Raw genomic sequence first — 60,948 nt, forward strand, 5'->3', positions numbered from 1 at the left:
CGTTATATTATCATTGTAAATTCAGCAAACGATAATATAGGTAAAATAACATGATATTTTCAAAATATCACCAATTTGATAAGATCGTGATATTATCAATTAGTTTTACTGTTTTTATTTATTTTTTACATTTTAAATATGTTTTTCTTTATTTTACATTTTTACTTATTTCTTTTATTGTTTATGTATTTTTGTCTAAACATGATATTTTCTTACTTATTTTTCTTATTTTTTATATTATTTAAGCCTGGATATTTTTTCAAGATTTATCACCAAACCTAGAATATTGGAAGAAATAGTCTTGCCAAGATATAGCTGATAACGATATTTGATATTTGTGAATATATATATATATATATATATATATATATAAGCCCTGGCCCGATTAGGCCCATGGGCCTAACGGGCGATCCATGGGCCTGCCAGAACCGGGCTTTTGGCCCGGCCCGTCAATTGACCAGGCCCATTACCCACCCCTACCTAGGGATTCATGGTGTATATGCAGCCTCAATGGTGACTATGTTCCTGTCAATCCAGGAAGGCTTTTGCTGGTGTCAGTCTTTGCTGTTTATGGATCTCTCCTGTCGCCAGTTTTCTGCATCTCAATACATTATTTTATTCAGATGGATTTGGTGCAACAGAGAAATCTCAATCCTTTTGTTGTGAAGAAATTATAAATTATAGAATTATTTAAGAGTTTATGTATTTTTTAATCAAATCTATTAGATTGCCGTTCAACATTAAGTTTTAATCTCCTATTTATTAGATATTCTCAGTAATCAATAATGATTTGTGTTGGTCAGTCTGCTCCTAGACAGGTAGTCCACTTGGGCAGAAAGAAACACATTCCATGTAGGCTGTATGTTTCTTTGGCAAGTCAGTTCTACGTATGAAGACCTGATTATGTTTTACCTATGTTACTGTGTTGTCATTACCCTTCAGACGTATTTCATGCTCATGAATGAATCTATTATTTTCATGTATGATGTATGATTGATATTTTAATTATTTTGCTTTACTCTTTGGCACATTGTTCCAACATTTTAAACATATACTTCTGGTATTCAAAATTTTGCAAAATCTTCTCGTCATCTTATAGAGTGTATTAATGGTGGCTGCGAAACTATGGAATGCCATGCTACACTATACTTCTTGATTATGTTTCTGTGTCATTATTGATACTAATCACAACTTGTGAGTAGAAGAAAGAAATTATAATAAAAAGGAATTGTGCAAAGCTGCTGCTATTTCATCTCACATACTATAATACATAATCCTTGCCATCTTTTTTTCCCCCTCCATTGGTCACTTTTGAAAGCTTATGGTTGTCTAGAAGCCATCTGATATGACTGAATTTTGAGGCCCATTGGTTGGAGATGCTGGAGCTCAATCAGAGCATTTTATGTTTAAGTCCCACTCATACCATTTGTTGGCAAGTTTATTTGCTACCCTTTCTACAGATAGTTCATTCTCAGTCAAAACACTTTGGTTATCTTGAACTTTTATATTGCCAATATACATTCATATGTTTCATGTATATCTAACTTCAATTAATTTGACTGTTACCATATACAGTAGAATATCACTTGACATGCAATTTTGAAGTTAGTAATTCTCTGTCAAAAAAGTTTGGAATGCCTTAACATCCCAAGAACGGTACACATCTTGTTACAGAAATATGTTATATGCAGTGCACCTATCATCATTTTCTTGGAATTTTTCGTGCATTTTTTTTCTGATTGTTCCACCTTGCAGGTTTTATGTGGGAGAAGTCCTCCTTGCTTTGGAGTACCTACACATGCTTGGAATTATTTATCGGGATCTTAAACCAGAAAATGTCCTTGTAAGGGATGATGGGCATATCATGCTTTCCGACTTTGATCTCTCTCTGCGCTGCGCTGTTAGCCCAACTCTTGTGAGATCATCCTCCATGGAAACAGACCCATTTAGGAAGAATCCAGTCTATTGCATCCAGCCCGCATGCATTGAGCCATCATGCATCCAACCTGCTTGTGTGCAACCCACATGCTTCTCACCTCGTCTCTTCAAGAGCCGGTCCAAGAAGGAGAAGAAGTCCAAAACTGAGATTAGAAATCAGGTCAGTCCACTTCCAGAGCTCATAGCTGAGCCGACAAATGCCCGGTCTATGTCATTTGTTGGGACACATGAGTATCTTGCTCCAGAGATCATCAAAGGCGAAGGACACGGTAGTGCTGTAGATTGGTGGACATTTGGAATTTTCCTTTATGAGCTCCTCTTTGGCAAGACCCCATTCAAAGGTTCTGGAAACAGGGCCACCCTCTTCAATGTTGTCGGGCAGCCACTGAAGTTTCCAGAGTATCCAGTCGTCAGTTTTGCAGCAAGGGACCTCATTAGGGGCCTTCTTGTGAAAGAGCCCCAGCATCGGTTGGGCTACAAGCGTGGGGCGACAGAGATCAAGCAGCATCCGTTCTTTGAGGGTGTGAATTGGGCCCTGATACGTTGTGCAAGCCCACCAGAAGTTCCGAAGCCAGTAGAAATCGATCCAGTTCCATTGGCAGCTGCTTCCACAAGCGAGAAGAAGGTTGTAGGTGATGCCAATCATGAGAAATCTTCTGGTAACTATCTGGAATTTGATTTCTTTTAGATGTTCTTATTATGATCTGAATCCTCCCTGTAGTTCTTGCTAAATTCACAAAAGGTGGACAAAATCTGATTAAAGATGAGCTTTGATATATATATATGTATGTATATATATATATATGTATATATATATATATATATCATGTTCAAGTTGTTGGAAGTTCTATTGTTCTTACTAGAGATCTGGTTTCTTATGTATATTTCTATAGCCAATGTTGATTTTGATGGTCAAATTTACTTCTTTATTTAGAATTATAAGGTGAATGTTTTCCCATTTCTTTCATATCTCCCTTGTACTTCGAGAGAACAGATTCCTGACTAGGCATTAAGGAGTGTGTGTGTGTGTGTGTTTTAACAAGGAGAACGTCCTGTTATGGGCATTGAACGCCGCCTTGTTTCAGTGTCCCCAATGTAATACTCCACGATCTGTCCATGAGGAGTCTCCTGTTGGCTTCGATCTTGCGGCAAGGGAAGCACACCCAAGGTATCAAACTCGAAGTGTCCTTCAGCTTGGGCATCTTAAGTTGATCCACCTAGCCAGGTGTGCGGAGTCCTTGTGAGCTACTAGGCATCAAGGATCTGCAATGGGTAACACGTGATTGGTGTTACTAGAAAATGACGAGCTCATTGTTGTGGTTCTATATTTTGAATTATGAATACTTGATTATGTCCTGCCTGCATCTCTTACAAGGTGTTTAAAGTGTGTCATCCTTCCATCCATGTCTCTACTGACGAGAGAGGTTCTGGTCAGAGGTGGTTTGGATGTAGTCCTTCATGAAAATGAATGACACCCATCAAAAGCTTATGGATGGCTTTTTGTGAGCTGTCCATTTTAAACCCGTCCAATGCTGTTAATCTGGAGCATGAATGGCATTACAAAATAGTTGGGGCCCATCCAAGAAGTGGGCATTTCCTATCTATGCTGGTTTGGATGCCGTTCATCTTAAGATTAACTCCGTCCAAGGGACCCCCTGAGGTTATTACCGTTAGGGTGGCCCCTCGCCTGATCTGGTCTCGCTACTGAGAGACTTGTGCACAGTGCTTGCCTGATCAAAGAACGTCCTGTCTGTCAACTTCAGCTTTGCAGTAGACTTGGACAAAGTAGTATGAATCATCTGGCTCATCCGTTTATTTGTTCAAGTTGCTAGGAGATTGCGTGCTCACTTGTAAGGTTGTGTTTGGGAGGAATTGATGGAAATGACTTGTAGGGAATCCATGAGAAGGTTTGGCAGCAACTTGCTGGAGGTTTCCACGAGGAATTGGAGTCAGAATGTTTTAGCAATTATTTTCTTTTTCTGAATCCAAAAGAAGGATTTGGAAAGAATCTGTCTGATGTCGATTTCCTTTTAATTTTCAGGATTTCACCAATTCTTGTGTCCCAAACAACGTAATGTAGGAACTGAAAACCTTGATTCCTTGGAACTGCTATGTTTTCATTCAGTTCCTCTGCAATTCCTACTTTTCAAAATCGCCCATGTGCGGGGACTTTCTGGGAGGTGAATATTTACCATATCTTGCTCCAGTAGTCTCTCTCTTGAAAGACCTTTAGGTATTTCCCTCCCCTCTCCCGAAAGTTTCATAGCTTTCACATCGCGGCAAGAGGTGTAGACCCTGAGTATCGAATTCTTGACGTCCATCTTGAACGCCTTAAGCTGACTCACCTAGCCAGGTGTGCAGAGCCTTTGCGGGGGCACCATTGCTGTGGATGTTTCTACCATTGTGTCTGGCTGAGCCAGCGCGACCAGGTCTTAGAGAGATAGCAAAAGAAACATGACTATCGGGTTTTGTTACCAGTGTCTAAAAGACTGTAGACACCATGCCTTTTGCTGGGACACCAATAAAAAATTGGTAAACCAAGAAAACTAAGAGAAAGGTTGCTATGACAGTAACCAGAGTAGGTAAGTCTTCACCCTTTCATCCCATTGTACTTAGGGAGCTTGCTATCCCTATGCTGCCAAGCCTCTTTTCCTCTTCTGACTTTCTGAAATAGTGAAATCACATCCACCATTTCCTCAGTTTTTCTTTAGAACATTTAATTATGGCTGACCATGGATTCACAGAGGTGGTAGTTATGGTGTCTACTTGCACTAAGTTGGTTCATTTGGTAGCTAGTAACAGTTTACAGTTCTTCATTTGGTTGCTTTGCACATAGATTTGAATGACTGATAGCTTATTCTCAGTTTACTCTGAGCTAACCAAGAAAATAGACTTGGTTGAGCGTTCTAGGCAGACTCACCAACTCATTGATACTGTAATGTGGTCTTGCTTCCCTAAATTCATCCCTTCTGGTAATGGACTCTGTCATGCTTCTAGTAATAGGGCTGGTGAACAAACTGAGCAGCTCGTGGCTCAGCCCCAATTTGGCTTGTGTGAGACTCGCTCAAACTTCCATGACATGCTTTGGATTAAATCCACACCTGAATCATGTGTCTTCGATGAAAAAAAGTAATATTTGATATTTCACAAGTTTAGGCACAATATGAGAAGCTGATTTTTTATCACTTTAAATACACATCAAAACAAGTAACATGCCTAATCTATACATGTTTTCTACTAAGCTATAGAAAAGTTGTCTAAGAGTTCAGATTAAGCCAACACATGAAACTGTCCTTTGAAGCAGTTTAGGATGGCTTAAGAGATAAGACTGTTTAGAAGCTACTCATCTCTCTCTCTCTCTCTTATATATATATATATATATATATATATATATATATATATATATATATATATATATATATATATATATATATATATATATATATATATATATATATATATAAAGTCACTAGAATATGAGAATTACAGTGTGAACCGTGATTTTCATGGTCTTTTTGTTCTTTTGTCTTGAATCTAACCATAGTGATGTGATCTACATGCTTGATTTTATAAGGACTAGTTCTTGAATCATGGGATTATGATGCATAAAAGAGTTTTTTTAAGGCTTTAAAATCAATGGCTCATAATCTTCATAAATATTCATGTATTAAAAAATATTTTTTTTTCATAAAATGTTTACAATAATGGTTTAAATATAAAACCTATAGATATAAGTGGGTTATCATATAAAAAAGAATGAATATCTTAAACCAAACCACCTAAATAAGCAATCATGATATATCTCAAATTGAGCTTTTGACCCAACAATAACTTCCTTTGACTTCTTCTAAAGGTTCTTGTGGTTATACCTCTTAACCTTAGCTTCTCAAACTATGGTATTCATAGAAAGTACCCCTCTTCCTTCAACTATCCCTATTAACAGGGATTCCCTCATACACAACTAGATTTTAGAAAGAGGATAACTACATGTTGCTTTTAGGTTATCTCTCTTTTAGGCTTATCGGATCCAAGTTTAATGAACTTTAATTTTTACCATTTATTAGAATCATAAGTGATGTCAAATATCCATAGTACAATTAAACCCTTAAATGAGAGATAATTTCAGTAAGTCCTTTCTTACAAAAATATTTTCAAAATCATCTTTCCAAAAGTCAATATCCTATACAAATCTTTTAGAATTAAAAAATTACTTTCAAACCTATAACCTATGTGATTAATTATTGAGGATCCAAAATACTAATTGAATTTCATAGAACTTGTTCATAAAAAATTTGAGAAAAAATTTAAAAATATAATTTTAATAAAATATTTTCAAAATTTTATTTATCAAATTATCATGCTTGGAATTTTCTTTTAATCTAAATTGTACTTTTCCTCAACGCTAGATTTTCTCCAAAAAATAATTTTGGATCTCTTGTTGGTTTCTCATCATTTCTCAAGTATTTCACTAATTATCCCGTATACACCCTTCAATAAATTTATTATAACTTATTTAGGTGTAATTAAAATAATTAGATTTTATACTTATAAATAAATAAGCTCCTCAGGTTAAAAGGATATTTTGAACCCCTTTTTATATGAAAAAATTATCTACTTACATTAAATGATTTTTTAAAGATAATTTCTCATGCGAAACCAAGTCAATGTACATTTAAACACCCATGTGTTGATGCCAAATTCACACTTCGATGGCTAAAGAAACAGTCATTTCATATCTAATATGAACATCATACACTATAACAACCCAATAAATGAGTTGCCATCCTCATCGAGAGTTACGACTGTATCGCGTACAAGGGACTGAAAAACTAGTTGTCACATGTTGACTAAGTAAACATTTAGTGGATCCTCATGATATCTCATATCATATTGGTCATCTCATGGCCAAATACAAACAAAATGATACGAAAGAATAAAAAAATATTCATTAAAAATATTTTATTAGATTTTCAGGGTATATCATCTAGCAGAAAATACACATCCAGCAATTGATTCCTAGTAATTTTACCATGGTGAACACAACTACATGCTTGAATTTGAAAAGAAAAACGTTGAAAATGCCCATATTTTCAGTTTTAGTATTTTATAATTGGAACTAGAACCTTGATTAACCTTGATTTCATGGTTTTTTTGTTCTTTTCTCTTAAATCTAACCACAGGGATGTGATCCATATGCTTGGTTTTATAGAGACCATCTCTTGAATCATCCAATTATGATGCAGATAAATAAATAAATAAAACATAATATTATGTTTTTTATGAAAAAATGTGAGAAATTGAAAATATCACAAGAAATTGCCGTTTTTAACTTTTAAGTAATTGCTCTCGATATTTTAGCAAGAATTTTATGAATCTCATGAGATTTGTGGGTGGGCCTAGGCCCGGTTTGGGCAGGGCCATGATCGAAAAAATCGGCCCAAGCCCGGCAAGTAACGGGACGGGTTGGGCTGGCTGCAAGCGATGAAGACCAGGCAAGGGGATTGAATCATCCTTCCAAAATATACAGCTCAACTTGTTGCCTCCATGAATCCTATCAAGATAACATGAAACTCCTACTGAAAACTTCTCAAGCATTAAACTTACACATCTTTGATTGCAAGAATGAATTGTGTATACAAGCAAATTATTCTCAATCAGTACAACAAATTCCCCTTTCCCTCTCCCCTTTGCGGTAACAAACTAAAAGAACCTGGATATAACGCAACCACAGGAGGCTGCCTCTTTGTTCTCTTCATCTTGAGACTCCACATCCCCATCCTTATTTGTGTCACTGGAGCTCAATGGTGAGGGTGGCATCACTGGTGAAGATGGCATCTGATCACCGTCTGCAACAACTTTCCCGTTGTATATGATCTTGACATCACAGACTTTAGGGGCATGTCTCTTTACATATTCTGCCTTCCCACTTCCCTTCTTTCTGAGAGAGAGAGCACTGATTTGAGTGTTTAATGCGATGCAAGAATGGTGGAGCAAAAATGCAATGTAAAACTTGATCAGCGATAGCAGGAAAACAACAGTCAAAAGGATGCTGCTTAGGTGTAGGTCAGTTTTGTGGGTATAGGTTCACCACACATTTTTGTCAATCGGAGAGAGAGAGAGAGAGAGAGAGAGAGAGAGAGAGAGAGAGAGAGAGAGAGAGAGAGAGAGAGAGCACTGAATTAAGTGTTTAATGCAATGCAAGAATGGTGGAGCAAAAATGCAATGTAAAACTTAATCAATGATAGGAAAACAAGAATCAAAAGTGGTGTAGGTCAGTTTTGTGGGTGTAGGTTCACCACACATTTTTGTCAATCGTAGAGAGAGAGAGAGAGCACTGAAATGAGTGTTTAATGCAATGCAAGAATGGTGGAGCAAAAATGCAATGTAAAACTTAATCAGTGATAGGAAAACAAGAATCAAAAGGATGCTGCTTAAGTGTAGGTCAGTTTTGTGGGTGTAGGTTCACCACACATTTTTGTCAATCGGAGAGAGAGAGAGAGAGAGAGAGAGAGCACTGAATTGAGTGTTTAATGCAATGCAAGAATGGTGGAGCAAAAATGCAATGTAAAACTTAATCAGTGATAGCAGGAAAACAACAATCAAAATGATATTGCTTAGGTGTAGGCCAGTTTTGTGGGTGTAGGTTCACCACACACTTTTGTTAATCGTAGAAACAAGGGATGGACTAAATTAGTGGTTTCATACATGTTTGATAACGTCTCATGTGATTGACTCTCATGCAAATGAGGCAATGAATCTCATTTGCACAGCTAACCAAACATCAGAAAACGAGTCATGACAAACAGAATGTGATTTGAAATCACATTTGAGGTGAATTTACTCATATCTCATGTGATTTCAAATTACATGTTCCACCTTGTGATTGAGAATCATATGACTCCAAATCACATGTGATTCCATCTCATGCGCTTGATGGGCGGTTTGGAGGGACCGTAAACGCGTGGACCTTCGAGGTCTAATCTATGCCTGCCTTCTCATTGCTTGCTCATATTTTGTCTGATGTTTGCACATGGTTGCCCTGAAATGGCTGACAACTGATTTGGGTTGGATGTGGCCCATCTTGGCTGCCTGTTCCGATCTTCTTGTACACTTGGGGGTCGATTCCTCGTCGCCCTAAGCTTCCTATTTATATTGTCCTAATAAAATCCAGTTTACTTCTTTCAAAAAAAAAAAAAATGGGATCACATAATGCAACCAAACATGTAGTATGTATAGAGAAAGCATTATAAGGACATTTTGCTTTATAAAACTAATGAAGGTTCTTTTGGTCAATGCCTTATTGAGCTTTTGTAAAACCCTCCTTGCCTTATTGTAAAAATCAATGTTGTCAGTATCGGTATCGGCCCTGAATCGTTCTTGTCCCTGAAACTTATTCGGCTGTATCGTCCGATACCAAGTGAATCATTATGTATCAGCCCCAAAATAATAAAATTTATTACATGTCAATCATAACGTTTAAAACCATTAAAATAATTTTTAAAAAAGAAAAAAATATTTTTTGGTATTTTTTACATTTATCAAAAAATAGCCGATTCAGTCTGGGAGCGTATCGATTTTCTGATAACATTGGTAAAAACTTCCACACCTTGGTTAGACATTGACCATGGTTAGATGATCATCTGAAATGACCATTATACCCCTAATACATGGCTAGACAAAAATGGTAGTCTTCGTTAATCTGGCACACTCTGCATGTGTTCTCCGAAATCATCTCAGATGAGGCGACTTTTTTACAAAAACAATCATTTTAGTTTTTTTTTTTGCAAAATCATCTACGCCCTTATAGGTTTTTTAAAAAGGTCTTTAAGTGAACATACCTTGGACGTGATCTTGTTGTGCCCATGACTAGCTTTTCAATTTTGTAAACATCAATGAGCTCCAGAATGGCTTTGGCTACCTCATCACACTCTATGAGCAAGGTGTCTGCTCTCACCTAGAAATTAAAAAAAAATGGCCATTAGTACTCTAAAAAGCAAGGTTCCACCTGTTGGAAACATATGAAGTTCTTGGATTATCTTGGAAGGATATTACATCTGAATATGAAACTAAAGCCATCTTTTAAGATCTAACACTGAAGAATACTCAGGATTCCAGAGCAGTACTGAAAATGAAGAATAATTACCATTGCTTTTGGTCATCATGGTTCCCTTGATTCCTTAGCTGCTCTTGCGCACTATATTTGCACCAATCAAGCTCTACGTTGATACTGTTTTCTAATCCAAATCGTGCTCCAGCTTATGGTATAAAATGCAAAACTATGTCATTCACATGACAAGTAGAGAGAGACCTATGGAAAACAGACAGACCTTTGCTGGAACTAGAGTTCCCTGGTAACTCATTCTTTAAGGGCACGTTCGATGCACTGTTCCTGCACGATTTCAGACGAAAATCGTGTTCGGAACAGTGTTTCCAACAAACATTGGATGCCGCGGATGAGCAAAATGCGTCCGCCACGTCCTTATTTTTATGTAATTTTTGTTTCACCCCTGTTACAGTGAGAATGGGAACGGGCGAAACGAAATTAATAAAAATTGAGGGGGGGGGGGGTGTTCCCCCGACTCTCTCTCTCTTGCATCTTGGGCCAATGCCGGTCGTCACCGGCGCCCGTGGTGAGGCCGGTGGCGAGGGTCCCCAACAGCCAGGTTCTCCTTCTTCGTATCTCTCCCTTCTTCGTTTTTCAATTTTTCTCTCTTCTTCGTCTCTTCCCCTTCTTCGTCTTTCATTTTCATTCTTCTTCTTCTCTCTTCTTATTTTTTCTCCATATATTTGGGTGTTTTCCCTTCTTTTTCTTCTTCTTTTTTGTTCCCCTTCTTCGTTCTTTATTCTTCATTCTTTTGCTTCTCTCCCGCTTCTCCTTCATTCTTCATTCTTTTTTTTTATTGCATTATTCGTTCTTCTTCTTCTATTTTTGTTCTTTGATTTTCATAGATTAGGGATTTGAATCAAATTTCTATTTTTGTTTGATTTTCATAGATTAGGGATTTGAATCAAATTTCTATTTTTGTTCTTTGATTTTCATAGATTAGGAATTTGAATCAAATTTCTTAAATTAGCACTTTTTGTAGTTAATTTGATTAGGATTTTTTTATTAGGGCTTTGAATCAAAAATTTTAAATGAGGGCTTTGTATAGTTAATTTGATTATGGTTTTTTTTATTTGATTAGAGTTTTTTTTTTTTGCTTTTATTGTTTAGGGCTTTGAATAGCATTTCTTAAATTATGATTTATTTTCTTGCATTTTAAGGTTTTATGATTTAATAGGGTTTGATAACTTGATTTTTATAGTTAATTTTATTTTAAGTTTTGATATTTTTATGCTAAAATTTCATAATTAAATGTAATATAAAATTGATTAAATCATTTATATATTAAAAAATATCAATTGTTATTTTTTCTCAAATTACACAAATTTTAAATGTTTTTTAGTTTTTAGATCCAATATGAGATTTTAGATTTGAAACATTTTTTATGTTATGATATTTAAATCCAATTCAGTAAATGTTTATCCACACCTCTAAAGTAATCCGACCCTTTATCCATGTTTGTCCAAGTTGTCCGCACATCGTCATCAAATAATAGACATTTGAGACACAACATCCGAGTATGATCCAAACAAACATTGGACGAAATGAACAAAAACAATGTTTTGCATTTTTTTTTGTTTATTTCATCCAATCACAAACAAGCTATCAAATAATCCCTAATAGAATAAAAGTATCAAGCACTCATGAAAGTCCATAGGAATTGGGACAGCACAATGAGCCCGACAGCATCGGCCTCAACTTGTGTAGGCCAACCTGGGCTTGTCCAAGTGGGTAAATGACCGGAGCCTAGCACCAAGCCCATGTTAGTTTTATAAACGAGGGGAGCTTTATTAACCTCGACCTCTATACAAGTATATAGATATATCACCAAAAGCAAAAACATTAGCTTTTGGTGATATATGAGGGTCGGTTCAGAGTTTTCTGTGATCATTTTTTGTCTGTTCTAGCCCGTTTCAGTGTATTTTGGACCATATCAAAGCTTTTTCAAACCGATTCGGTTTTTTTTTTGGACCGGTTCACTGCTTTTCTGACCGGTTAAGAGGTCATTTTCACCGGTTTATCATGTTTTTGAATATTTTTTATGTATTAAATGATCAATTTGAATGGTTTTTGGTGTCGGTTTAATGTTTTTGGTGCTCTCTTGGACCATTTTGAAGTATCGTTGTGATTGATTCATTCAGTTTTAGAATCAATTAAGGAGTTTTAAGCACTTTACATGTATAACACTTAGTTTATTTCACACATTATGTTATGATGCATGATGTTTTCATTAATGTCTTAGAAATATGTATTTTTGTGCATCATATGCACAATATTGACATAAAGAATGATATTTGAATTTTGATTAAGATGCATTTGTAATCACTAAAGTGGTCAAATGTATGCTTAATTAAGTTATTCTGCACCAATAATGGGAAAAGTCAATATTAGAATTGTGTTAGACTTGATGAAATGATGGACTGCTCAAAGGCAGTGTTGTCATGTTCAAAGTCTAGCAGAATAAAATGAAAAGAATGTATCCCATCACATGAAACATGTAGCACCCAAAGGTGTCATGTCGACTTGTCTCTGGCTACATGTCTTTTCAGTTTTATCCAATAGTGGGAGGCGAAGTGCATTTGCGTGTTATGGGTACTCATCAAAGTGGAACCATAATGACCCCTAGCACTTGCCTAGAAAAGCATAAATGATAAAGAGGTCGTATTATTGCATTTACCTTTTCAAATCTTGAATGTGCTTGAATATTTATGAATGTCCTTTTATCATTACAGTGTCCAATTTTGTGGTTTCTGATGGTCTAAGTCATATTCCTTTTCTAGACGGCTCAGATTTTAATGATTGGAAGGAAACTGTACAATTCACATTAGGTTATATGGATCTAGATTTAGCCCAGCGCAAGCCTGAGCCTGCACCTTTAACTGACAATAGCACAACTGAACAAAAAATTGATTTTGATAAGTGGGAGCGCTCAAATAGACTTAGCCTACTGCTTCTGCAGTCTCGTATGACTAAGAATAGCAGGAGCACCATACCCACATGCAGAACAGTAAAAGAATTTTTGGAAACTATAAAGGCACAATTTGTCAGTTCATATAAAGCAAGGGCTAGCACCTTGATGACAAAGTTAATATCTATGAAATATACCGGTGGGAGAAACATTCGACAACACATTCTAGAAATAAGAAATATGGCAACTCAATTGAATGACATGATGGTCAGCATATCTGATTCCTTTATGGTCCACTTAATAGTGACTTATCTGTGTAGTGAATATGGATCTTTCAAGATCTCCTACAATACTCATAATGATGAATGGACATTCAATGACATAATTTCCAAGTGTGTTGAGGAGAAAGAGAGAGACTGAAATGAGAGAAGATACATAGTGCTCACGTATCTTCTCATAAAGGTCACAAAAGGCATGGACCAAAGAAGAATGCCATTAAGAAAAAGGCAAAGAGGAACTCAGATGCATCTGTGTCCAATGGGTCAGTCACCAAGTCCCATGAAGAATCTTCTATCAAGTGCTTCTTTTGCAAAAAGAAGGGACATTTAAAGGCAGACTGCGTGAGGCACAAGAAATGACTGACAAAGAAAGATAATTTGTCATTTGTTTCTCATGAATGTAATTTGATCAACATTCCAACTAATAGCTGGTGAATTGATTTGGGTGCCACTGTCCATATTGTCAATATCTTGCAGGTCTTTCTGAACAGAAGGGATCTAACGGATCATGAAATGAGCATCTTCTCAGGAAACAAGATGCGCTCACATGTTAAGGTCGTTAATTATAACCTGTAGAGTGATTTTAGAAAATGGTTTTATTTTGGACTTATTTGATATATTTTATGTACCTACATACAACAAAAACCTCTTTTCTGTGTCAAAACTGGATTCCATTGGATATTGTTTTAAATTTAAAAAATAAAAAATGACTATCTATAAGAATTTAGTTCTTGTTGGTTCTGCGAATGTATGTGATGAATTGTATTGTCTGGAAACTAATGTCCAATTTTATGAAACCCTTTCCTCAGAAAATGTGTTGATTGGCAATAAACGTGGCTTATTAGGTGAGCAATCTTATATGCTCCAGCATCGTCGTCTTGGTCATATCTCTAAAGATAGGATCCAACGACTTGTGAAAGAAGGGATTCTTAAATCCATTGATTTCACAGTTAAGGAACCATGTTTGGATTGCATAAAGGGCAAGCAAACCAACACATACAAGAAAGGTGCCAAAAGGAGCAACCACAAGTTGGAAATCATTCGTACGGATGTATGTGAACCCTTCTCTCCTTGTTATACAGGAGAAAGGTACTTTGTCACATTCATTGATGATTACTCCTGATACATGTATCTCTACTTATTATTTGAAAAATCTGAAGTCTATAATGTTTTCAAAGACTTCAAAAAAGAAGTAGAGAAACAAACAGGATACATAATAAAAATAGTCAGATCGGATCAAGGTGGTGAGTACTATGGGCATTTCACTGAGATGGGACAATGAGAAGGACCATTAGCACAATTTCTTAGGGAAGAAGGAATAGTCCCCTAGTACACCATGCCGGAAAGTGCATACCAGAATGGTGTAGCTGAAAGAAAAAATCGTACGCTTAAAGAAATGGTACGTGCAATGTTGAATTATTCAACCCTTCTCATCACCCAGTGGGGTGAAGCTCTGTGAACAACTGTACATGTCTTAAACAAGGTCCCTACTAAGGTTGTCTCAACAACACCTTATGAGTTGTGGGCAGGTAGGAAACCATATCTAAGTTACATGCACATAATGGGTTGTCCTGCAGAAGCAAACTTATATAATCCCCACAATAAGGCTTTTGACCCCAGGACAATCAATGGTTTCTTCATTGGTTATCCAGAAAGGTCAAAAGGTTTCAGGTTTTATTGTCCCTCTCATACACAACAAATAGTAGAAACGGATAAAGTTAGATTTTTTGAAGATGGTTCTGTTGGTATAAATGCATTACAAAACCTCTCTTTTGAGGAAATTCAGGATAAAGTTATTCCACCTGAAAATTTAAAACTTCCTTTCATTATTCATTCGAATGATGAAACAGAAGTTGATTTTGTTAGTGATGCACTAACTCAAGAAGAACCATTTGCGGATCATGCTGAAGAGCATCCACAGGTTGATCAAGTTAGTTCACCCGTTAGGAGATCCACAAGAATTAAAAGATCAGCTATTCATCCAGATTATGTGGTGTATCTATAGGAGTCCAATGATTTCATAGATATTGAAGATCCATTTTCTTTTAAAGGAAGTTGTTGAGTGTGAGCAATCTTCATCTTGGATAGAGGCCATGAAAGAAGAGCTAGACTCTATGACCAAAAATCAAGTATGGAACCTTGTCGAATTGCCTAGAGGAGTCAAGCTCGTAGGGTGCAAGTGGGTCTTCAAGACCAAAAGAGACTCTAAAGGCAATATCGAAAAGTATAAGGCAAGGCTAGTTGCTAAAGGTTTCACTCAAATGAAGGGCATTGACTACAATGAGACATTTTCTCCTGTCTCGACTAAAGAGTCAATGAGAATTATTTTTGGCCTAGTATCTCATTTTGATCTAGAGCTACACTAAATGGATGTAAAAATAACTTTTCTAAATGGTGAATTAAGTAAAGAGGTATACATGGATCAACCTCTAGGTTTCTATAAAGGTAAGTACGATCAGTTGGTTTGCAAGTTGAAAAAGTCAATATATGGACTTAAACAAGCCTCCCGTCAATGGTATATGAAGTTCACCAAAGTCATCTTGACCTTTGGATTCACAGAAAATATCGTTAATCGATGTGTATACCTCAAGACAAGTGAGAGTAAGTTCATAATTCTGGTACTTTATGTGGATAATATCTTACTTGCAACCAACAATAATGATATGCTAACAGAAACCAAGCAATTTTTATCCTTCCATTTTAAAATGAAAGACCTGGGAGAGGCAACTTATGTTCTCGGCATTGAGATCCATTGAGATAGGTCTAAAGGTGTACTAGGTATCTCTCAAAAAGCTTATATTAATAAAATTCTCAAAAAATATGGGATGGAGCATTATGCTCCTACTACGACACCCATATTAAAAGAGGATAAATTGAGCTTTAAGGACTACCTACAGACTCAAGAAGAAAAATGACAGATGACCATGATACCATATGCATCAGTGGTCGGCAGCTTGCAGTACGCTCAGACATGTACTCGCCTTGACATATCATTTGCAGTCGGGGTTCTTGGCAGATTTCAGTCGAATCCTGGTCTTGCTCACTGGAAAGCTGCTAAGAAAGTCATGTGCTATCTGCAAGGGACAAATGATTATATGTTAACCTACAAAAAGATGGACCACCTTGAGGTTATTGGCTATTCAGATGCAGATCTCGGAGGTTGTCCTGACAGTAGAAAGTCTACCATAGGATACATTTTTCTGCTAGCCAGTGGTGCGATTTCTTGGAGGAGTGGGAAGTTGTCCACTACTGCTGCCCACACCATGGTGGTTGAGTTCATAGCTCTATTTGAGACAACTTCACAGGCCATTTGGTTGCGGAACTTCATCTCAGGACTTCAGGTGGTTGAATCCATTGAGAGACCATTGAAAGTATTCTGTGATAATGAAGTTGTTGTATCATTCTCCAATAAACAACAAAAGTACTACATCTTGTAAGCATATGAAGTTGAAGTATTTTGTTGTAAATGAGAGGACATACAATCTTTTGGTGTATATTGATAACATAGGGACTAAGGAAATGATAGTTGATCCTCTTACTAAGGGTCTGGCTCCGGGATTATATGTCGAACATGTTAAGAGGATGTGCTTCTTTGAAATCCTGCAATCATCATGTACACTGACTTTTATGTGATCACATTTTGGTAATAAATACATGATTCCCTCTTTCTTTCTTTTGTTGGTTATGCATCAAGTTTGCTCATAAAGTTTAAGAGTTCAGTATAATAACAAATTTGGACTGATAAATTGGACTTAAGACCTATCCACATGAACTTTCACATACTCAGGTCAAGTGGAAGAATGTTGAGAAATAAGGTGTCCCTTCGTATGTGCCTCTTCCCATGCATCATACCTTTTGGTATAATGCATGGTGACCCTTCGGAGGTATCCTTTGGATACCTATATATACACCACATGATGGGCAGTGGTGTTAAGTGAACTTAAAGGCGTACAAAGACCGGTCCTTGCTCACTCACTTGAAGGTCTGTACTCATCAACATGAGTAGTTCGGCTGAGGAGATCGCTTGTCTCTCGCATCAACGCAATGGCATGGATATGTATCTGTCGATATCCCTTCATCTATGCATTATACACAATGTGTTTACTCCTCCGATACTTCACACGAATTCCCTTCATACACGAAAGCATACACACATGAAATGGCCCGTCCTTATGAATGGGTCACATGCATACACACACAGACATAGAGATCAAGCATGCCACCAAAGTGACATCCCATATGGCAAGCAGGGTCCTTTGTCAAGCTGAAGGCCCAGGATCAAATCCCTCTGTCACATGGGCCAGTTGTTGTTCTGGTAGGTGTCTGCCTAACCCAAGCTTGTCTTTCAAAAAAAAAAAGTACGGCTAAACATATACGAGCACCGTCAACATCACCATTGCCAATTTGTCATGGATAGAGAATGTTAGTGCCTTAATTAACATATATTTTAGTTGGGCAGTCAGGTTGTGGTGTGGCTACTTAAATGGGTGAATTTTTGGTAAATTTAGTGTATGTTAGTAGATATCTAATTTGAAATAGATTTCTTATGGTAAAACCTATAAGATCCTAATATAGGTATCTCTCTCTCTCTCTAACATCCGAATAGGATCTCAAATAGATAACTTTCCTAATTTCTCTCCATGTATGATCTCTATAAAATCTCCACCTTTGTCATTTTGAAAAATTTAAAACACAACTAATGTTTTGTACACTAATGCCCCTAATTTCTCTTTTATAAGTAGTTAGTATATATATAGGGATAATGTTTGCTACCCTCATGAGTAAGAAACCCCATAGTGAAAAATGTAATATTTTTATTTTTTTTTCAGTTTTTTGGTCTCGTATCAAGTTTAGTAGAAACTGAGCTTTGGATCATGTTTTTCTGACATATATGTGAGATTTTAGAAGGGTTAAAAAATCAACAACCTGCAATATACCAAATTTACAAACCTCAAAAAAACATGTTTTTATGTCCAATGATCCAAGAATTGATCTTACTATTTTGACGATGTTGAACATATCGATAGGGTCAGATTTTGTAAGAACAACCCCCCTGTGAGTCATAACTAGGGGGTTCCTTACCCACAAGGGTGCCAAATTATATATATATATATATATATATATATATATATATATATATATATATATATATATATATAAGCATTTTTTTTCAAATAAAGCAATCGCCTAGGCTTGAGAGAAGCCACACTCGAGCTTGCTCAGGTTTGTCATCAGCTGAGCTTAAAGGATGTTGATCAAGCTTTGCCTGAGCTCAAGCCCTCCCTTTTTTGAGTGAGTGGTGCTCAACCAGCCCAGGCTCAGTTCAAGCTCAACTTGTTTGCAGTCCTGATAGGTAAAATGGTAGTAATGCCATTGTCTATGAAACACAAAAAAACACTAAATGGATCATTACTATTCTAGTGAGTGCAAAAGCTTATTATGAGCATTGCTTTTAATTTTAATTTTAGTTTTTAGGGATCTCTAACTATCAACTTCTTTGTTGCGCAGTGTCGCCGGGCTGGCCTGAGGGTGATGTCAGGTCCAGACAAAAAGAAGCTTCCAAGGTAGATAGGAGTTACTGGAGAAACAAATAGTCAAGTTGCGAGATGGAGGCCGTGGGGTTCGACCTCTGGACCCCTTGGTGATATGGCTTTTAACATTTAATACTTCAGTGCTCTCCATTTTAACATTATAAGTTGCTATTTTTCTTCCTAAATACATCTATAAGTTCTATTCAAGTTATCATTAAATTTGGAGTTTCCAAGTGGATAGATGCCCAGATGAAAAACTAAGTTGTACATCAAGATGGCAAAAGCCCTTGTTGTTGAGGTCCTCCTGACTAGGATGGAGGGCTGAAAATCCATCCAAGAGCATACCGGTGACTTTACTAGGAGTGTGTGGTCATGGAGCCAATTTCATGCCCGAAGTTGTATCACCCATGGTGGGGCCCAGTGTATCGTGATCCGATGCCAGATCGCTTAAAGTGTGCTGCTGCACCTGACTGCCCTCCATCTCTTGATCTGCCCTTCATCTTCTGTTGGGCCTCACAGCTGTCAGGCTGTATCCAAGAGATGGAGGGCGGTCATGTGCAGCAGCACACTAAAGTGTGCAATGTGATTGTATTTTGTCTAAGGGTCTGTTTGCATGTCACGGAAGAGGAAGCCACAGCACCTCTTCTGGGAAAACAGAATCCAGTCCCCTCATGAGAATACTTTATGTGGAAAAGGGGAGTTCATCGTTGAATCTGGGCTCCTTTTCTGTGAGGAAAGGGAAGCCTGTGTTTGTTTTGCCCCTGTGCCCCGCAAAAACACATGCAGGTCGATGAGTTTTCCCCGAAAGTGAATGGACCCCTAGTGATTCTAGGTGAGAATCTTTGCATCATTTAAAAAAGAAAATTAAGACGGCAATTGGAAAATGGTACCTGAAACTCGTCATGACAGAGGTTTATGTATTTCCGAATCAAGGCTGCCCTCTTGAGCTCCTCCTCTCTAATGAAAGCCTCAACTTGTGCCGGCGTCACCTGATCCCTGCTCATCTTTCCCACTGTACCACCATGCACGTAGGCATACACTTTTTTTATTAATTACTATAATTAAAAAATAAATTAACCCATGCAAAAAGTACAGTACAAATCAAGGTTGTTAAATGCGATGAGGCGAAGCGAGGCGTTGAGCATGTTATGAAGCGAGGCGTAAGCCTCGAGGCGTTGAAGCATAAGCTTCATGATCAAAATAATAAAATATATAATATTAATAAAATAGCACTGGTAAATGGTTTTTTAATATAAATATACATATATGAGTTTGTTTGATGGTTGATTTAGTAAATATAAGGTTTTTGAAGAACTTGAAAAATAAATAGCTCCCAATTTTTTTAAATTATAACCTTGAATTTGTTTCCATCAAAAACGGCCTAAACAAAAAAAAAATCTTAATGATGCATATAAATATTTTTTTCTTGGACATATCAAATGCATACATGTAATAGAACTATCATGAAACTATAGTTTTTCAGCAATGCACTTTTGCGCACCTCTTACTTATATACAGCCAGGTATATGTAAATTTAAGTTAGTTATACTAATGCAAGATTTTTAGTGGTTTACCACCACGCAATTAATCGGGAGCTATTAATGCTATTGAAACTTGCATCAAACATTTAGCTGAAATCATAGTGAGGGCAATCCAAACAGTGATATATTTGAAATTATTTTAGATAATTATGTATTCAAAGCAATTCCAGAACGCTTCAGGTACTGAGGGTGCGGGCGTACGCTTCAAGTAGTGAGGCTTATGCCTCTCACAACACTGGTACAGATCCCATCAGGTGACATGACATGAAAGAAGATCATATCCTATGACATGATGCTGAATAAATCAGATAATCTATCAAATCACTTTAACAAAGTGATCTTACATCCTCACCATCTATTACTTCAATCCCACGATCCCTTTTAATGATGACATTATCATTGTCCATCATAGTGGTGATCGCAGATCACCTGATCTGCTTTCTTTCTGTTCACCTGAAAGTGTCCCGTACCTCCGTTAGGTGGGTCTCAAGCTAGACCTGTTTAAGGTCACTGTGAAAGTAAATGAGCTGAGCTTGTACACAAGTCTACTCCCGATCCACATAAACGAGCCTAGCTCGATCAAGCAACTAAACTGGATAAAGCTCATAAAATATATATATATATATATATATATATATATATATATATATATATATATATATATATATATATATATATATATATATATATAATATGTTTGCAAAATATAAACAGTTAATTCTTGGAAAGGTCATTGTGTAGGAATCTGATGCCAGTATAACTTTTCCTGTTTTATAATAGCCTGTTTTTAGAATATATATTATTTGTCATCATAATTTAGGTCAGGCATTTGTATAGGAGGTTGAGGATCAAATCCCATCTCTTTAAAAAATGAAAGTTTTTTTTTAACTCAGTTAAAACTTGTCTCAGCTCAAACTCAGAATTGATAAAGCTGTTCGAGTTCGAGCGGAGCTTGAACGATAGAGCCGAGTTTGAACAGCCTTGGCTCGGCTCATATGCAACCCTTACTCATTTCTCTATGTTACTTAAAAAAAAGATGCTGTCTGCCCCATTCATCCAACAGATTACATCCTGGCAATTGTTATTCTCGCCCTGTTGTATATGTGATCCTAGCAATCCGGATGCATTCAATTGGATGGATAAGATGTCATAAGACAAACTTTCTTCTCGTAATGTGTGCTACAGCTTGTTTCTTGTTCAAGGGAAATACACAAAAAACCAATGGCGTATTACCAAAATATATAAAATGCTGCAAATTGAAAACTATAAATATAATTATGGTAAAACTATGATCCTTCAAAATACCCAGTTTCTTAATACAACACAATAAAATCATGATAGTTCAACATACTTACAACGATGGTCACAAACATAGCGCTGGATCAGACTAAAGTATGGTTTAATGGCGAGTCGGTTAAATCAACTTAATAAAATTGATCATTTTAGAGCTGATTGAAATTCCCTAAATTAATCATCCAAGCCGTTGTTCATTGCACTCACCAAGTCAAGCTCAATGGATGTTATAGATAACGAGCATGCCAATTGTTGGATTTTGCTTAAAAACCCATAATTCGAGAGAGTTTATGCATTTGGAAAAGTGGTAGCTGCCAAATTCACTCTTTAGCGCAAATATAAAAGGGGGGAGACGGTCTCACCTTCTCGCGCAAATGCATAAACTCGCACCCGAGCAGGTACGAGTTTCTAAACACTGGCTATTAAGATAGTTTGATCATGTATCTACCAAATGCATATGCGAGGGAGGACAAGGTGCAATGTAATTGCACACTTTTAGTGTGATGCTACTTAATCATCCTTGAAACCCAAAGATGAAGGATGGTGATGTGTAGTAGATGTAAGATCAGGTGATATGTCAAAACTCAAAATTTTTGTGTTTTCAAATCACCACCATCCATGGCATTCATCACTGCCATTTATTGTACAAACAGTGAGACCCACCAAAATTGATGATGTCATGCTTACACAAAGATCAAGAAAATGGATGGTGATTATTTTAAAACACAAAAATTTTGAGTTTTTTTTTTTCAAAGGCAAGCTAGGGTTAGGACTATACCATTGGGTTTTGAACCTGCAACCTCAACACAAGGTGACGTGCACTAACTGCTCCTACCAGACAAGCGCCCCCGTTGGTACAAAAAATTTGAGTTTTGACATATCACCTGATCTCACATTGGCACAGCAGTACACTAAATATGTGCAATCACATTGCACCTGATCCTCCCCCGGCATAAACTCTCATTCCAGTTGTCTGTTTCCAAACAGTATGTGGCTACTTGGATCAGCTTAAAAATGTTCAGATGGCCGGCCCCACCAAAAATGCAAAAAGACATGTCTATTGGCGAAGACAATGTCATAACCAGAAAAATCTACATGGACGGCCTCGATGCGACAGGCAGTGTACAAGATGAGTTCTCAACCGTCCATTTATCAAATTCCCGATTTCAACATAGCCGCCAACTCTATACGAGCAAACCATTAATGAGTACGCAAACCAAACCGATCAACGGTTCAGATCTTTTGATATCATAAGAAACCAATCCTCCCCATCAGAGAGAGAGAGAGAGAGAGAGAAACTCACAAGGCGTGGGGATAAGGGTAACTGGGGGGTAGACATGGACTAGTTGGACGAAGCTGCCGGGGCTGACGACCTCTCTCAAGGCCCACCGGAGAACGTCGAGGCTCGACCCCTTCTTCCCGACGGCGACGTAGACGTCCTTCGACTCATCGCGGACCGCCGGCAGGGGAATTTCGAGGTCTTCGGGCACTACCTCTATCTCTGTCTCTGAACGAATCTCGCTGATGGCGGAAAGCCCGACAGAAGATTCACAGAGTTCGATCTCTCCGGCGCCTTCTTCACCAGTTTTTGCCGCCGGAGAAGTTTGCATTTTCGTGGTGTTTCGGAGAGTTCTCGCCGGAATTTTGATAGGAGAAAATTTCTTAACGTTTGAACTGGAGAGAGAGAGAGAGAGAGAGAGAGAGAGAGAGAGAGAGAGAGAGAGAGAGAGAGACGGACTTTCATGTATACTTCCATTCTTATATTATATACTCCTCACAAAGAAACCATGTGAGGGGAAAAATTACGGAATTGCCATTGAAGTAGCTTGATTTTGGCAATACAACGGGTTGGATCCAAGTGGGGACCGGTTCGGAACCGATCCTTACTAGCTTGAATGGATCAAATTGTGGACAGATCATGTGGGAGGGAGCTTTTGGACCTGGGTCTGTGCTGGGCTTTAATAAACACTCTCCCATGGCAACATGGTTTGTTGGAACAAGATTTCGACCTGGATCCTCCTATCGAAGAAAAAAAAATTGACCTGGATCCTGGTCTCTGACGTGGCTTGCTGAACCTTGGATCCGGATCCATGAGGTTACTTGCTCGTTTTGGATATAAGCTGATTTTCATGGGATCGTGCATATTACTGAAGAGGTTCAACTTTGGATCAAATTGACCTAGCATGGAAAAATTCCTAAGGAGTGGTTCTATGCTCGGGGCCAAACGCTCTATAAGTGTTCGGCCCTTCTAATAGGGGCCAATACATTGACGAACCCTCTTTTATACATAAGCAAGATGGCCATGTGGCTTTACCTGGTTGGTCGGAACACCTTATAAGTTGTTCTGCCCCGAACACTGGATCTGTTACCCATTTCCTCTCCCCAAGGCAAGAGTCCATAAAAGCTTGGGCTCAAGCAATCAAGCCCACTTAAACCTTGACAGCCTTCTTCAAGTCCATTTGAGCCAACACTGGGTTCGGTCGCACCGAGGTCGAGTTCAAGTTAGTTTTGAGCTGCTCAGCTCATTCTGTTCGTTTGCGTACCAGTCCGTGTCGTCATAGGATGTCTACTAAGCTCGTGGTTGGTGTGGACTCACTGAGACCAGCCATTGCTAGTCTGCTACTATTTTTGCTTTGACTCCTCAACTTGAAATTTGTGATACAGATGGGAAAGAATCGGTTGCATCTCCTAGTTGCAAGCTTGTATGCAATAATCACAGTGACAAATATGGCGAGATTAATTTATGAAAATCTCGCTATAATATCGCGAGAAATGGCCTGAAAGTTTAAAATGGCAATTTTTCATGAGATTTTCAAAATATAGTGAGATTTATGAAAAAACATAAATACCGCTATTTAAACATGATATTTACATTTTAAATGACTATTTATCATGAAAAAAACCATGTATTTGTATTTCTAAAAAAATAATATTAATATTTTCTTATAAAATTATTTTTTATATTTTTTAATTTATTTTTTATTGCCAAGATTTTACCAAAAAATGCAAGATTTATGAAAAAAAATTAATTTCTCGGGTGCTTTTGAAAAACTAGATTTTGCCGTTTTTAACGTTTGTCACTATGGGAATAACTTTGCCTTAGGTTTCCAAAAAAAAGTAACTTTTTCAGAAATTGCTCGGCTGGCATCCTGTGTTACTTTTACGCTTTGAAATTGCTTATTTACTCAGTTTCAGAAAAAAAAAATTATGGTACAAGACATTCATTAATCTAAAGAAAAAGAAAAGGTTAAAAATGTTAATTTTAGCTCAAATAATCATCTAAGCATTTTCTTGAAGAAATAGGCATTTATCTTAAATATTTTACATATCTGGCAGCTAAATCTAAATTTTCCATAAATGAAAAATTTGCCATTTTTTTTATGATAAGTGCTAGAGTTAGGCATGACCCCTAGCTGTATATATCAAAATAAGACACAATATACAAATTACATCTCAAAAGAATGCTTGGAAGTAGGGGTGGCAATTTCTGACCCGACCCGCCAACCCGCCTCTTAGGCGGGTTCGGGTTGGGCTTAAGCCAACCCGTTTAATAAACGGGTCGACCCGCGTAACCCATTTATTAAACAGGTCGGGTTCGGGTTGGGGGTATGCCAACCCGCCAACCCGGCTGACCCGTTTAATAAACGGGTTAGGCGGGTGGGTCAACCCGCCAACCCGTCAACCTGCCAACCCGATCCGTCAACCCGCCAACCTGACCCGCGAACCTGAAAACCCGTTTACCCGACCCAACCCATTTATTAAATGGGTTGGCGGGTCGGGTCGGGTTCGTGTTTGCCACAGCCGACCCGTTTAATAAACGGGTCGGGTTCGGGTTGAGGTATGCTGACACGCCAACCCGCCAACCCGACCCGATTGCCACCCCTACTTGGAAGGATGCCAATCTGGTGGTTTATCCTTCCAAAACCTGTTAGTATCTTTGCAAGCTATATGGACTAGATCAATGTTGTCAGTATCGGCCCTGAATCGTTTGGCCAAGGATTCAGGTGAATCGGCTGATACCGATTGTCAAGTGAATCGTTCTGAATCGGCTAAAAAATAAATAAAAAAATATTTTGTGTCAATCAGAACGTGACACATGTTAAAACTATTAAAATAATATTAAAATTTTACTTTTAAGCATTTTTTACATTTATTAAAAAAATAATCGATTCAGGTTAGTATCGTATCAATTTTCTGTTAATATGATATGTATCGGCCAATACTGACAACATTGGGCCAGATCATTCCTATCCTTAGAACAAACAGAAATCTAACATCGAGCAAAAGAGAGTAATTTTTGGATCAGCAAACTGGGAGCTGAATGATAATGAAGGTTTGAATGGTTTGTGTAATTATCTCTAGCTACACATCCCATGGAAACGTGACAAGCTAAATGCATCCTTTTTCCTAAATCAATGAGTCATGAGGTTTTTAGAATCTCACCTATTTCCAATATATCACAATATATATATATATATATATATATATAGTGGAGAGTACGTGCCTACCAAAGTTAGGAGCTTAGTGCGAGGGAACCGAGATTTTGAAGTTGTTTTTTGTAAATCTGACCCCCACCGATGCATCAACAAGGTGTTTCTGGATGAAAAAATGTAAAATTTTCAACTTGAATATTTATGAAAATTGTGAACTTTCCACTTTTAAATTTTATAATTAAAAACCTTATCATGTGTCAGAAACAGACAATCCAATGGTTCATTCTTATGAAATCAAGCATGCAGAACACATCTATATACATAGGGTGGGGAGGGGGGGGGGGGGCAGAACTGGGGTGTAGCCCAATCCTGCGTCCCGGTCCAGTTAATTTTTTTTTTTTTAAAGCCCAGCCCTGATTCCATATGAAATAGATTTTTATCCATTTTTGTAACCCAGTCCTAGCCCAGCCCTGACTGCAGCAAATAGTTTGATTTGTCCATATGAAATAGATATTTATTAATAATTGTAGCCATATTTTATTTTATCTCAAAAAAAAATTTGGGGGGTCGCTGCCCCCAAACCCCAGACTATCACACCAAATTTTTTTTTTGCTACACCCCTGTTTGCCTCCCCCCCCCTCCTCCTCGCATGAATCCTAGCTACGCCACTGTCTATACAGTCAGCTTTGAAAAAAAAACCCACAAAAAAAACAACCTTTAGAAGCACAGTAGGCACCGATTAGAGTAGGCAGCTACCCCTTACACTATGGAGTTTTTACTGGTACTTTTTCAGAACTTCCTCTTTAAAATATTTTGGGTTTTATTTTGCCTTACAAAACCTGAAAAAAAATTGCAACAATAGACTATTTTAATAAAACTAAAGGCTGTAACAAAGGATTATGCAATAAAACTAAAGGCTGTTGCCCACAAGGGTTCGGCCTTCCTGGCTAAGAGTAAGTGTGGTTTGGCAGCTGACATGGGGTGACCACAGTTTTTTTTTTTTTGGATACCCTTCACCGATAGCACATTTGCTAGTCTCTGGTTACCAGAAGTTTCTTAAATAGGTGTGAAGCTTGCTTTCCAGAAACTCTATTCGGAAGCGCGATACTTCTTGCTTTCGAAACTTCATGGGAATCTTGATTTGCCCCACACTTATTTTATGCTTCCCACACACATGGTCTATGCTTCCTATATGCTTTTCTCATGTTTTTTTCATGTATTTTCTCTCACGCTTTCACTCACTTCTCATGTATTTTCTTTAAACTGGTAACCATCATTGTTAGATTTTAAGAAAAATTTAACTTTTGTATTGAAAAATCATGAAATATAAGAATGATCAATTTTTATTTGTTTCTTATTCGATTCCTATTCAGTTACCATATTGCTTCAGTTTTTATTCATAATTTGCTTTCAAATTGATATTTCGCTTGCCGCTTCCTATAAATTTTAAAATGCCTTGCTTCGCCCTTCAGCTTCCGGTATCGTTTCCTGCTTCGGCTTCCTAATTTGGTAACCTTGGTAAAACCCTCGAGGTCCCCCTTACTCACCGAAGACTATACCTAACTTCAACCTTGCAACAAAGGACGCCACTAGTGGGTTTCAAACTTGATGCATTTTGGTGGTCAGGGGATGTGAGGTTGGTAGGGGGGGAGGAGCTAGAAATAGCTAAGGATATTGGAGGGCATTTAGAAAATTGTGTTTTGTTGCTTGTATTACTTTGCTTTGGTTCTCATATATATTCCATTGGGTACATCATAAGAAGATAAAGTGAGCTTCACCTAGTCATTTTCCAATTTGGCTCTTAGCTCCACTAGGTTTGTCACCAGGCCCAATATTTATTTGGCCAAAGTCAATGTGTTCAATCATGCGGGGGCCGGCAGTATTGGATTTGGATCTACAAGGATACCCACACAATATTCATCAAAGGATATCATAAGATACATGTAAAATTGTACATTAGGGTTTGCTCTATCATGGCCTCAAACACATTGTGTAAGTTTGGATGTGAACCCTTGTCTCTGCAGATCCAGACCCGGAACCATCCAATTGAAACCCTAGTTCCATGAGACAGCTAACTGCACATAGAGGAGATATGATATTGTTTTGGTTCTGTGGATTATGTTCCCATTTTCAGTGCTACATTTTCAACTTGTATTATTTTTCATGAAAAATAAAAGTAAAATATGGTTGTATGAAGATATTCGTGAGGATATTCCAAAGGAATGAGGTCTACAAAATTAATATGTACGAAGGGCACATCAAATAACGTTGACAAAATGGATATATCTGAATAAACTGGATTTAGATTCTAGAGGATCCAAAGAATATGCTTCCAATAAGGTATCACCAAAATTTGACCTGTGGATTTTTTTTTACTTAGATATTCTATTTAAAAATCTTCATTGATCATGGTTTTGGCGAACGTGCTAGTCTGCAAATATACTCAAACTATATTTGAATAAACTTGTTTTTAAATTTGAATTTGAATTTTAAAACTTAAAACTTTTTTTTTGTGTGTGTGAAAACGGTGCACAAAGTGTTGAACTATGACATAAGAAACAAGTTGGTGTTGAGTGAACAGGATCTAGTCATCCCCAAAATCATCTCCATCATCATAGCCCCCTTCCTAGAGGTGGCCATCGGACCGGACCAAGATGGTCTGATATGCCTTACTCGAACCCAAGCACAACATAAGCTCGGCCCGACTGCTATGGGATTTGGGCCAGGATCGGGCTTGCTGGGCCGGACCCATTCACTTTTTGAATGAACTGAGCCCAGTTAGGGAGGGGTGTGACGATTTGATCAAGATTAGCTTGCAACGGGCCAGGTCTTTGGTATAATGACTATAGACCCAAACCCGTTTAGACCTGACCCAAACGGTTCTACCTACTGTAAAATTGAACTGACCGAACCCGATATATATCCAAACCCGTTTTCTACCGGAACTGACCCAAGCTCGAACCAATCATATACTCAAACTCGTTGCCTACTTGAACCCAAATCTGTTGAGGCCCAACCGCCATTAGAACCGGTTCAAACCATTTTGCTTAGCATGGGTTTCCTATTTTCATTAGGAATGGATTAACCTAATTCCTATTGCTGTGCAGGGTTGCTATAAAACCTAAGCCGTAGCTTTTGAAGGTGGGCCACGTAAGGCAGGGTGGTTGTGCCCCCCCCTGGGGTTTGCCTCACTGGGTGGCAAGTGGCCCGGTTCTTGGCGACGGTTTGTGGTCACTAAAAAAAATGTCGTCACTAAAAAAACAAAAATACCCTTGTGATATGTATGGGTTCAAACCTCCTTTTACCAATCATACAAAGACTTGAGCTGAAACCTGAACCTGTTAAGACCTCAACTGATCATACCCAAATCTGTTAAGACCGGAACCGATCATACCCGAACCTGTTGACCCATATGAATCTATATTTTTCAATCATACCCTAACCCAGGCTCGGACCCAGATCAAAATGGATCTAGTTTGGTTTTAATTCTTAGACCCGATTAAAAATCGGGTAAACCTGAACCTGTTAACTTATATGGGTCCATATTTTTCATCTATACCTGGACCCAGACACAAACCCTAATCAGAATGTGTTGGGTTTGGCTCTAACTTTTAGATCAATCCGGAATTGGGTCTTACAGAACCCTAACTGAACCCAACCCGACCCAGTTCGAGTGTGGAGTTGTTGTGAAGGCACTGAACCGGGTTCTTTTGAACATTTGGTTGGTCAAATGATAAAACCTACTTCACAGTCAGAATCGGGATCTACATTAGCTAAACCCGCACAGGGTCTAGTCTCAAGCTCAGTGTTGTCAGTATCATTGGGTATCGGTCGGCCTGAATCGGCTGATTATGTATCGTATCACCAGAAAACCGATACAATACTAACCTGAATTGGCTATTTTTTAATAAATGTAAAAAAATAGCTTAAAATTAACTTTTAATATTTTTTAATATGATTCTAATGGTTTTAACACGTGTCACATTCTGATTGACACAATATTTTTTAATTATTTTTTGGCCGATTCAGAATGACTCACTTGAGAACCGCTATCGGCCAATTCACCTGAATCGTCAGCCAAAGGCTGAACCGTTAAGCACCTATCATACAAATAAAATAAAAAAGCCTGAACCGTTAAGCACCTATCACAAATACCTAATTTTCAAGCACCTACGCTCTGGAGAGAGACAGATCGTTGTTTCATTGTTACCTGCTTAACAAAAATATACATTATCTGGCCGTTGGATCTCATTTAGATTGAATGGCCAGTAATGAAGCTATCTAATGACCCTCATGAACCACATTGCTTTTGGAAAAAATATAAAAGTTGGTTATGTAATAGCGGCCTCTTGGGTAAGTATGGCACTCTAGGGCTGGTAAACTAACTGCGACTCAGCCCAGTTTGGCTAGTCAAGGACTTGTGAGTGATCGGTTCTGACGACCCGAGCCTATGCTCGATTTAGTGGGAATTGACTTTTGGATCATGTTTTTTTTTTTACGAAAAACATGTATCTTTTTTAGCCAGAAAAAACTGGTACTTTCATAGCCATTGGTTTTGGATCACCGGAAAAACCTGTATACAAGTCAGATTCTCGCGATCCAAAGGCCAGTTTTCACTAAACAAAACCTATAGTTCACATCTAACATGTTAGATGTGAAACAAAATACTTAAAAGTACAATTTTTGAAGGAGCCTAACGAGACCAACGGAAAAAAAGGTGTAAGGAATATATATATATATATATATATATTCCATGAATGTTTTTACATGGGCTCATCTCATTCAGTGACTAGCTGACACGAGCTGAATCCACTAGTAAATGAGCCTAGCTCGAACATGCTCTGTTCGGTTCATTTATCAACCCTTCCCATTTGGTCACTTGTACTGCATAATGCATTTGCCAACATTCCCACTGATCCGGTAGGGGTGACTTGTAAATGTCACCAAATTAACAGGACTTCACAAGTTCGAATCCAACAGTGGCGTCCATTTCCACAAGGTCAAAGTTGGGTGTGCCCCTCCTAGTGATTGCCCGGAGTGGCCAAAAGAAAAAAAGTGTTTGCAAACATTCATTCCCTCATGGTGCCATTAATCAATTGTTCGTAACTCAAACTGGAACCACTAATTCATATGGATCTATCTTTGAAACTAGTTAAAAATGTTTTTGTTTATGACCCAATCCATCTCAATTTGATTTATATATGCCTGAACACAGATTCAAAGTTTCATTGTAACTTGGACCCAGATATGGGCCTCAACCAATCATATTCAGGTTGGGCTTGGATCTAATTTTTAGGCTTGGTTAAAAAATGGGTTTGTTTAAGACCTGACCCATTTATACTAGCCCAGCTTACACCCAAACTGTTAGGCGTTATGGACCAAAATTTCTGTCAGTCCTGGATGTGGACCTAAACCAAAATCATATTAGGTTGGCTTCAGGACGAATTTTCAGACCTTGATTTTTATACTGCTGGTATTCATATTCAAAGCACTAAGGATGTAAAACGCATGCATTTGGGTCAGATGTGAGCAAAACTAGATCCAACTAATTAGACGTTGGCTAAAAGAATTCAGACTCGTAGATTTGGATGGTGTAAAGCCCGTACCAAATCCAGTTTTTTACATGTAATCTGATTGGAATATTCATCAAATTCAAATATCCATTGGATTCAGTAACAAATCTGACTAAAATATCCATTGGATTCAGTAACAAATTCAACTATATCTGCATTAGACTATAATCAGATATGGTTTTCACTTACCAAATCCAACTAAATGGAATCAGATTCGGTCAGATAGCAGATAAATTCTGATTTGTTGACATCTCTACAAAGCACACAACATGCACATAGGGATGGCAGTGGACCGGGGGAAAGCGGGGCCCCGCCTCACCCCGTTTGGACCTGGGATGAAGGGTATGAAATGGGGATGGAGGCGGGGACGAAGGTTAAAATCCATCCCCGTCCGGGGGTGGAGGTGGGGATAGACGTGCACTTTTCCCCGCCCCGCCTCATCCCCGTTTGAACCGGGGATGGAGGACATGAAACGGGGATGGAGCATAAAATCCATTCCCCGCCGGGGATGGAGGCGGGGGTGGAGGATAAAATCTTGAGGCACGGCGGGGGTGGAGACCTTGTCCCCCGCCCCGCCCCACTGCCATCCCTACATGCATATGGGGTTTGAAACCAAACCCTTCTAATGAGTCAGGTTGTTTGCTGATGAAAACTGGTTAAAGGTATAAGATATTTCACAACAATGTGTTCCTTGAATACTAGTCCTAGTTTTAAGATTCACTTTAAAGTAGTCACCTTCTAAGTTATCATCTTTTGCAGTCTTATGACAACTATTTTGGATTTTTAATTGCTGAGTACATCCAGTGTCACATTGGCATCTTCTAATTATGCCAAATAGGCTGCATGCTACTCTTAGGAGGCGTTTGTTTCATGCTAAGAAAAGCTCTATTCCATAGGAAACTGGGTCTCGCAAAAGGGTAAAACAAACATGCTTATGGAAAATATATGATAGGACCCACATAAATGCAAAAAACAGGGTTTTCTGTTAAATGGGTTCATACTAATACATTCACTCAAGAATGTAATGGAGGTGTAGGTAGCACAAGAGAAATGGAGAAGAAGATGCAGATTGAGTGATTGAAAAACAAGGGAGAAGAAACAGAGGGTCGACTAGCTTGGGGGTGAGAAAGGAAATGAGCTGAATTTGGTTGGTTGGGGTGAGAGGTTAAGGATGTTAGAGATGGATAAGTAAAATCTTAAGAGGTTAGGGATGCTAACCAGTGAAACCTAAAACCTAACTTTTTAGAAAAAGATATACTCTCAAAGAAAATTCACAAGTGAATGATCTTCAAATTAGATTAAGCAATCAAGATACATGAAATTATGAGCTATTGGCTTGGGCTGGACTTTATATAAGTCATGCCTTTCCTAACTACTCTCAATACATGTGGTAACCACATTCATATCATCACATCTCCAAAGTAAGTACAAATGATCAAAATACAAAATGTAATTACAATGTATGCCATGCCACCCAAGTATTCTTAGCCGGCTAGGTGTTAGTTCATGTATCACAAACCGCCAAGGTTAATGCCAAGATGAAGATGATCATAGTATTGATAATCATTTGGCTCTCTCGGTTCCCAAACCTTACGAGCTGGTTGAAGCAACTGCAACCATAAAAAAAAAAAAAATTGGCCTCGATCCAAGATGGTTTTGGTGTATGCTTTGCTCATGAATGTGCCTATGGAATGCCAAAAACAGCAAGCTATCTGGTGGGCAACCGGAGGTACATCATGGGTTTTAATCAATGATGTCAGTATCGGTAGAAAATAGATACGACACTAACCTAAATCAGTAAATTTTAATAAATGTAAAAATGCTTAAATTAAAATTTAATATTATTTTAATAATTTTAACATGTGTCACATTCTGATTGACACAAAATATTTTTTAACCGAGATTCAAAAGTATTCACTTGAGAATAGGTATCAGCCGTTTCACCTGAATCGTTGACCAAACGATTCAGGGCCTATACCGATACTGACAACATTGGTTTTAAGAGTCAACCTCAAAGTGATGTTAATGGTTTGCCTGAACTTGATTCATCATACGAGTTAGATTCCTGAAGAAAGAATCATATTAAGATTTCTTTAGCATTAAGAAAAAGAAAGAGGTTTTTTTTTTTTTTTGAATCTGTGAGCATTAAGGGTCTGTTTGATTGCTTGTCCAAGCTTAAACAAAGCACTTGCCCAGCACAAACAAAAACACATGTTTGTTCAAATCAATCAAACCTTAATTCAAAAGCTTTAATGGATGAAACTCTAACCAGCCACACACACAAAGATAGAAAGAGAGAGGAATGAAGAAAGAGAAGAAAGGGAGAAATAATATTCTTGGCTCCAAATCCAGTACTAGCATCTCAAATCAAATCCGAGTTTGGTCCCACCTGAGTTGGAACCAAACCCAACCCGTTGACACGAAGGTTTAAAAATTGTCTTATATATCATGTCTAAACACATGAAAACTGTAAATAGAACTGTAAATTTGTTTGAGTGGCTAGCTTTGGTTTGGAAGCTTAGACCTACATAAATCGTGACCCACCATAAGTTATGGTGATTCAATACCGAAATAGAACTATACCGAAATAGAACTAAGTGTTCTTTCTCTTTTTAAATAATCAAGCTAGTGGTAAATTGTCGTGCTTTTGTAACCCCTCTTGGACCATGTTTGTTTTCCGGGAAATTTCAGTTTTTCTTTTGGTTTTGAAATAAGAAAAATAACCGAAATTTCTCGGTCAAGAAATTGAGCTATTGCTAATATCAAAACAGAGTGCATAACCGTGATGATCATTGAACAAAGAGAAGATTTCATATAAATTTGTTCACTAATGGTTTTATATGATTTTAAGTATGGGCACCACTGTGTTAAAGGAAAGCTCAGCAGCCCCAAATTGAAGTCATATCTTTGCCTTTCATATGATCTTCACGGCGATGAGTTGGCCTTTGATCTCGCCCTTCCGAACCCTAGCAAAGCAGGTGTGATCAAAATGCTCCTCTCGGCCTCCTTCCTGAGCTCATACTTTGCTAAGCTCATACTTTGCCGTGAAGCTCTTGTCCGACGGCCGCTCTGCCTCGTCGCCATCCTTGGGGACCACCATTGGCTTGATTATATTGGTTCGCTTTATAAGTCAATAATAATTAATCTTGATTTAATGGATTAAATCTCATGTGTTTCTTAATAAGAATTGAAAAATGAAATTTTGGCATAATCTCATTCAATATATGTAGGATCTAGGTTAAGGTGGATACAAATATACATAATAGAAATATGAAATGTTTTACTTTTCTATGTGCTTTGAATAGCCTTGGTCCAAATTTTATATTGGATCGAAATAGTATCATGTTAGATATGAATCTATATTGACAGTATGAGATTTATAATTGTTTTATGTTGATACCACATGATTTGTTGAATACACTTTATTGGTATTTCATGCTTATATTTCATTGATATATGAATTCAATTTAGTCTAGATTTTTGTAGTAGATTTAGATAAGTTTTGAGTCTAAATATATGTAAATTATGATTTGGATTATTTGGATTACAGACAAATCATATTGACTCATAATTAAGCATATGAATGAGCTTGATATATAATCTGTTTGGATCCATATAGAGTTAACTCTATACCTGTATCAAGTTTATTTTTTAATATCTTGATGATAATATTTCATATTGATGTAGATATGTAAAATCTACAATAACATAATAAGATTTAAAAAAAATTATCTTAAGAGTTATGCTTTATGAATAGTTCATGAGTTTTTACAAAATCATGTAATGGGTATGAATAGTTGGGTGTTGGATATTTTTTAATTCATGTATATAATAGATTTGAACTATAGTCAAATCCTATATAACCTATAGTTTTGCTTGAGCTTTCTAGCCTTGCATAACGGGGACCAAATATGACGAAAACTTTTGCAAAAAAGAAATGTTTGTCTACCCTATTTAAGGAATTCTCTTTTATGCATGCACCAAAGATCTTTTTCTTTTTCTTTCATTTACTAATTGAATCATTAAGTAAAATCTTGCCCATAAACTTGGTTATGTTTTACAATTCTTCTTGGAGATCTTGCTATTTTGCCCCAGTAATAATCTCTTAGCTTCATTAATGTTATGTTTGGGTGTCTTACAATGGGATGGAAACACAGTTTTAGTGGAACCAAGCTGATGTGTGATGTTGAGAGATGCTAAAAACATCCTCTCATGAAAGGTGTTGAAATGTGGTATTGGGCCTGCCAAAACCAGTCCCAATGCCATTGCTCCCAAACCACAAAAGTATGGTGTTGGTCTTGAAGGTTGTATTGTGGTTTCCGCCATGCTCTCATGATATTTGAGAGCAATGGCGTTGCTGATTGGGACCGGTGTTGGTAGGCCTAACACCACATTTCAACACCATTAATGAGATGATGTTTTTATAAACTCTTTCAACATCACACATCAGCTTGTGGGTGTGTTCTGGCATGGTGTTCGCATAGTGAATCATGGTATGAAATTAGGTGTGTCAACGGGTCTGATTTACCCAGACCCGACCTGTAGCAAACCCTATAAGGTCCATGTATGGTGTTAAATAAGATCTGATTAAGATCCGGATCTAGACCTCAAAAGTCCAATTAATACATGAAGCCGGGTATAGTTTGTGAAATTTTATACCTAACCTGGGCCCGACCTGAAATTTTATACTATAAGGTCCATGTATGGTGTTTGGGCTCAGGTCGTTTATCAGTGGATGGAGCTCGTGGCTGGGCTTGTCTTCGTATTTAGGAGAGCCGAGCTTGGCCCGTCTCTAAATGAGACAAGCCAAATATGAGCTGGCTCATATAAAAACATTTCATATTATTTATACATGGAATATATATTTATTATATATTACTTTTAGAAAATATACAAAATTTTATACATTACACTTAATAGTTCATGTTTTATGTTTATATTTTTATTCATCCTTCTCCTTTTATATTTATTTTATGCATTTTTCTTTTATATATTACACTTAAAAAATATATTATACATAAAAATAATATATTTTTATCTATGTAAACTCTCTTGAGCTGAACAACCTATGTTCAGACTTGACTCATTTAAGCTAAATACTTAATGCGATGACGTGGTAGATTTTATTGCTCCACGTGTCTGGATCTTTCTGTTCATCAGCTTAACTCAATCGTCCCAAAGTTAATCCCCTTTTTAATTATTTCTTAATACCTTTTTTATCACGTAGAGTAGACAAATTTATTATTTCTTGTTTTTTTATGGCAAAAGCCAAAAAGTGTGTCCCAGTGCCACCGCCCCTACTAGTCCTCCTGCTATGTTTTCTGGATACTAGGATCTCAATGGATCTATTTTGGCACAGATCCGATATCGATATGGGTCGGATCTTGATTGATCCTAACTGTAAATTACACTTTTAAATAATTTTGTTCAAATCCAAACCAAGATCTGAATGAGATGGGATGAAGTTGAGTTGAATCTGGATCTGGATCTGGATTTGATGACATAACAATGAACTTGGTTAAAGCGCGGCATGGTAGGAATATTCTTTTACATATAAAAGAGTAGGACGACAATTGGGTCAGGATCTGAAGGTTCCTCCTATCCAAGTGTGAACCCAAGTTGGTATCTAATTATGTAGATTTGGTTATAACCACATCTAAACCCGAATCCAAGCTGTGTGCATCTTATGGAAATCCCAAATCTTGGTCTCATATTTTGCTTTTGATTTTTACTCAAAAAAACCGCCTTAGGCACAGAGACCTAGCCGTGCGTCTGTGTAAAAGTGCTTACCCCTTGACTCTAGGGGGTCGTCAAACTTTGGCTTACGCAGGAAATGACGCCCATAGGATTTGAACCTAGACTGCCCGTCAAACGATATAGGCCCCATTCCACTACGCCAAATCCTGCAAAAACAAGGAAAACTAAATTTGTTTTGGTAAAGAAAACAAAAAACTAGAAAAACCACCCGTTATCATGAAGAGGGTCCCTGCATGGATCCAGACTCTGGTTTATTTTGTATCAAAGAGTGGATTAAGATTTAAGAAACAAAAAATATGAAAATAAGGGCTTTTTGTTCATAAAATTCAATAAAACATCAGTTCATCCATACGCAAGCATAAACTGATTATAGTAATTTGCTCCAATTCAAAACATAAACAGAGTCGAGGATGGTATTTATAAAGAGTCGATCCATGGACCTAGTTTGATTTTGGGTCTCAACAACTGGTTTTAAGTTGGGTAATATTTAAAAAAAAAAAAAAAGTCAATCCATGGACCCAGTCATATTTTGGGTCTCATTCAACTGGTTTTAAGTTGATACACCCAATGGACAACTCAAGTGCACCCGTTCAGCATAAGCATTTATTTTATTTGGGTTTACAAAAAAAAATTATTTGATTTGAACAGAAGCAATATTTGGAAATTGATTTTGACTATGCAAAAAGTCAGATCATCCTGTTCTAAGTGGACCTTACCATTTACTTGGATCCGTCAAATATCCAAATGGATGGAGGACTGTTAAGCTGGAACCAACATCCAGTGAAAGGCAGTGCTCAGGGAAGCTCGGATTCTCAACAAGTTCATTCTTCACTTCATCTTCAAATGATGTCTTATCCGCTATCACATCAAATGCCTTCTTTTATGCACCAATTTCTTGATTGATGGGAATATTGAAAGTGTTGGTGTTCTTGAAAACTTATGGGGGCTTGATTTTCATTATTGAAAAAAGGCGTTATGAACAGAGTTTTGCTAACTATGGTCTAAACTCACGACAATTGAATAGATAATATGGGTCAGATCCGGTTCATACTTGGATCGGGACTTGACCCACTTGCACTCCAAATAGGAACTATGTGATTGAGGAAATTTTTTCTTTCAAAAGTGTGATGATAAAATTGTTATTTGAAAAATGTACCTCCAAGTAGCATAGTTAATGGAGCTAAATCAGTTGGACCTCCGATCCTAATATAATACATTCATTTCCAGGTGTGGGTCTTATGATAGTGTTCGGATATCTCTCAGTAGGAGCTCGCACTCATATATTATGACACGTTTTTACTAATTTGCATTCGCATTCAAACAGTTATATTGTTGGATCTGTATTTGGATTTATTCGATTCTGATCCATTCTATGTTTTACATGTAAAATACGTGTTTTCAATCTGTTCTTTTTCAGATTCACACTTAAATCACTATTTCCTACTGGATCTGTATTAGGATCCATATGATTCTGATCCAGTGTATGTCTTACATGTAAATACATGCTTTCAATCTGTTTCTATCAATGGATCTAGTCGTGCCACATCAAATTCGGATTTGGACTCAAATCTACTTGAAAAATCAAGTTAAGGCGTAGACCCATTGATTTTTTTATATATATAACATGAAGAAACCACACCCGGATGAAGACCTAGTTGCACTAGCTCAGCCTGCCATACCTACGGTCATCGTGCCAGCCGCGTAAAACTCTGAGGCTTGGACCCCTGCCCCAGATGCCTACGCTACGCGTTGACTTGCGCAGAGGGATGACACCCATGGAAATCGAACCTTGACTGCCCGTCTAGCAGCCAAGGCCCGACCCCACTTCGCCAACCTCCCTTGGGCTGGTCCATTGTGGACTCAAAATCTTATAAAAATGAATCCATAATTGAAATAGTTTTAATTAGAACTTTTTGGCATCCATTTAAGCAACACATACATTTTTTAACAAAATAAATTTATTTGGTCAACTTAATTTTTTTTTTTCAGAAAATGTATGTGTTGCTTAAATGGAATGCCCCTTTTTAATTTTTCCAATTGTCAACCTCTACATTTTTTTAGTCAAAATCAATTAGCCCTTTTGTAAAAGATGAATGACCCTCTCAAAGGGCATGCCCCTCCTACTTGTTTTGCCAACTCATTTTTTAAATGGTATGTTTCTTTGAGTTCTGGTCTAGGGTTCATCGTCATAAAAAGAAAAGGGAAATTTAAAAAAAAAAAAAACGCAATTTGGTGCATTAATAAAATGCGGACCTAAGTTTAAAATTTTTTAAAAGGGCACCTAAATTTTTGCACCGTTGACTGAAAAGAAACTTTCGTCCATAGTGACAAATCTCACAAGATTTATGAAAAAATCTCGCAAAAATATCCTAAGAAATTATCGGAAAGTTAAAAACAGTAATTTGTTGCGTTATTTTCAACTTCTCATAATTTTTCATCAAAAACATAAATATCGCATTTTAAACATGATATTTATGTTTTTATCGGCTATTTATCATGAAAAACAGTGTGGCTTTTATTTTTAAATATTTTTATGTATATTGTTTTATAAAATTTTGTTTTTTATAATTTAAAATTATTTTTATTGGCAATATTTTGTTAAAAAATATGAGATTTTGAAAAAAATTAAAATTTTCATGAGTTTTTGGCTGCCCATATTTTGTCATTTTTAAATTTTGTCATTATGCTTTCATCCATTTAAACTAGGTTATCACTAACCCGAGTTAAGATAATTAATTTACCGTCAAATACTCTTTTTTAGGTGCATTTTTTTTAAATATGACATTGAGGGTAAAATGATAATTTTACATCACATTTAACATCAAACTTAACAACAAAAACAGTAAACTCTTGGGTCTTTTTAATTAACCTCGATACCTTCTGGGTGTGCTTTTTAAATTTTCAAAACTTAGGTGCTTTTTTTATTAATGCCCAAACTTTAGGTGATTTTTTGAAAAAAAAATCAAAAAATAAATGATATGTTTCCCTTAGGCTAGCCAAAGCCCCCGACGGCAGATGTGATCCGCCAAATAACTTTTAGAAAAGTGATATGGCATCCTCACCGTCCACAATGTACACAAAGACCATGAGGTCTTGATTTGGGATGAAGCAATGGACGGCCAAGATGTTAAAGTGATTTGACAAATCAGCTGATCTGCTCTCCAAACCATCTGATCAGTAAAACCCTTTAGCAATCGGAGATCCAGAACAACTAAATACTTGAAAGAGTTGGATCGGGTTAGATCTGAAATAGTGAGAACTGGACCAACTCATTTGCATCCCTAACTAGGTGGTATACTTAGCTTCAACCTTGTGGCAAGGGACCATGAATGAGGACTCCCTAACTAGAAAGGTGGAACTATTGCAGGCGACCCATTTCAATCTTATTTTGTGCTATCATGGCATGACATGAAGCTGGACCATTGATCTTGAAGATGTGTGGTCAAGATTTAGAGGATGCATGAATGAGGACTCCAAACTTCCACATCATGGAATCACCTAATGTGCATGAGTGTGTAGTTGGTGCAATACTGATGTATGACATGACATGGTCACATGAGCAGATTGCTCACACACATGTCATGAAGGAGCTCACGATGTGGACATGAGCTTCAAGTAAGGGTGTCAACCTGAACCTACCGGAACTAAACCATATAGGGTCTGGGTATGGTGATAAATAAGAAGACCTGACCCGAAGGTCCGATTAGAGCCGGGTATAGTTTGTGAAAGTTTATACCATACTCGGGCCCAATCTGAGTTTCGATTAAGACCTGTAATTTTTCAATGTAAAAATAATAAAAAAATATTATTAATCGTGTCTGGTTTATGTAGTTCTTATTGGGTCCGAGTATGGTTTTTCTTATGGTGGGTCCGATTAAACTCGGGTACTGACCTGATACCATACTCAAAAATTGAGATCAGGTCTTGTTCCACCTGATTCCAAACCCAACCTGTTGACACCCCTAGCTTCAAGCATGAGGTCACTCATGTAGGATGCATGTTTCAGGGTGAAATATGGGTTTATATGGGTGTGAATGGATTGGATATAGTCAGATATCTATATCTGATACGAGTCCAGAATGTTTTTTCCTGATTCTGATTCTTAAAGCAAGATCTGAATGTGCATTTGGATTTGACTTGGATCTATTAAATCAGATCATTTTTTGATTTGTTTCAGTATTGTAAATTCAAATTCGGATAAAAATATGATACAATTGGGGTTAGAACTCAGGTGCGACCTGACCCGTTTTCAGCCCTAATCAGCATAAAATTTTGGATCCTTATTTAACCCTACCTAGTTGGATCTTATCTGCGTCCGGGTTAAGGTTCCAAAACTATTGCCTGAAAATTGGATTTGGATCATTCAATCCGATCCGTTTTCACCTTCACAGGAGTCCCCTAGGTGATACGCTTCCCGAGATCCACACTAGCATGCGTCTGGCGTCATCACACCCATGAGACAAACCTCACCTTGTCAAGGCGCGGGTGCCTTTCCGGGTCACGTTGACCACAAAGTGAGGATATTTTTGTAATATAAAAAATTAAAGCCTTTTCAGACAAGACATCAAAATGAAATTCAAATTTTTTAAAAAAAAGTTGACTGGAAAAGTCAAGTAAAGAATAAAAAAAAAAATCTTCAATAATAAAGTATATGATCAGTTATACGAAAATAAAGGTGCGGATGAAGATATTTAAGGCAAGTTTGGAAGAGAGAAAAACTCTCTTGCGAAAATAAAGTTTTGCCCATGTGAAGTTTTTCAAAAGAAAGTTTTGTGTTTGTGTAGCATGAGAAGATGAACGGTGGTGGTGGGATGGGTAGTGAGAAAGTGTATAGAAAATATTCTTTCAATATAAAAAAGTATGTGTTTTAGAAAACTTTTATCAAAAAATATACCTTTTAGAAAACCCCTTTGAGCGAAAAAAATGGTCATTAAAATCCATGAGTTTTTCATTTTACATCACTTTTCGTACATCTTTCTCACTTCCAAAATAATCTCGGCAAGCTGAATATGAACAATAGATAATGAGCTCGGCTTCATTGGTATAAACCGGTTAGGTAGTAAGAAATATATTTTGGATATATTTTACATGAAATATTTTTGTATTCTTATTTCTTGCATCTCTAAAACAATGTATTTTTATGAATATGCTAGTTTTAACTGAGATGCGTATGCTTTGATTGATGCGTGAAAATCCAATAAAATATAAGATTCGGAATCAAGAGATACGTAAGAAGGTAAGCGTTGCACCCATTGAAAATAAGATGAGAGAGAATCGTTTACGGTGGTTTGGACATATTTGGCGAAGGCCTAATGATGCTCTAGTTAGAAGGATGGAGAAATGAGAAAATATATTAGTTAAAAGAGGTCAGGGTAGGCCTAGGAAGACATGGATGGAGATGATAGGAAAGGATATGAATGCTTTGAACCTCACCAAAGACATGGCATTGGATAGAAATGATTGGAGGAGAAGGATTCATGTGAAAGACCCAGAATGATTTTCTTTTTTGGTTCATATCGCCGACCCCAATTATTTTGGGATGAGGGCGTAGTTGTTGTTGTAGTTCTAACTCGGCTTGTTTAACTTGAACTGATTATGAGCTTGTCGGCCTTACTTGCAACAAGAATGACCCAAGCTTCAACACTTAAAGCTCGACTCATTCATCTCATTTACCAGCCTTAATATAAAGAGAGTCCATCGAGTTGGATTTGGGTCAAGACCTAATTTAAGCTATCTAGTTGGATTTAAATTTGAATGAATAGAGCATCTAGCCGATCTGAATCTGATTAGGGCTTATTCTGCTCTAATCAGATCGATATTTACACGGACTTTGGGTTAGACTTGAATTTGGGATCCAAACTCTAATGTATAAATTTAAAATCGAATTTATGCCCGATTATAGTTTGATTCTGGTTTTAATTACCAAATGTAACTAAATAAACTTGGATTTGGTTAGATATCTAACTTGAACCCTCACTGTTTAGTCTATCGGCCTTATAGATGAAAACATTGCATTTGATTGCTTGGATCTCAAACTTGAATTTGAGATAAAAGATTAGATAAACACATATCTCTAGCTCGAATCTCTTCAATTTCACAACTCATTTTTCAAGGGTGCATTTGAATGTACTTAGATATGAGACTAGGGGGGCTGTCAATGGGTCATGTTTGGTTCGGAACCAGGTGAAACCAGACTTGGACTCGATTTTTGGGTATGGTATCGGGTTTAGACCCAAGTCTAATTGGGTCCATTATAAAAAAATCATATCTAGATCCGATAAAAACTACATGAACCAGACCCGAAAACATACCCGATAAAGCCCTTGTGGGCTTTTTATAGCATAACTTGGTTATGCAGTCATTTCGCTTTTTGATATATGCATCGATAACTTGTTGAAAAATGCCCACAAAGGCTTTGCTCAAATGGTGGAAGTGACTCGTTAACATTAACAAGTTGAATAAATATCACAAGTTCGAAACCTACACTTTGAGCTAAGTGTATTTCTTGGCGAAAAGGGGGACATTGGATGTTTACACCAACGAGAGTGAGTCCGGATCGGGTGCAATATGATTGTACAAAAAATTGTGCATTAAGCACCCCATCAGGTCTTAGGTCCCACACCTGACAAGATGGAGCTCAGATAAAAAAAAAACTTACCGGACCGGCGATCCCACCGGGATGAAGCGATCGAGTTTGCGAGCTCCGCATTGAACAGAAAGCGACTGCGAGGATCTCCAAGATGGAGGGTGATCAGGTGCTTAATGCACAAATATTTTTGCAATCATATTTTGTTAATGACTTGTTTATCAGTATCGGTGGGCATCCGCCGATACGTATCGTACTGGCAGAAAATCTATAGGTTTTATTCCAGAATGGTTATTTTTTAATAAATGTTAAAAAATACATAAATTTAGTTTTTTTAAATATTGTTTTAATGTTTTAACATGTGTCACATTCTGATTGACATGCAAACGTAATATTTTTTAATTATTTTTTGGCCGATTCAAAACAATTCACTTGAGTATCGGTATGGGCCGCATTCACCTGAATCGTTCATCAAACGATATAGGGCCGATACCGATACTTACAACATTAGCTCCAACTTATAAACTTTTTTTTTATGACAAGGAATTCTGGCAGAGAACCGGGCCACTTAATAGAACCCCAGCAAGTTAAACCCACGGACCACCCTGACTAGGGGTGGTAATAGGGTCGGGTTGGCGGGTCGGGTTGGCGTGTCAGCATACCTCAACCCGAACCCGACCCGTTTATTAAACGGGTCGGCTGTGGCAAACACGAACCCGACCCGTTTAATAAACGGGTAACCCGACACGACCCGCCAACCCATTTAATAAATGGGTTGGGTCGGGTAAACGGGTTTTCAGGTTCGCGGGTCAGGTTGGCGGGTCGGGTTGGCAGGTAGGCAGGTTGGCGGGTCGGGTTGACGGGTCGGGTTGGCGGGTTGACGGGTCGGGTCGAAGGGTTGGCGGGTTGACCCACCCGCCTAACCCGTTTATTAAACGGGTCAGCCAGGTTGGCGGGTTGGCATACCCCCAACCCGAACCCGACCTATTTAATAAACGGGTTACGCGGGTCGACCCGTTTATTCAACGGGTTGGCTTAAGCCCAACCCGAACCCGCCTAAGAGGCAGGTTGGCGGGTCGGGTCAGAAATTGCCACCCCTAACCCTGACTTACCTGGCCCACCTACTTGACTTGGCATTTCTTCACTTAGTTTTGATATAGTGGAGAATCAAGCTGCCGTAGGTTTTACACTAGCAACAATCTCTTGATTCTATACACATCTCTTTTGACATATGAAAAGAGATGTTTAATTGTTTATCAGTTTATTTTATCAAAAGGCATTGTCGATAGTGCATAACTTATGGGGACTTGATTTTTCTCTTTTGAAAAGACAGGTTTTCAAACAGAGTTCTGCCAGACCCTACTCCCAAGGGGTAGCGCAGTTAGAATGAGCCTAGACTCTTAGACAGGCAATTGGGGTGTGAAATATTTCGCCAACAATATTTCACTAAAAAAAATTATAACATATGAAACAATGATGAATTGCATAAAATACAATTATAAAATCATACATGAAGTATTTATGACTTCATTAGTTCTATACACATCAACTATATTAAAAAAACAATACAAAATATTAAATATCTTGTAATTAAAGATGTATTACAATTCTCAAAATAATTCTCATACTTTAATATCACATAAGTAAAATTATTATAATAATAATAATTATACTTGATTTTCAATGAATTTTTATCATGCCGAATCAAATGATGCCAACCTAATCATAATAATTTTTTTTTTAACTACTAGACGAGCAGTCAACGTTACATTTTCATAGACATCACCTTCCAAGCAATCCAATGCATAGCAGGCCAGGCATAACACTGGAGTTTAATGCTGCCAGCACGACAACCATAGGTATAGCACTGATAGACCAGGTCTTAGTGCCTATTGCAATTTTTTCAGGTTATAAATCAAAAAAGAGAACTGCAGACACTAAAGTGAAGCCTTCTTATCTCGTGCTGCCACGTTACGCATACTTGCGAAAATTTTGAAGTCTGAGATCATCATGTTGGGGTGGCAATCGTGTCGGGTTGGCGGGTCGACCCGACGGATTGGCGGGTCAGCATACATCAACCCGAACCCGACCTGTTTATTAAACGGGTCGGTTGTGGCAAACACGAACCCGGCCCGTTTAATAAACGGGTAACCCGACACGACCCGCCAACCCATTTAATAAATGGGTTGGGTCGGGTAAACGGGTTCTCAGGTTCGCGGGTCAGGTTGGCAGGTCGGGTTGACGGGTCGGGTTGGTGGGTTGGCAGACGGGTTGGCGGGTTGACCCGCCCGCCTAACCCGTTTATCAAACGGGTCATCCGGGTTGGCGGGTTGGCATACCCCCAACCCGAACCCAACCCGTTTAATAAACGGGTTAGGCGGGTCGACCCGTTTATTAAACGGGTTGGCTTAAGCCCAACCCGAACCCGCCTAAGAGGCGGGTTGGCGGGTCGTGTCAGGTTTTGCCACCCTTACATGGTTTCGGCTTTCCACGTGGCGAAAAGAAAATTGAGCCCTTGTGTTTTAAAAACAACCATTTTTCACGCCGCTTTTTTTTGTGATTTTTGAATTGAAAAATCAGTCGTTAAAAAACGTGTGGGGTTCATTTTGGCGTTGTCTTTTCCATCGACGTCACGTTCTTTGACAGCTGACTGGAACGAAAAAGTAATTTCCTGATACAAACCACCTTTTACTGAATATTCCATATTAGTAGTCCTTTTTTTTTTAAATTCTTATACCAACCAAATTTTTTCTACAATGGTCGATCAGAGGCCTTGAGTTAAGCTATTTTACCCTTAACCACAAAAAGACATGATTACCCTTTAAGACACCTGGAAATTATTAAGGCTGAAAAACAAGATGAGTCAATAGTAGCTCCGCTCAAACTCATAAAATAAGCTCGACAAGCTGAACATGAACAATAGGTACTTGACTCGACTCCCGCAACCTTATTAAGTAATGCAAAAATGTTTTAGATATATTTTATATCATATATATGTAAAATATATGATTAAACTATTTGATTTGAAGAAAATAGGTGTAGTGGCCAAATCTTATTACTTCTAGCTCTGAAACAATGTATTTATTTTAGCTTTGAAACAGTGTATTTTTTCTATAAACAAGCCAGTTCAAACTCATCTCTTTAACTCAGACTCATTATGATATATAATTTGCCATAAGAATGAGTCAAGCTTAAACACTTCAAGCGCGTTTCATTCAGCTCATTTTTCGGTCCTAAATGTGAGAGAACCAGTGAAGGGCATTTTCTATATTACAAGATATGAATTGTTTTTTAGAAGCAAACAATGGGATTTACCTCCAATTCTATTAAACAAGAGTAAACAAATTTTACAACCCATCACCTAACAATTAATCTTTGGCTTATCTGACTTTCCCACACAAAAAAGTTGGCCCCTTTTCAAGCAGAAAAAAAACACCCCATAACCATAAATAGACCCCCAAAAAGACCCCTTGAGTCTAGGGGCGTCAACTGGACCTGGAATCAAACCTATAGGTTCCGTGTATGGTGATAAATAAGAAGACCCGATTAAGACTCAGGTGGTCTCATTAATACATAGCCCCAAGTATAGTTTGTCAACTGGACCTGGATCCAACCCAAGTTCCGATTAAGACCTGCAATTTTTCAATGTAAAAATGATAAAAAATATAGTTTTATCGGGTATGGTTTGGGTTTGGTTCATGTAGTTCTTATTGGGTTTGGATATGAATTTTCTTATAGCAGACCCAATTAAACTCAAGTCTTAACCCGATACCATACCCGAAAATCTGATCCAAGTCTGGTTCTACTTGGGTGCGAACCAAACCCGACTGGTTGACACTCCTACTTCAATCTAAAATGAAGTAAAAAAATTGCTAGAAAGAGATCTTCCACGGCCTTCCATTGCAGCTGAAATCGAGTGACACCATTTCTTGTTATTAGAAACAAATATACAAACCAACCGGGTCTTCAATTGTCTGGTAGGAGCAGCTAGTGCACGTCACCTTGTGTTGGGACGTTGTAGGTTCAAAACCCAATGGTCGGTCTGCCTAACCTCAGATTGCCTTCCTAAAAAACAAAAAACAAATATAGAAGCTATTAACTCAAATGACTGAGTTTAACAGTAAGTTATAACAGATCTCTTTTTTACCATTGCCAGGAAAGGTGAGTCTGTATCTAGAATTTCAGAAAAGGTGGTATCTGATACGGAATACAGGTAAATATGAGTCTATATGAGAAAATTATACAAAAAAAAAACAAAACAGCTTCTTCGTCTCTTCTTCTTCTTCCTCCTCCTCCTCCTCCTTTCTCTCTCTCTCTCTCTCTCTCTCTCTCTTTCGTTCTCTCTCTCAAAAGGGAGAGACTAAAAAAATTAATCTTTTTCTTCGGATTTAATCCGAAAAATGGTGAATATCTCCGCGGATATGATCCGGCAATTGGAGTCTCTCATCGATCAAGGCGATTTTCTTCATCTATTCTCTCCCTCACATTTTCTTTTTCACTTTTTTTTCGGGATAATTACGTCTTTTAGTTCGTTTTTTTCTCCTTCACTAAACCCTAACCTCACGTTTTGCTTCGTTGCATCTTTATCATCGCTGAAACTTGGAATGCTGATCTCCTCCCTCTTTTTTTTTTGGAAATTCGTGCAGTAGACGAGCCGCTGAAGGTGACGTTCGCGGTGAGTGATCGCGCTCGAATTTGCTTATTTTTCGGGGGGTTTCCCATATTTTTTTATGTAGATTGCTCAGATCTCGTGGTTTCGGCGTAGATTTCAGGGTTTTTGTGGAAGATTTGTTGGAATCTGCGTTTAGTGCTCGGATTTATGCTTGGTGTAGATCGTTATCGTGTATAATTCAGCGATGCGTGTTCAGGACTCTTTTTTCGTTTAACTTGTCCGTGAGATTTGTGTTTCGAGCTCAGATTCGTGATTTTTCTTGTCTCATTCTTGTGTATAATTCGGCGATTCGTGCTCTAGGCGCTTTACCGATGATCGTTTTTTGCGTACGATTTCGGAACTGATTTGCTTTTCAAATTTGGATTTCGTTCTCTTTTGTATCTTATTCTTCTGCAGAATACTTTGGATAAATGTTTTTCCATTTTATTTTCCTTCATTTTTTGTTGAAATTTAACATCAAAAGCGTCATTCGTTAATATTGAAATTCACGTAGATGGTTGAAAATGTGTTCTTTGTTTTTTTTGTTTCTGTGGTCCATTGTCTTTTTATTCAAAAGTTTTTTTTCCAATACTTAAGAGTTTTTCTTTTGGTCGTATCTTATCCTTCTTATTTGTTAGTGAGGACGTTCTGGCATAGTAATTGCTTAATCTGATCCAATGGTAGCCATTGTAAACAGTCCTCGGTTAGTTTCTGAATTCTAACACAGTTCATGCTTTACTTAATTTCAATCTATAATCTCAGTTAGCTCGGAAAAATGGTACATTAGATTTGCAGTGAGCTTTTAAATTGCGTCTTTGTTCAAAATATTTTGTCTTGACAGGTGCGATCCATTGAACATAGAGCCAATTGTTTCCTTTGGTTTTGAAATTGTGAGGTTTTCTAGCTTGATCTAGAAGAATGCTGGTAGAGTAATTTTTCCTTGAATTATGTTACTTCCCATATCAGATTCCTTGACTCATCCGGAGTCACAATTATTGTACAAGTATCCAACTTTGTGGTGCCTTAACTCATTAGATGGAGTACCTGACTCAAGCTGTGGTTACTTTTGAACGGTGAACTGAAACACCGTGCATCTTTTGGTAGATGTGAAGTTCACAAAAGTTGACAAGATTTTTCACCTACAATTTGACTAAATCCTAGCATTTGTTGAGCTTCTCTCACCTTGTATTTGGCCTTTTTCTTCTAGAAATGGAGTATCTGGTATGCCAAGCATCTTAATGATCCCTTGTGTTTCTTAGCTCGTAGATTCGGGCTACTACAGAGTCCTGCTGTTTAGTTTATGCTTGAAGTGTAAATGGTATGTATCGCACTTCGTCACATTGCTCAGATGAGGAGAACCCGATGTGTAACAGACAAGCAGTTGCATTTACGAACATCAAGGTTCACCTGGGCTCACCGAGCTCTAATTCCATTGATCTCATCATTTGCATTTAATCCTGTTGCCTGCAAAATTATGTTACATGAGGGGTTGGTTTTGGTGATTCTCTATAATACACTCCTCTAATGGCTTTTAGGGAAAATAAAGGACTAGAAGTACAAATATGATTTTCACTATCCAGTCTTCTGTGGTTTTAAGAATTCATTTTCTCTTCAACTATCTGTATGTGCTGCTACAGCATGGTTTTGTGTCAACATGATTTTATGCAGTATTGTTGTGCTTTTCTTCTGCACTTGCAAGGTTTATTCCATTAATTTCATTTCTGCATGTCTGTTCAGCTTTAGGTGGGACATCACATGCATGATAAACTTACTGGTTTCACTTTTGTTTCATTTTCTTTTACACTTGCAAGGTTTATTCCATTAATGGCATTCCTTCATATCTTGTTATTTGAGTTGTTTAGATGGGACATCACATGCATGATCTTGTTTTGCTTTTGTTTCAGAATATGCATCAGGGGAATCTACTAGAGACACTAATTCGGTTTCTGAAGGGTAGAGATGGGAATGTCTCAAAAGCAAATAAAATGGTTAGCTTTCACTTTTTTCTTCTCAAATAAGTTAATGGTGATCATATCTTATTCTTTTCAGAACAAGTTCATCAGTTGCTGTCTTTTGGTTTAAAAGGGACAATATGTTTGCTGATTTTGGTGTGAATAATCTTTTAAAGATTAATACACTATATTGATCTCCATGTTCTCTTGCAGTTGGTGGATTGTTTAAACTGGAGACTACAGAATGAAATTGATAATATATTAACTGTGAGTTTTACCAAACAATAGTGCTTTCTCAAATGCTCTGTCACATGGGCTGCTTTCCTTTATTTTAACTTTTTCTGCACTATTCTAATATGTGCTCCGTATATGCATATTTTTTGTTTATTCGTTTTATGTTTCGCTGCTTTGCCTGAATCAGAAACCTATAGTTCCAAGAGAACTATACAGAGCAGTCCGGGATTCACAGCTGATAGGATTATCAGGATACTCAAAAGAGGTCAGTACTTTACCTTTTCCCTTTATGAGATTTTTAACAATTGGTTCTTGGCAGTTAGTTTTTAGGCTATGTTTTTGAGCTTGGGTCTAGTAAGAAGGATGCTTAGCAACTTCCTTATTGTAACTATAAAATGTGCAATTTGCAGTAATCTCTGCTGCCTTCCGTCTAAATGTATCTTCATCAATATTCAGCCTGAAAATATTTCATCCTGACTGTTCTTTCCACAATTGTCTCCTTTGAATTTGCTCGGTTGCAAGATTTTAGTTGAATTAATGTCAAACTGAAAATTTTAATTGAATGACTACATGGAATGTATTTACTCTAAGATGAGCAGCACCAGCAATCAACTCGAGATGTATATTCCCATTCAATGGGGGCTGCCTTTGTAGAAGCTGTTTACATGTCCAGAGATCCCTATCCTTGAAAATATTCCATGTGTTGTTTCCTCAGTTAAAGATCACTATTTCCAGAAGCTGGTTGTGGCAATGGAAAACTAACATGTGATATAACTGCTTTAGTTCTGTCTGACCTTGGCTTCAGAAAAGAAGATATCAAGAACTTCCATCCTGCCAGTTGCTGTATATTATTTGGTAGAAGAACTTAAATGGCTTCATAAATTGCAAATTTCATTTACAGGGTCTTCCCGTCTTTGCAATTGGTGTTGGGCTGAGCACATTTGACAAAGCATCTGTAAGTATCTAAATATCCTGATAATTTCCTTATTTCTGTTCGCACACATCAAATTCTAGATGTTAGTTGGGAGGAAATTCATTGTTAATATTTAGCATGCATTCCTTTCACAATGTGCCCTCCAAAATTTTATGGTTTTTAAGTGTAGATAGCGCCTTATAGAACAAAGCATTTGGACATGCTATGATGTATTTATGATATTTTATATCATTCCTATGTACATACGTAAAGATTCTTCTCAAGCTCATTCTGTTATAATTGTTGAGAATTATAACTTGTTAGCTTTGGTTTGAAAAGAATGAAGTTAGATGCTGTTCATTGGTGACCTGATACATTTAAATTGGTTGATGTATACCTGAATAAATTGAATCTTAATCTTTTTGTCTTATGGTGATGAGGTTGCGTCAACCTTTAAATGGAGAATAGCCTGACCATGAGTAGGAGTGTTCCAATCATCAGGACTAAGAACATGCATATCCATCAATAGTGTAGTATTAGGTTTCTCAGTCTCTATATATAGTGCTTTGTTGAGATATAAAAAGCATCGTGAAGATGACAACTATCCCTCGCATACATGAGCAACCAAGATGTCACAAACAAATACATTGTTTATATGCGGCCAACATAAAATTGAACTCTGAAAAAAAAATCCAGTAAGAATATGAATACTTTTTATAGTTGCACATATAAGTGCTTCTGTATTGTATCTTGGGATATGATTATATTTAGTATTTGAGGATTATCAGACCATTGCCCGTGGATGGAGCAGCTAGAGCTGATTCAATTTAATGAAACATTACAGTTTCAAAGACTATTCACTCCACTTGTAATTGCTCTGGTGGTGCTTAAATTTTGGGGCTTCCCTACTCTTCAGAGTTTATGCCAGATTGTTTGCTATCAGAAAAGGGAAAAGGATAGATTTGTAACTTCATGTTTGTTTTCTATCCGTATTATTTGTGCATATCTCTTGTCAGTATCCTTTTTAAGCAATTCCCATTTTGAAGTGCTCCTGTGCTTCACTCCCACCTGTTGGTATTCATCATTGTCACCTGTATAGTTAAAGGTAATTTCTCGGCAAGGTTTTTTCTCGGAGAGATTTTCAAAAGTTGATAAATCTTGGGAGTTTAAAAAATTGAAAAAAAAAATATTAACAAAAAAATTAAGAAAATAATAAGTTTTGCATTATTTTTTATCCAAGAATATAAAGAAACATGTTTTAAAGTTTTTAAAATATAAAAGAAACAAAAAAAATAGGAAATGTAAACTTAAAATAAAAAAAAAAGAGTTTTTCCAAAAAATATCGCTTTTATTTATCAGACTTTCACTATTTGTCTATATCATGCATCCTAGTAGCTTTTATTGGAATGAAAGTTGACTTGTGCATATCCTTTCTGTTGTAGGTTCACTACTATGTTCAGTCACATATCCAAATAAATGAATATAGGGATCGTGTGATTCTGGTGAGTTTGTTTAACATGTGCATAACAGCTTGTGTTCATCTGTTATAACTAAAGCCTTTTTCATTTTGTTGCAGCCCACTGCCACAAAAACGTACGGAAGACATATTAATACCTGCTTGAAGATTTTGGATATGACAGGACTAAAGCTTTCAGCATTAAACCAACTAAAGGTCCTCAATCCTCATGATATCTGGTTAAACTTGTTCAAAATTTTATTATCTTTTTGTTTTACAAGGCCTGGTTTTTCTTCTATTTTGTATTTTGTACAGTTTATTGACTTTCTTCTCTGGTTTAAGTCTTCCTTTTCCGTTCAAATTGTTCTTGCATCATGTAACTCAATTCATGTTAAAGTTTGTTCGTGTACTATAATGTCTTGCTCTGTTTAGGAAGGATTTTATATCCCTTTTCTTTTCAATCGGAATATGGCAATACTGTGTAAATGCATGCAAACACACGCATACACAGTCATACACACACTGTCACACTCACATATACACGTGTGAGTATATGTGAAGGGTTGGGAAATCTGTATCTTATAATTATTTTACTACTGGTGCTGTCATGATATCTTCTCCTCCTATGGTACTTGTCAAGAAAAAAAGCCATAATCATTGTGTGCCTAAATTTTGGCCTCTTTATCAACATCAAAGATGGTTATTTGATGTGGTTTTCAGTTTTATGTTTTTCTGTTCTTTACTATTTTAGATTTATTTGTAATTTTAGTCAGAAAATTATCCTCTAGGGACATACTATAGTATCCAATGTCAACCAACTTTACAATGGATCTGGATAGGGATAATATTATTAGATCTGGTGTGTGTGGCTAGAGGGAGACACACATACGATTCTCTCTCTCTCTCTCTCTCTCTCTCTCTCTCTCTCTCTCTCTCTCATGTTCCCATTAAACCTTGGAATTCAGGTCCAGACTTGCTTTGTGGGGGCCTTGATTAGTGCTGTCGATTTGTTGGGTTACTTGATGGAGACCCACTTGGACAATCTATGTCTAGCACAACTTTAAGCCATTGTGTTGGACAATTCTAGATATGGCCTAGATGAATCTGATCCAGGCCTAGGTCCAACCACTACCATGTCTTACCATGTAAGCCTCTCCTTGACCTCCATGCGTTATCATGAACACCTAAAGTATCAACTTTGCAATGCCATCCTCTTCAAGGACTACTAACTCAATGAGCCAAGCAGAACTATGATTTAGATCATAACATTAACAAGGTTAATCCAAAAACTATTAATGGTAGTCAAAAGAAACCCTCACTCCAGAACTAGGAGGCCAGAGAACTTAACAGTCAAAAGTTATGCAAATTAATTGGGATGTTAAAGCTTGGATTCTGTTCAGACCTAAGTATGATTGAATCCGACCTAATCGGATTTTGCATAATTGGATTCAGATTTGGTTGGAAAAGCTAAAACCAATTCTGGATCCAAACTAGCTTAAATAGCTAGCTAATGAATCCGATATTTACATGTATTTGGATTCAGTTCCATGTTGAATTCTATAATAAATCTTGATCTGATTATTGATCAAATCTGAACTACTATCTTATTATATTGGTTCTGTAATTTGCCCCTTCACATCATTATCACCATCAAGCCTTCAACCAGCTCATGGGTTGGCTTTGTGAGTCCTGTTTTCTTCCTGTCCCATCAACTTTTATGGCCTGTTGCCACTTGAAGCCAACCTTCCTTTATGAAAGCTTGGAATTGGTATTTGTAGGTATAAATCTGACAGTGGCAATATTAATTACCTTGTCTTCCCATGTTTCATGCAAGCTTTTTTCTTATTAGATGATTCAGCAGAAACAAGACCATCTCAGGATCCTTTATATGTGTCAGCTGCCAACTTTCAGATTATTGGTAGGACTCCACTCATCTGGTAGGGTTGACTTGTAAATGTCACCATTGACAGGACGTCACAAGTTTGAAACCCATGGGGTGTGTCCACCATAAAGTTTTTTTTTGTTGGGGGGGAGGAGGCGTCCTTGGCCTAGCCAAAAAGACTTTCAGATTATTGGTGTTTGTTGAGTCTGCACTTATGCTGAAGGCACTGCTTAGCGCTCTAGCCAGTGTCAACCTCTTATTACATTGTCAAGACCTATATATCCAACTATTTGAATGCATGCATCAGATTCATTTAGACTCATGCTACTTTTGATGTGTTTTTGAAAAAAATGTATTTTCCCGTCTAAATGCAGCTGCTGACAATCATATCTACTATTGATGACCTGAATTACCCAGAGAAGACGGATACATACTACATTGTTAATTCTCCATATATATTTTCAGCATGTTGGAAGGTGTGTTTTCCTTTATTCTTGAAAGATTTACGATTGTTTCAACTGTTCATCATTTTTTTTAGCTTTTATTGTAATAAAGGTATTTCATGTGCAATTATACATTTGGTCTCAGATGGAAAAAGTTGCATATGTCAATGAGTTAAATATTTCTAATGTTCACTTTGCATTTTTTTTCTATTAAATAGGTAGTGAAGCCACTCTTGCAGGAGAGGACCAGGAAGAAAATACAGGTGTTACAAGGTTGTGGTAGAGATGAACTGTTGAAGGTAAGGCTAACTTTCTATATTTTTGTCAAGTAATGCAAAACATGAATTATCCTAAACACTTGTTATATAATGTTCTGTTTTAACCACAAGAACAGGTTTGTATATTAAGTGCATCTCTGTCGCTTGCTTTCCAAAATTCTGTGTTTCCACTCGCTGGTCAAAAATGTGAAAATTAAGTACTTGAAATGGTTGTACAAGCTATAAGTACAAATCATCTATTATATGTAATAGATGCCTGTAATTTCAGGGTAACTTATTGAAATATTGTCACTTAGCAAAGTATCGTGTTTATGATAGATTAGAAAATTCCTTGGTTGATCTCAGGTATAAACTTTTAAAACACTCTTTGAACCAGTCACCTATATCGTTCAAGGTATTATCTCGGTGAGGATATTTCTCGGCGAGATTTTCAAAAGTTGAAAAATCTTGGGAAAATCGTGAGTTTAAAAAATTAAAAAAATATAAATAACAACAAAAAATATGAAAATAATGAGTTTTGCATTATTTTTCTTCCAAAAATATAAAGAAACATGTTTTAAAGATCTTAAAATATAAAAAAAAAATAGGAAATGCAAACTTTAAAAAAATATTCCCAAAAATATTGTGGTATTATCATGATAATATCACGATATTTTGTCTTCTGGGAATATTTTGAAAATATTGTGAGATATTCTCTTTAATATCGGCTACCTTAAAATATCGGTATTTCGTGATATTTTCAACATATCGCCAATATTGGTGACTGTGCTTTGAACCATAACAAACATGTTTATTTTTGCCCGTTTCCTTTAGGAAAGTGATTTATTGACTTTGATCTTTCATTTTTCAATCTAGCCATCTGATTATGTGTCACTTGTGTACATACCACTGCCTCAGATGCCCTGTATCTTTAAGATTATTTTAGGATCTACCCACCTGATTTTGTATGTGTGGCAGCAAAATGTTGGTAGCTTTATTTTGTAGATTTCTTATACAGAGCAATTGTTGTATCACTATTCATTGAAAAAAAAATTGTATCACTAGTCTTTCCATTAATCATTTTTCCAAACCAAAGTTGGTTGGCCTAGGACTCAGATGCATCTTGCATCACGTTGCTTCTCAAGTTGGCTTTGACTCAATCAAGTTGTACAAGCCTTATCCCAGCCCACTGAGCCCAGAAGATCTGGCTTGGAAGAGTTTGTCTTGAGTCCCAAAGATGGAACATTTAAACTAGCTCAATACTGTGTTTTTGTGGGTGTTTCTGTAGATAATCGATTACGCATCCCTTCCTCATTTCTGTCGAAGAGAAGGATCCAGCTCATCGCGGCACTCCAACTCTGATGACAGTGATTGTTTCTCCTTTGACCACTCCTTTCACCAACAAATGTACAACTTTATCAAGCAACAGTCGGTAAGGTCGCAATCTGCCATGCTCATCTCTGAAGGCTCTTTCCATGTGCGCTTCCCTGAACCTGAAGGATCAGAGATTGCTCGAACTATTGAGTCAGAGCTTCACAGACTTGAGGGTCAAAGTCCACATCTGTGTAGTCTAGATTCTCTTAAAATTAATGGTGTGAGAGACTGAAGGAACAGAGAGAGGCCCACTAATTGGTACAAATTGCTGTTGAGAGCCATCTAGAAGCACCTGTGAGCTCTGGATTTTGGGGAACCTACAGGTGTACCCTTCAACCTATGGATGGTTCTATTAGAAAATTATAATTTGATCAACTTGAGCTTGTATCTCAGTGTCAAGACTTCCAAAAGGAATTAGAGGAATGAACAGATGAATGGATGGAAGAATCATATGTTATTACTGTAGTACAAATTAGAGAATCAAGGAAGGGATGAATGGACAGCAGGATCATATTTGTTTGAGAGGGGAAACCAAATAGAATGTATGTACCCTCAGTTTTTCTTTTGCCCATCAAGTATTTTTTGTTTGAGAGGACCATCAAGTATCCTTAATATGAGGAATGTTACTAAATCCTGCTGTTCAGTCAGAAGATGTTGAAGAAAAATATTATTCTTTTTTTTAATTAGAAGAAAATTATTGTTTTGTATCAAAATTGATTTTAGGCTGAATGACCCATTTGCTACCGTCTTATTGTATATAATTGCTCAAGAGAAAACTGCCCCTCAAACGCAAGTTTAGGTCTTTAGTTTCGTAAGTTTTAGTGACAGTATTTTATCAACCAATATTTTTGAACCCTATGAAGTTTGAAAACTATGATAAACTCAAATAAGCTGCATTGCTCTTAACGTAGCTTTTAAACTCTCCTGCGCCATGTAAATTAGAGTTGAAACTCAGGCTGGCGCTGCGATGCCCACGAGGGATGAACCACCCCTGGCCATCCGGTTGGCTGTGAGGGGGCTGAGACCATGAATCATCCAAACTTGTTAACAGAGGGGTCATCAATTCTGTTACAGTTTTCTTGGCTGTTAGTTCTCGTCCTTCAGAAAAGAAGGCAGAGTGGATATCAAATTTCTGAAATCATGAAATTGCAGCACGAAAATACGAAATTAGTCAACTTGATCTTGGGTCATCTCTCAGGTGATTCTACCAACTTGACTGGTGCTGATTGGGATGTTAGTTCTTTTTATAGGCAGTGCTGATTGGGATGTTAGTTCTTTTTATAGTCTAGCTGGGGTTAGGCAGACCTCAACCACTTACACAAACTACCATTGGGTTTTGAACTTGCAATGTCCCAACACATGGTGACGTGCACTAACAGCTCCTACCAAACAAGCGGAACCCCCAATTCTCTGCACCCATCTGCAGTGGGCGAAAATCTATCAGCATGAGCGTGTGCACACACACACACACAGAGTAAGCTTAGTTGTATAACCATAAGGCTCTGTTTGCGGGTCAGATTTGAGAGGGAGATGGGGATTCACTGAATCCTCTGCCTGCGCTGCTGTTTGGGATCCTGAATTTGGGAGATGGGAGTGGAGGTGACTTCACATCTCCCCATCTCAACATCCTCACTATGATATAGTTAACAACTTCACTCTTATCACACATTTTCATCTCCACTTCAATCATCCTTCTCATTTCCACTCCAACACTGGCTCCCAAAACACAACCGATTTATGGGGATTTGCAAGGTGGCTCTGAGCCAGGATTGTAGCTAGGGTGGGAGTTGAGGATTTGGGTTTAAATTTGGTCAAGCTACTTGGTTGTTTAGGAGAATAAGATTGGAAAGGTAGTTTAGGCTCTGTTTGGGAGGGAGAGGTGTGTTCAAAAAAATGCATAACTAGGGAAGAGAGAGAGAGAGACTTTTGTAATCAGGGATGGCAGTGGACCGGGGCGGATGCAGAGGACAAGGTCTCAACCACTGCCCTGTCTCAAAATTATGCTCTTCATTCCTGCATGGGTTTTGATTTTAACCTCCATCCTCATTTAATGTTCTCCATCCCCAATCCAAACGGAGCGATGCGGGGCTGGAGAATGCTTAAGTGCATCCTTGTCTCCATCCCCGCATGGGTTTTGATTTTAACCTTCATCCCCATTTCATGTCCTTCATCCTCGGTCCAAACGGGGTAAGGCAGGGCGGGACCCTGTTCCCGTCTAAATAATGAGAATCATGGATACATTTAAAACATTATAAAATATTTTTGTTTTATAGCTATTAAAGAGGAGAAAGATGTTTTGGAGAGAGAGTCCTCATTTTATGCCTATTAATAAAGTGGGGGGAGCTACCAAAGGGGGCTCTCTTTGTTTGGTAGGAGAGCAGCTGGATGTCTCCATGTCTTGAGACGTTGCAGGCTCAAAATCCAATGGTACAGTTGTATAACTGATAGGGGTCTGCCTATCCCCAGCTTGCCTTTAATAAAAAAGGGGAGCGTTTTTTGGAAAGAGAGAAAGTCTTTAATTTATGTCTATTAAAGGGAGAAGATATGTTTTAGATAGAGATATAGAGAGAGCAGTTATAAATAATAATTATTTTTTATAAAAATTACAATGACAAGAATGTTAATTAATAAAAAGTTATAAAGCGTCCAATTTTTTTTTGCACCTGCTACCCTTGCCTCTGCTTTTATAATATTTAAGATATGATATCTTAATTAAGATCATTGCACAATCATGTGACCGATACACTGTGTCCAACCGTCTAACTCACTTGGATCAGGTTGGATACACTGTCCACGTCCGGTGTCAGATATATGCGTCTTGTTGTGTCATAAGGACACGGGCCCAAAAAGGTGTGTCCATCTGACACACGCAAGGATGGATCATCAAGTATGGTCTAAATCATCTCTGATCTGAACCTTAATCTAATTGAGCAATAGCTTTAAATCCTAAATCCATATTTTAGAAGGTATACTTTTACGTATAAGAAAACAAAGTCCAGTGAGTCGGGTCAGATATCCGGCAAAAATCATAGGTCAAGGTAGACCCACATGTTACTTCGGGTCAGGTTGGGGTCAATCAAGAATAACATCCAGATCCGCATTTTATGCCCATCCCCGAATATCTGGGTTCGGGGCGGGTTGGATACACAAGAAGAACGCAATCTTTTGACAGCCCCACCACCGAGTTACTGACCCCCAATGTGGTGTGTGCAAAACATTCACAACCACCACATTGAAAGGAACCATCCGTCCCCAAGATTTTTCATACTGTAGAATATAAGGCTCTTCTGGTCTGGTTTTATATATATATATATACATAGATAGATAGATAGATAGATAGAGAGAGAGAGAGAGAGAGAGGTCCATCCTTATACATGGGTCACACTGGCAAGATAAGAATCAATTTAAAAATAAAATATAATATTTTGCTATTTAAACTCTAAATTATATCTCTTTAATATTTAAAAGCATATTTTCATACATTTTTGTTGACACTAATAAATACATATCAATAAAACAAATAGATAGCACACTTTTATAGCACTGTTCTGCTCCCTTATTTTCAAGTATAAATCTTAGCATCTTCAAATAAGATTGATTACAAAGTAAAAAAAAACATTATAAGCATCCTTTTTAAGCCATTTTCTTACATTCCCATGGGAAAAAAAAGTCATAACAATAACAACAATAATAATAGTCCGCAAGGGCTCCCCTCATCTGGGAGGGGCAACTTGTGAATGTCACCAAGTTGATGGGATGTCTCAAGTTCGAAACCTGCAAGTAACATCCCTTGCCCCAAGGTCGAAGCTTGGTGTACTCCCTGGTGGGCAAGGGGGACCTCAAG

General features: G+C 37.5%; 3 protein-coding genes across 6 annotated transcripts in view; 2 read left to right on the top strand and 1 right to left on the bottom strand.

Moving 5' to 3' along the window:
* Positions 1 to 2,855, top strand: part of LOC149812728 (serine/threonine-protein kinase D6PK-like) — a 5,918-nt gene extending 3,063 nt beyond the window's left edge. For both annotated transcript variants that reach the window (XM_089990784.1, XM_089990785.1), the window contains exon 3: positions 1,756 to 2,855. In XM_089990784.1, the coding sequence (XP_089846910.1) occupies positions 1,756 to 2,626 (871 nt within the window). In that variant the 3' untranslated portion in view covers positions 2,627 to 2,855. The remainder of the gene's footprint in view (positions 1 to 1,755) is intronic.
* A 4,527-nt stretch (positions 2,856 to 7,382) lies between these two features.
* LOC149812729 (U-box domain-containing protein 36-like) lies at positions 7,383 to 23,203 on the bottom strand. Its single transcript, XM_089992291.1, has 4 exons — positions 22,897 to 23,203; positions 19,650 to 19,771; positions 9,777 to 9,892; positions 7,383 to 7,876 (listed from the first exon to the last, which is right to left on the bottom strand). The coding sequence occupies exons 1-4, from the start codon at positions 23,201 to 23,203 to the stop codon at positions 7,639 to 7,641; spliced, it is 783 nt and encodes a 260-aa protein (XP_089848417.1). The 3' UTR covers positions 7,383 to 7,638.
* Positions 23,204 to 48,263: 25,060 nt separating this feature from the next.
* On the top strand, positions 48,264 to 57,735 carry LOC149812730 (phosphatidylinositol/phosphatidylcholine transfer protein SFH2-like). 3 transcript variants are annotated; one of them, XM_089991574.1, is made up of 11 exons: positions 48,264 to 48,397; positions 48,589 to 48,617; positions 50,498 to 50,581; positions 50,759 to 50,812; positions 50,967 to 51,044; positions 51,681 to 51,734; positions 53,135 to 53,194; positions 53,269 to 53,364; positions 55,405 to 55,506; positions 55,692 to 55,772; positions 57,019 to 57,735. In XM_089991574.1, exons 1-11 carry the CDS (start codon positions 48,343 to 48,345, stop codon positions 57,334 to 57,336), a joined length of 1,011 nt encoding a protein of 336 aa, XP_089847700.1. In that variant the 5' UTR covers positions 48,264 to 48,342; the 3' UTR covers positions 57,337 to 57,735. The 3 variants fall into 3 exon arrangements, with proteins under 3 accessions (XP_089847700.1, XP_089847702.1, XP_089847701.1); XM_089991576.1 differs by lacking the exon at positions 57,019 to 57,735 and adding an exon at positions 56,649 to 57,008; XM_089991575.1 differs by lacking the exons at positions 48,264 to 48,397; positions 48,589 to 48,617 and adding an exon at positions 48,677 to 48,940.
* Positions 57,736 to 60,948: the final 3,213 nt, after the last annotated feature.

The sequence above is a fragment of the Nuphar pumila genome, chromosome 16 (genome assembly GCF_984573655.1).
Source record: "Nuphar pumila chromosome 16, dmNupPumi1.hap1.1, whole genome shotgun sequence".
Lineage (NCBI taxonomy): Eukaryota > Viridiplantae > Streptophyta > Magnoliopsida > Nymphaeales > Nymphaeaceae > Nuphar > Nuphar pumila.

Bases quoted from the DNA above. Each gene is read 5' to 3' on its own strand.
- LOC149812730 (XM_089991574.1), top strand. From the start codon at position 48,343: ATGGTGAATATCTCCGCGGATATGATCCGGCAATTGGAGTCTCTCATC. The intron at 51,735-53,134 runs GTAAGTATCTAA...TTTCTGTTGTAG, and splicing joins GCACATTTGACAAAGCATCT to GTTCACTACTATGTTCAGTC. The intron at 53,195-53,268 runs GTGAGTTTGTTT...ATTTTGTTGCAG, and splicing joins ATAGGGATCGTGTGATTCTG to CCCACTGCCACAAAAACGTA.
- LOC149812729 (XM_089992291.1), bottom strand. From the start codon at position 23,203: ATGCAAACTTCTCCGGCGGCAAAAACTGGTGAAGAAGGCGCCGGAGAG. The intron at 19,772-22,896 runs GTGAGTTTCTCT...ATGGTGGTACAG, and splicing joins TACCCTTATCCCCACGCCTT to TGGGAAAGATGAGCAGGGAT. The intron at 7,877-9,776 runs GTATGTTCACTT...TCTCTCTCTCAG, and splicing joins ACAACAAGATCACGTCCAAG to AAAGAAGGGAAGTGGGAAGG.